The sequence below is a fragment of the Salvia splendens genome, chromosome 3, assembly GCF_004379255.2.
Source record: "Salvia splendens isolate huo1 chromosome 3, SspV2, whole genome shotgun sequence".
NCBI classification, from domain to species: Eukaryota; Viridiplantae; Streptophyta; class Magnoliopsida; order Lamiales; family Lamiaceae; genus Salvia; species Salvia splendens.
The window spans coordinates 38718816-38790904 of record NC_056034.1 but is presented as its reverse complement, the minus strand read 5'-3'; the positions used below and the strand labels follow the sequence as shown (position 1 = coordinate 38790904).

At 38.9% G+C, this 72089-nt stretch overlaps 4 protein-coding genes, 1 long non-coding RNA gene and 1 pseudogene across 7 annotated transcripts; 3 read left to right on the top strand and 3 right to left on the bottom strand.

Moving 5' to 3' along the window:
* Positions 1–26784: 26784 nt before the first annotated feature.
* LOC121795967 (RPM1-interacting protein 4-like) lies at positions 26785–30312 on the top strand. The gene is made up of 4 exons (XM_042194649.1): positions 26785–26961; positions 28609–29310; positions 29685–29873; positions 30022–30312. Exons 1-4 carry the CDS (start codon positions 26956–26958, stop codon positions 30052–30054), a joined length of 930 nt encoding a protein of 309 aa, XP_042050583.1. The 5' UTR covers positions 26785–26955; the 3' UTR covers positions 30055–30312.
* Positions 30313–37233: 6921 nt separating this feature from the next.
* LOC121795965 lies at positions 37234–42281 on the bottom strand. 3 transcript variants are annotated; one of them, XM_042194647.1, is made up of 3 exons: positions 39834–42281; positions 37784–39719; positions 37234–37706 (listed from the first exon to the last, which is right to left on the bottom strand). In XM_042194647.1, exon 1 carries the CDS (start codon positions 42127–42129, stop codon positions 40324–40326), a length of 1806 nt encoding a protein of 601 aa, XP_042050581.1. In that variant the 5' UTR covers positions 42130–42281; the 3' UTR covers positions 37234–37706; positions 37784–39719; positions 39834–40323. The 3 variants fall into 3 exon arrangements, with proteins under 3 accessions (XP_042050581.1, XP_042050582.1, XP_042050580.1); XM_042194648.1 differs by having other exon boundaries at positions 37234–38066; positions 38200–39719; XM_042194646.1 differs by having other exon boundaries at positions 37234–39719.
* LOC121795973 lies at positions 37234–42866 on the bottom strand. Its single transcript, XR_006049673.1, has 2 exons — positions 42617–42866; positions 37234–37403 (listed from the first exon to the last, which is right to left on the bottom strand). It is a non-coding gene; the product is annotated as an uncharacterized LOC121795973 (long non-coding RNA).
* A 2470-nt stretch (positions 42867–45336) lies between these two features.
* On the bottom strand, positions 45337–58015 carry LOC121795964 (beta-galactosidase 9-like). Its single transcript, XM_042194645.1, has 19 exons — positions 57641–58015; positions 56904–56999; positions 56701–56813; positions 55573–55639; positions 55046–55138; positions 54582–54725; positions 54315–54403; positions 53751–53856; positions 53332–53419; positions 53079–53200; positions 51714–51878; positions 50438–50670; positions 48715–48830; positions 48167–48264; positions 47761–47871; positions 46879–46989; positions 46391–46596; positions 45927–46275; positions 45337–45660 (listed from the first exon to the last, which is right to left on the bottom strand). The coding sequence occupies exons 1-19, from the start codon at positions 57812–57814 to the stop codon at positions 45520–45522; spliced, it is 2622 nt and encodes an 873-aa protein (XP_042050579.1). The 5' UTR covers positions 57815–58015; the 3' UTR covers positions 45337–45519.
* A 4626-nt stretch (positions 58016–62641) lies between these two features.
* LOC121795963 lies at positions 62642–68590 on the top strand. The gene is made up of 12 exons (XM_042194644.1): positions 62642–62789; positions 62888–62981; positions 63056–63122; positions 63220–63321; positions 63415–63479; positions 64692–64784; positions 65113–65192; positions 65272–65488; positions 65701–65756; positions 67158–67286; positions 67665–67848; positions 68290–68590. Exons 1-12 carry the CDS (start codon positions 62746–62748, stop codon positions 68386–68388), a joined length of 1230 nt encoding a protein of 409 aa, XP_042050578.1. The 5' UTR covers positions 62642–62745; the 3' UTR covers positions 68389–68590.
* Positions 68591–69017: 427 nt separating this feature from the next.
* Positions 69018–72089, top strand: part of LOC121796988 — a 5809-nt pseudogene continuing 2737 nt past the window's right edge.

Here is a 72089-nt window from a genome sequence, read left to right as displayed (position 1 = left end):
CCGATTGACATCCCTATGTACGGTGAATAAACTGAGCCGATTTACGAGCAACCCAAGAACATTGAAAAGCTCTGCGTAGGGTTTTGAGATACTTGAATTATACTATTAACTTTGAGCTGCAACACATAAACTACCCCCAAGTACTTGAAGGGTACTGTGATGCAAATTGGATCTCTGATTCTAAAGACTCGTTTTTGACGAGTGGGTATGTGTTCACTGTGGGGGTGGACCTGTTTCGTGGAAGTCAATAAAACAGACGTGTATAGCTCGATCCACCATGGAATCTAAGTTTATCGCTTTAGACAAAGCAGATGAAGAAGCTGAGTGGCTTAGAAACTTTCTAGAAGATATTCCATGTTGGAAGAACTCAGTGCCGACAGTAGTGATACACTGTGATAGCCAAGCAGCTATAGGTAGAGCACATAGTGGCTTATACAATGGTAAGTCTAGACATATTCGTCGGCGACATAATATCGTAAGGCAGTTGATCACAAGTGGTGTTATCGCAGTTGACTATGTAAGGCAAGTGGATAACTTAGCGGATTCGTTAAAGAAAGATTTAAATCGTGATCAGATGCATAAATTGTTAAAATGAATGGGACTGAAAACCACATCTTAAAGGATGATTATAGTGGTAACCCAACCATACGATTGGAGATCCCGTGGGCTTGGTTCAATGGAAAAATGAAGCTATACTAATCTAGTTTTAACACTCGAAAGATTTTAATCTTCTCCCATTCTTTAGAAAACATTGAGTGCTGTAACCTGCATGTGGTAAGAGGCTAAGTTTTGACTTTTAATGATTCTTAGAAACCTCGAGGAGGTGGGTAAGACATGATACAAAGAATCAATTATGTAAGTGAGAAGTGTGGGCCGCTTCAACATGTGATTCACTTATGAATCCAAAGTGATATTCCACTGCCAGTAAAGGACACAAACGTGAGAACTGATAAGTTTGTAAATAATATTGTGCCAATATTATTGTCTCGGTATACACCAAGGAGGAATGGTACAAGACATCACGTCCACCAGGCCGCCGGTATGCCCAATAGTGTTGACTATGGAAAGTTCAAAGCCCCAAGATACTATTCCAAATGCAATATTATTTCTCGAGAATTGAGCAAAGAGTCTGCATGCATACATGTTGTGTGTTGGTTTGAGCTTGCAGTGCTCTAACCAATGTGTGCGATTGTAGTAACATGTGGAAAATGTGGGAGACCTTTGATGTGGTGATACGCTAGGATTTTGCACTATTTTAAAGCCCTTATTTGATCTGTTTTTAATGTCAAAATCACAATTCATGTCCATATTTTGTCGTGTTTTATGATAAATGTGCATATTTGAGCCTAAAAAGACAACAAAAAGACGAAGTTGGAAATCTGGAGCATTTGAGACGCCCAGCGGTCCGCTGCAACCCATACAATGACTACTGGGGCCCAACGACCGCTGATCCAGTAGCGGTCCGCTCCGGAGAAAGTGATACGCTCAGATTTTGCACTATTTTAAGGCTATTTTTTGGTCCGTTTTGAGTGTCAAAGTTGTATTACATGTCCATTATTTGCACATTTTAACCATTTTGGTATTTTGACGTGTTTTGTGAGAAATGTGCAAAATAGAGCTGAAAAAGGACATAAAAACGTCTAATCTGGAAGTTAGAACTGAAGCGTAATCCAGCGACCCGGTGGGCCCATGTCAGCCGTCGCTGCAACGAGTCTAGAGGGTTCTGGAGCTGTCCAGCGGCCAGCTGGGCCCGGTCACGCACGGTAGCCTGTTTTAAAACTCAATTTTCCGTCGATCCTGAAGTCCGATCAGGGCGTTCTACATGTCTTTCTCTTCGTCTTCGAAAGAGCTTCGCTGAATAAAGTTATGGCTATTCTACCAAAGTTGTGCAAAGCTGTCAAGTGCAGAATTTTAAGCGGAAATTCAAAGAAGGAAAGAAGACATTACTTTGTGAAGCCAAATCTTTTTCTTAACCTATGGGCACGAAAATTCCATATTTACTATTACTTGGAGAAAACGTTTTATCATTTTCAAGCCTATATATACCACATAACTTAATTCATAATATTCATCCTTCCATAGCCCCCAAAAGGAGAGCCTTCATAGCTCCTCCTCCAACCCTAATCCTTCATCTAGATCTTCTTTTTGCCAATTAATTCCATAGCATAAATTTGAAACTTCTTCATAGTCCAATGGGTTGAAGAATGAAGCAAGAGATCATCAAAGAGCTACAAGGATTCAACATTTGAGTTTTATTTGCTTTAGTTCTTATTTTCTTTAAGACTTCCATACAATCTATGTTTTTAGCTTATTCTATCATGTGTAACTAACTCATAGGATTCTAGGGATGTGTTAGTAACGACTTTGGTTATACAATTCCGTTTTCTATTTAATATCCGTTTTATTTTTACTTCGTTTCTTCCCTAAGTTGTTCTATATTACTTCACGTTTGAGTGACACATTCGGTGATGATTTAATATAACTTGCTACATAATCGTGAGATGAGGTTGGCGAGTTAGATCCACTTAGTAGATACTAAAATCAGCTTCCCTTAAAACGATATTGTTAATTGAGAGTGAGGAATTTTCAAGGGTCTTAGGAGCTTTTAGGAGTTACGAATCTAGGATTGACAACCCTAGTGTTAGTAATCTACGCTTGTGCCGCATGGGCAAAACTTATGTGACTCGTTCTATCGAAGTAATAACTGTGCTAGGTTATTGTAGTAGGAATTTGTATAATCATAACTGTGAACCCACATCCTTGGAATTCCCTTATCTCTCATGCTTTATCTTTGTGATTTAATTGCAATTAGTTGTTTACTTGTTTTTTTTATTTTAAACCCAAAACTCTTATCTCTCTAGATAGTATATGACGCTTAGTACATGATAGCTAGTTGCAATTATATTCACCGTGTTCGATATCTCGGTACTGACCTTTAGCTATACTAGATCTGCTATGTATACTTGCACGTATTTATAGTGCTAATAAAACCTGCATCAGAAAGATGTGCTGAAACGAAGAACACGCCCAGCCACCGCTGGGGTGTGTATAGCGACCGCTATCCGAGAGGCAGAGGCTACGTATCAACCCGCAGCCACCGCTGACCAAAGTGCAGCGGCTCGCTGCGAAAATGCGGCGCACGACAGCTTCTATTCAAACTTATTTTGCCGATGATTCTGAAGTCCTATCAGGACTTACGGATCTAGGATTGACGCCGCTAGTGTTAGTAATCTACGCTTGTGCCGCATGGGCAAAACTTATGTGACTCGTTCTATCTAAGTAAGACTGTGCTAGGGTGTTATAGTTGGAATTTGTATAATCATAACTATGAATGCACATCCCTAGAATTCCCTTATCTCTCTTTTCTTTAGCTTTGTGATTTATTTGCAATTAGTTGTTTATTTGTTTTACTTATTTTAAACCCAAAACTCTTATTTCTCTAGATAGTATATGACGCTTAGTAGATAATAGCCAGTTGCAATTTTATTCTCGTGTTCGATATCCCGGTACTGACCTTTAGCTATACTATTCCTACTATGTATACTTACAGGTATTTATAGTGCTAATAAAAAGTGCATCAAGTTTTTCGCGCCGTTGCCGGGGGACTACATTCACTTTTGTGATTGATATCTTCAAACGGACGAATTTGCTACTTTGGATTTTACTGCTTTTATTTTTATTTTTTTCTTTATTTTCTTTTTGTTTCACTCGATCTCTTCACAGGAATGAAGAGTCCATGCGGTTACAATAATGAGCAGCAAGGAGGGTATTACGAAGAGTGTTATAGCCCTGACCAAGGGGATCATACTATGATCCAGACTGCTTTGATTATTCATATGTTGCATATGACTATTATGCTAATGAAAATTCTGAAACATGTGCAGGTATGGAGGAGTAACCCCGCTCCAAATGGGAGGAACTGTTATAAATCTGCATCATCGAGGTTCAGGAAAACAGGAAGGTGACCAATCAGAGGTTGATCAATTTAGAAAGAAACACCAGCCTGTTAGAGCAAGGATTAGCAAGTCTTGCCGCACAAGTGGGGGAGTTGGAATTTAACATGAGAGTCTTGGCCACTGCAATAGGGAGCAAGCACACTCCAGGGACACTTCCCAGCTTACCAGAAATCAATCCGAAGGGGAATTGTCATGCCTTGCAGCTACGTAGTGGAACCACATACCAGCCTCCACAAGCAGCAGATTTAGGCAGGGGAATGAGAGAAAGAGAGCATGAACCGTCTGACATCACGCCAGCCGCTGATCAAACCCAGCGGCCCGCTGCACCACTTCGCAGCGGTCCGCCGGAAGCTTCCCAGCCAGCCGAGCCTGAATCAGACACTGATGCAGAGCCGTCGCCAGCAGCCACTGCACCAATTCGCAGCGGTCCGCTACCCGAGAGTCAGTCCCCAGACCCACAGCTCCCCAGCACTGCCACCTTTCCGTACCCCCAGCGATTGAAGAGCAAAAAATTAGACGCCCTGTTTGCCAAGTTCTTGGAAGTCATGAGTAACGTCTGTTAGGGTTTTGTATACTAGAAATCACCTTTCAAGTGATTGGATACTGTAAAACTCTACTTGTTATTTTCCAATGAATAAAACAGATTATTTTTATCATAATGTTGTTATGTTTTACATTTAATGGTTGTTTATTGCATATTTAAATGTATAAGAACGTAACAAAGTCTAAGTCTTTGTTCTAGTAGACCGGTTGTGGGCGTCGTCCACTTTAAGGTAACACGGTCAGTTCTGAACAAAGAAAAAGAAGAATTTCACAACCCAGATAGGCCTAGACTACCTATCGTGAAAGGTTGCAATGTCAGTCCGATTATTTCTAAGCCTTATTGAAATAAGATGACGTTGGTGTGGTATAGCACTGAATGGATCTAACAGCAAGACGAGTCTTTATGCTATCTACTAAAAGACGAGGTCTTGATAATAATTTCTTAATCAATCTACTTTAGCATTGAGCATACGATATTGAGTATCTACTACTTTGACTTACCAAAGGTGCGGGTTTTTCGTAACCCAACAATCCAGGTATATTGGGTAGTGGTGATCATTATCTAGCGGTGCTAGGATTGCTATTACGTTGAATCGTGCGCGAGGAGAGTCTCGTTTGATAACATCCACAAGAGGAGCTCGAAACAAGGTTTTATTATTCGGAACCTAGCTAGGTGGAGTTTGATTACTCTATGAATAATAAATAAGAGTTTCTTGCTAAGTCCACTCTTGGAGATTAAATATATGTTGATTAATTAAGTCCATAGCAGACATTAATTAATTGATGGATGTTTCTATCTTAAGTGCGGGAAATGAATTGAACGCAAATAAAGGAAACCCGGAATACTTGTAATTTCGGATTTGGAAAGGCAATGCAATATTACTTCTGTAGTGGCTGCTTGTAATATTCCAATATAAGCTTATATTAAATTGTGGGTTCAATTTAATTAGTAAAAAGCTAATTGGGTGAGGCCTGATCCAATTCTTCCTTAGATCCCTGACTGGCCCCAATTTGTGACTTAATATAAATAGGAGAATAAAGGAGACAGAAAACACTTTTTCTACATAAAAATTGCGTCCTCCTCTAGAGAGAGAGAGTTCGAAATTTGTGCCTCCTCCGTGAGCAGTTTCTGTCTTCCATTATTCGAGTCCTAGTACGTTGGTGAGATTTGCCCACACAAATATCAGCGTATAGTCCAGGACACCAGTCAGAAGATCCGAGGTCTTGTATTGAACATCTTCACGTGGAGACGGAGCAAGCCATCATCGATTCTTGATTGAATCAACGAGGTAAATTGGCTAATTCCGTAGTAAGCATGTTTTAGGGATCTTATATGCTAAAACATGTTTTAATTCAAGTTATGAGCATGATACATGTGAATAGAATTTGTCTGAATAATCTGCTAAATAGATCAAATTCATGTGATCGGATATTTATGCACGCTTCCGCTGCCAACCCCTTCAATTGGTATCAGAGCCAGTCTTTGGCTCTGATTATTTGGATTTAAATTTTGCGAAATTCATGTATGCGTGTCTAATTTGATTGCGAAGAATCTTCTTGTGTTTTTGTTTAAATTTTTATGCAAGTTGAACTCAAGAACTGTCGAATCAATGAACTTGAATTGCTCGATTGTACGAGACGTACGATCCGTCGGCGCTCGCACCGAGACAGATCGCACCACGCGCGATCGAGGTAGGGTTGTCGATTGAGTGGGAGTCGAGGGATCGCGGTCATAAGGTGACGCGTAGACGAGCGTGGGCTCGTTCATGTCGTCGGCCGAGACCGCAAACCCAGGCGGAACCCGCGTCGAGATCGAAACGGCGGATGGAGTGGCACGGCAGTTCGACCGAGAACGTGCCGAGGTGCCGAGACGCCAGGCCGAACCCTAGGCGGAAGGTCCGGCACCACTCGACGGAATACCTGCCGAGAGCGTCGCGCCTGTTGGCGTGTCGCTGGTTGGGGTAGTGGGAAGAGCTGGAGTGAGATGGACCGAGATGGGCGGTCCGAGCTGGCCGAGAGCAGCCACGCTACCGTGCGCACTGCTGGCCGAGAGCTCGAGCTACCCGACAGAACACAGAGCTAAGACGGGCGCTCGCCGCTGGCCGAGAGGAGTCGATCCTCCGAGCGCCCTCCTGGCCGAGACGGAAGCGACACCCGACGAGCCGCTGGCGCGCCACCTGATTGCCGGTGGCCGAGACTCTGCATGCGTCGTGGTCCGACGAAGAACTCGTCGGATTTTCGTCGTTCATCGTTCGTGCGAACCTCGTACGATGAGATAACGATGAAGGATTATTTTAATGATTATTTAATCATTTTATTAAAAGATATCATTAAAATATTATTATTTAATGGAAATAAAATCTTCATGGAAGATTTGCCTAGATTTTAGGAATATTTTTATTATTATCTATATCTATGGAAATAAATAATATTATTTTGATTCCTAGATTATATGGATGAGAATAATTTAATAGTTTCCTAATATTAATCTAGATTTAAGGAATATTTTTATTATTTTCTATATCTATGGAAATAAATAATATTATTTTGATTCGTAGATGATATGGATAAGAATAATTTAATAGTTTCATAATATTTATATATCTAAGATCTTAATAAGGATAGATATGTATGAATACATTAAATAATAAAATATCTCTTCCTAATCTTGAACAAGGAAATAATTTGAATTTATTTTTCATGTCTTATTAAGGATTAAATAATTTATTTATTTTAGATATACCTTAAGTAGACATGAATAAGAATTAAATTCTAGAACAAAAATTTCCTAAAGGAAGATAACAATATTAATCTAACGATTTAATTATCCAGCAAATTAAATACCAACAGAATTTAATCAAGCATTTCTCTGCCCTAAGGCTAAGGATAATTAAAGCTATAATTACAAACTCAACGTTTGTATATGGTCTCCATCAATTGGTCTGCAATTTATGAAGCCTTTTTCTAATATTATCGCCACCTGCTCTGTGGGGACAATAATCATAAGAAAATAGCAAGTTCATGAGGGCGGACTTCTCAAATATAAATAGTATGAACTAGAATGTAGTTTCCAATATTATCGCCACCTGCTCTGTGGGGACAATAATCCTAAGAAACTACAAGATTCAGAAGTTCACACATGATTTATGAGATAGCTTGATCTTGTTAGCAGCACATGAACATTGTTATGGGAGTGTGTTGTAGAAATGAGACTCTGTAATGCTAAAGAGATGGTCTTGCTTAGGCAACATAAGGCGGCCATGCCACTCTGTGTTCTCTGGACTATTCGTCGGTGTTGTGACCAGTAAAACTGTAAGATTTTAATGCGTATTGACTTCCTCTGGAGGGTACAAAATTTTAATTTTACAGTTGTAAGATTTTGAAAAGTTTTATGGTTAATCTAATCAAACTTCTTACATAAGTTTATGACAAATGGTAAATATTCTGTTTTGCAGTGCAAACCAAATCGTCAATATGTCGTTCAATCCTCTTTCTGCAATTCTCAAAGAAAACAAACTCGAGGGCCAAAATTACATAGAATGGAAACAAAATTTGGACATCGTTCTTACAGCTGAAGAGTACAACTTTGTGCTCACAACCCCGCGACCTCCAATGCCAGCAGCTAACGCTGCGGTAGGACTCAGAGATGCACATAGACGGTGGCATAAGGTGAATGAGATGGCTAAGTGATACATGTTGGCATCTATGTCATCAGTACTCAAGCATCAGCATTCTGCCATGGAAACTGCCGCCGAGATTATGCAGAATCTCAAGAATCTTTTTGGTACTCAGAATCGAACGGCTAAGTCTCAGGCCTTTCGGAGTATCATGTCGAAGACAATGAAGGAAGGCTCGTCTGTGAGGGACCATGTCCTCGAGATGATGGGCCACCTCAACCAGATTGAGGTGTTGGGAGGGACAATCGATCACGAGTCCCAGGTAACAATCATCCTTTAAAGTCTTCCCCCTAGCTTCCAGCAGTTCAAGCTCAACTTTGAGATGAACAAAAGGAATTACACCTAGGTAGAACTATTGATTGAACTTCAGTCAGCAGAGGACCTTATGGTCCAGGCTAAGGCTGCCATGATGACTTCGGCACCTCGTTCCTCTGTCTTCAAGCCTAGCATAGGAAAAAGGAAGGCACCGAACTCAGAATCGGGCAAAGTGGCTAAGGGAAAGAAGAAGAAAAGGGCAAATAAGAAGCCCTCGGGAAAGTGTTTCAAGTGTGGTGAGAAGGGGCAATTGAAGCCAGACTATCCTAAAAGGGGCAAGGCTACAGGTATGCACCAAGCTCTAGTAGTCGAGTCTTGTTAGGCTTCGACATCTACTTGCACTTGGGTTATTGACACAGGAGCTACTGATCATATTTGTTTTGATCCTGACATAATGCAGGTGACAAGACGGCTACATGATCGTGAGATCGAAGTCCAGCTAGGCGACGCTACCAAAGTGGCAGCCGTTGCAGTGAGAGACATTTATTTGCGTTTTAGTAGTGATAGATTTTTTATTTTGAAGAATGTTTTGTTTATACCTTCTTTTAGAATAAATTTAATTTCAGTTTCTAAATTAGTTTTTGATGGATATTCGATTTCTTTTAATGACAATTGTGTTATTAAGAAAGATGATTCTTATATCTATCGTGGTATCATGGAAAACAATCTGTACACAATCACTTCTACACAGTTTAATAATCGCAAATCAGAACTCAATACAACATCGAAAATTTCAAAGAAACGAAAGGAACCTTCAAGTTCAATTAACGAAACGTACTTATGGCACCTTAAACTTGGTCATGCCAATGAAAGGAGGATCCATTCTCTTATTCAACAAGATCTTATTAAAGGTCTAGATGAGGAAACTTTTCATAAGTGTGAGTCATGCTTAGAAGGCAAGATGACCAAGAGGCCTTTTAAGGCTAAGGGCAATAAGGCCAAGGAAGTACTTGAGCTCGTTCATTCCGATGTATGTGGACCAATGTCTACAGAGGCAAGGGGTGGTTTTCGATACTTCATCACTTTTATTGATGACTTCTCGAAAATTGGATATGTCTATTTGATGCGTCACAAGTCAGAGTCTTTTGACAAGTTTAAAGACTTTAAGACTCTTGTGGAGAAGTATCATGGAAAGAATATCAAATGCTTACGATCTGATCGTGGAGGTGAATACCTCACTGCCGAATTTTTAGACTACTTATCGGAGTCTGGAATTGAATCCCAACTGACTGCGCCGGGCACGCCCCAGCAGAACGGCGTGGCTGAAAGAAGGAACATGACCTTGTTAAACATGGTTCGATCGATGATGAGTTATGCACGTCTGCATATTTCATTTTGGGGACATGCCTTGATTTCTGCAAGCCATATTTTAGACAATTTACCATCGAAATCCGTACCTACTACTCCTTATGAGTTGTGGACTGGGCGTAAGCCCAATCTAGCACATCTTAAGATTTGGGGTTGCCCGGCTTATGTATTGGTAAAGGATCCAACTAAGCTAGGATCAAGGAATGAGGTATGTTTGTTTATAGGATACCCCAAAGGCACGAAAGGTTATGAATTCTTTAGTCTCCGAGACAAGAAAGTCATTTTGAGTACTTACGCGACATTTTTAGAGGAAGACTATGTAATGAATCATAAACTCAGCAGTGAAGTGGCTCTCGATGAACTGACTTCTGTCACAAGTTCCATTAACCAAGAACAAGTACCAAGTGTACAATCAATTCCCGAAACTTCAACTTCTACTCAAAATATTGTAGTGCAGCGCCGCAGTGGGAGGGTCTCGCATGAGCCCGACAAATACATTGGTTTGGGAGAATCTATGGATCACTCCTCGGACAGCAATGTATTAGATCCCTGGAACTTTGCGGAGGCGCTGGCAGATGTCGATCATTGCGAATGGGTGAAAGCAATGGATTCGGAACTACAATCTATGAGAGACAAAGACGTCTACGGTTTGTTCGTCCTACCCGAAGGCTGTATTACTATTGGGAGCAAGTGGATATATAAACGTAAACGTGGACCCGATGGACGAGTTAAAGTCTTTAAGGTAAGACTAGTGGTCAAGGGGTATACCCAAAAGGAAGGCGTCGATTATGACGAGACCTTCTCCCTAGTGGCCACGCTGAAATCGATCCAGATACTATTGTCTATTGCAGCTTATATGGATTGGGATGTATGGCAGATGGACGTTAAGACTGCCTTTCTAAACGGCAGTCTTGAGGAGACCATCTACATGGAACAACCCGAAGGATATGCCATAAAGGGCAAAGAACACATGGTTTGGAAGCTTAAGAAGGCCATTTATGGCCTCAAGCAAGCATCTAGATCGTGGAACCAATGTTTCGATCAAACTGTTCGCAAGTTTAGATTCGAAAAGTGCCCAAGTGAAAGTTGTGTGTATAAGAAAGTTGATAAGGGGAATGTGGTGTTCTTAGTTTTATATGTAGATGACATTCTTCTAATTGGAAACAATAAAAAGATGTTGTCATCAGTACGAACTTGGTTGTCGAACCAGTTCGAGATGAAGGATATGGGAGACGCGGGACACATCCTCGGGATCAAGGTTCTTCGGAATCGAGAAAAGAAGATGTTGTGCTTATCTCAAGAACCTTACATCGACATAGTACTTAGTCATTTTAGCATGCAGGACGTCAAGAAAGGTTTCTTACCTTTTAGACATGGCATCCATTTATCTCAAGAGATGTGCCCTAAAACGCCATCTGAGATACAAGAAATGAGAAGGATTCCATATGCTTCGGCAGTTGGAAGTCTCATGTATGCTATGCTTTGTACTAGACCTGATATTTGCTTTGCTGTTGGCATGGTGGAAAGGTATCAGTCGAATCCGGGCCAAGGACATTGGACTGCCGTAAAGAACATACTCAAGTACCTTAAACGGACTAAGGACTATGCTCTAGTTTACAATGCAGTCGAGCTCTGTTCTTTGGGATATACTGACTCAGACTTTCAAGCTGATCAGGACTCGAGAAAATCTACTTCAGGATATGTGTTCACCTTAGGAGGTGGAGCCGTAATTTGGAAGAGTGTGAAGCAGAAATGCATCGCAGACTCGACCATGGAAGCCGAGTATGTGGCCGCTTCGGAGGCTGCAAAAGAGGCAGTATGGTTCAAGAACTTCCTTATGGATTTAGGTGTGGTTTCGAATCTGCCCAATAGCATCACCATTTATTGTGACAATTCTGGTACTATGGCAAACTCGAAAGAACCAAGAGCTCACAAAGCGAGCAAACACATAGAGCGGAAGTATCATATCATTAGAGATATAGTGCAGAGAGGAGACATACAAGTGGTCAAGATTGCATCAGAGAACAACCTGGCAGATCCTTTTACAAAGGCTTTGGCGGTGAAACCGTTCGAATGCCACGTTGAAGGGATGGGGGTTCGACTCATTCAAGACCTCAACTCGCTTTCAGTATAAGTGAGAGAAATTTAGATGTGTGCACTATTTTTTTTGTATACTCGAAAGCTGTTTTGAGTATAAGTGGGAGATTGTTAGGGTTTTGTATACTAGAAATCACCTTTCAAGTGATTGGATACTGTAAAACTCTACTTGTTATTTTCCAATGAATAAAACATATTATTTTTGTCATAATGTTGTTATGTTTTACATTTAATGGTTGTTTATTGCATATTTAAATGTATAAGAACGTAACAAAGTCTAAGTCTTTGTTCTAGTAGACCGGTTGTGGGCGTCGTCCACTTTAAGGTAACACGGTCAGTTCTGAACAAAGAAAAAGAAGAATTTCACAACCCAGATAGGCCTAGACTACCTATCGTGAAAGGTTGCAATGTCAGTCCGATTATTTCTAAGCCTTATTGAAATAAGATGACGTTGGTGTGGTATAGCACTGAATGGATCTAACAGCAAGACGAGTCTTTATGCTATCTACTGAAAAACGAGGTCTTGATAATAATTTCTTAATCAATGTACGTTAGCATTGAGCATACGATATTGAGTATTTACTACTTTGACTTACCAAAGGTGCGGGTATTTCGTAACCCAACGATCCAGGTATATTGGGTAGTGGTGATCATTATCTAGCGGTGCTAGGATTGCTATTACGTTGAATCGTGCGCGAGGAGAGTCTCGTTTGATAACATCCACAAGAGGAGCTCGAAACAAGGTTTTATTATTCGGAACCTAGCTAGTTGGAGTTTGATTACTCTATGAATAATAAATAAGAGTTTTTTGCTAAGTCCACTCTTGGAGATTAAATATGTTGATTAATTAAGTCCATAGCAGACATTAATTAATTGATGGATGTTTCTATCTTAAGCGCGGAAAATGAATTGAACGCAAATAAAGGAAACCCGAAATACTTGTAATTTTGGATTTGGAAAGGCAGTGCAATATTACTTCTGTAGTGGCTGCTTGTAATATTCTAATATAAGCTTATATTAAATTGTGGGTTCAATTTAATTAGTAAAAAGCTAATTGGGTGAGGCCTGATCCAATTCTTCCTTAGATCCCTGACTGGGCCCAATTTGTGACTTAATATAAATAGGAGAATAAAGGAGACAGAAAACACTTTTTCTACATAAAAATTTCGTCCCCCTCTAGAGAGAGAGAGTTCGAAATTTGTGCATCCTCCGTGAGCAGTTTCTGTCTTCCATTATTCGAGTCCTAGTACGTTGGTGAGATTTGCCCACACAAATATCAGCGTATAGTCCGGGACACCAGTCAAAAGATCCGAGGTCTTGTATTGAACATCTTCACGTGGAGACGGAGCAAGCCATCATCGATTCTTGATTGAATCAACGAGGTAAATTGGCTAATTCCGTAGTAAGCATGTTTTAGGGATTTTATATGCTAAAGCATGTTTTAATTCAAGTTATGATCATGATACATGTGATAATTGCGCGAATAGAATTTGTCTGAATAATCTGCTAAATAGATCAAATTCATGTGATTGGATATTTATGCACGCTTCCGCTGCCAACCCCTTCAAGGTCCACATCAACATACCATTAGTGGAAGCACTGCAACAAATGCCCAACTATGCCAAGTTCTTGAAGGATGTGGTGGCCAAAAAGAGAAAGTGGGGGAAATACGAGATAGTGGGCCTAACAGAGAATTGCAGTGTTGTAATTAAAAACGGATTGCCTACCAAACACAAAGATCCAGGGAGTTTTACTTTATCTTGTGTTTTGGGAAATAATATAGAAGGTAAGGCATTGTGTGATCTTGGAGCAAGTATTAATTTAATGCCTTTATCTTTCTGCAGGAAGCTCAACATTGACAACATCCGTCCCAGTTCGATCACCTTGCAAATGGCAGACAGAAGCACAACAACACCAAGGGGGATTGTAGAAGATGTTTTGGTGAGAGTAGGAGAATTCATTTTTCCAACTGAATTTGTTGTTTTGGACATGCAGGAGGACAAGAAGGTGCATTTAATACTTGGAAGACCATTTTTAGCCATCGGGGGAGCCATGATAGATGTACAGAAGGGGGAGCTGACATTGCGGATGCATAATGGGAAAGAAGGTGTAGAAGGCTATCAAGAGTGTAGCGTCATCCAAGTAGTCACGGATTGTGTGGGGGAAGTGGTAGTCACATATCATCAAATTCAGGACCTTTTGTCTCATAAATTCTTTCACTTCTACTACTGATTCATCTACTTGTGATGCTAATGTGTGTGCTATGATTGCAGAACTCGAGGTTCTTCCGGAAAGAATCCCTCAAAAGGGGAACACATTCTTGCCATTGCGCACCCCAGAAGAAGAAGAAGAAGAAGAGAGAAAGAAGGTATTAGGAAAACCACGAGTACCACCTAAGGTAGAATTGAAGCCACTCCCGGAACACCTCAGGTACGCATTTCTAGGACAAGATAACACTTACTCTGTTGTCGTGTCCGCTGCATTGAGTGAAAAAGAATGTGAAAAGTTGTTGTGTGTGCAAAACAAGTATAGGTCTGCTATAGGATGGTCTATTGGTGATTTAAAAAAGATTAGTCCAACCACATGCATGCATAGGATTTTACTTGAGGAAGGGCATAAGCCTCGTGTGCAAAAAATCGTAGACTTAATCCTATCATGCAAGATGTAGTGAGAAAAGAAGTCATCAAGTTGCTAGATGCAGGGATTATTTATGCCATATCGGATAGTGAATGGGTGAGTCCTACACAAGTGGTAGCCAAGAAAGGGGGATGACTGTAGTATTCGGGAAGGATGGTGAGATGATTGCCACGAGAGTAGCCACGGGTTGGAGAGTTTGCATTAATTATAGGATGTTAAACGCAATCACTAGGGAAGATCACTTCCCTTTGCCTTTTATTGATCAAATGCTTGATAGATTAAGGGGATATGATTACTACTGTTTCCTAGATGATTATTCTGGTTATAATCAAATTGCAATTGCTCCAGAGGATCAACATAAGTCTGCCTTTACTTGCCCTTATGGGTATATGCTTATAGGAAGATGTCTTTTGGCTTATGTAATGCTCCTGCTACTTTCCAAAGATGCATGATGGTCTTTTTGGATGACTTTTCTGTTTTTGGGAAGTCTTATGATCATTGTCTTGACAATTTGGCTAAGGTTTTACGGAGATGTGTAGAAACTTGCCTTGTTCTTAATTAGGAGAAATGTCACTTCATGGTGTCTGCAGGGATAGAAGTTGATAGAGCCATGATTGCAGCCAGTGAGAGACTACAGCCCCCATCCAACGAGAAGGTCGTGAGAAGCTTCTTGGGGCATGCAGGATTCTACAGAAGATTCATCAAGGATTACTTGAAATTACTTGAAAAAGATGTGAAATTTAATTTTATTTCTGACTGTTTGCAGGCTTTTGAGGACTTGAAGAAGGCTTTAGTGAGTGCTCCCATTCTCATCACCCTCGATTGGAGCCAACCATTTGAAATCATGTGTGATGCAAGCGACATTACCGTTGGTTTCGCCTTGGGGCAAAAGAGAGGTAAAATGTTTAGAGTCATTTATTATGTTAGTAGAACTTTAGATTCTGCACAAGCTAATTATACGACCACAGAAAGGGAGATGTTTGCTATAGTTTATTCTTTTGATAAATTCAGAGCTTACCTTGTTTGGACTAAAACCATTGTTTACACTGACCATGCAGCTATTAGGAACTTTTTTTTTCTTTCATCAAACGCCTTCCTGGCGGAGGGTTAGGCGGACCCTCAACCTGTACATTTCAAGAAATCACAATTACAAGGTCGCCCGAAAGTGGCTTGAAAGACAACCCTTAAAAACAACAAGGCTAGAGTAGAGTGATGGCGTGATCTGTGCTGAGAACTCGGCGCCACTGTACTCTTGCCCTCAAAGACCTACTATTCTTCATCATACTCTACACCGCTTCTGACATTTGGAATCCCAAGCCGATCCATGTGGACCATAGCCTTGACTATTGACGGAGCCGTATCTTGGTTGAAAGTGATCCGATGGGTGTGGCTTCCTCCTTGTTTGGCCAGGTAGTCAGCCACTTTGTTACCCTCCCTCCAAATGTGTGAGATTTTGAAGTTACATCCCCTCAACTTGTTTCTGATCCCCATCATGAGATTCCGGATCTGTGCAGCCCCTCGCCTCTCATTTTCAACCATGTTCACTACCTCTTGTGCATCAGTCTCGATCCAGATATCATTGCCAAGGCCTTTAGTCATGTCCAGTCCCCGGGTTAACGCCTGCAGGTCTACCTCCAGAGCCGATCCTACAGTGAAGGACTCTGCAAAGCCCCCCATGATCCTTCCTTGATCATTTCTAATTACTCCCCCACCACCTGCCAGCCTGTTATCCCGGAGGAAGACTCCAGTCGTGTTAAGTTTAATCCAGTTTGGCTGCGGCAGATACCACCGGATTACTCGTGGCTGTGTTGTTCTGCTAGTTCTTTGCTGTGGGAAGTGGTAACCCACCGTAGGAACTGATCCTTTCCAAAGAAGGAACTTGTTTGCAAAGAAGGATGCAAAACCAAGACTCATCCGGTGGATCCTACTACTCCAAGAATTTGATGTGGAGATAAGAGATAGAAAGGGATGTGAGAATGTAGTAGCGGATCACTTGTCTCGGTTGGAGCACCTGGTGGAGGGAGAATATCTATCACGAGAAATCAATGAAAACCTCCCCGACGAGCATCTATTTTTCACTCAAGTCACTTTTCCATGGTATGCCGACATTGTCAATTATTTAGCAGCCAAGGTACACCCTCCCGATCTTACTCCTTACCAAAGGAAGAAATTTTATAGAGATGTTAGATCTTATTTTTGGGATAAGCCATACTTGTTCAAGAGATGTGCAGATACTATACTTAGGAGGTGTGTACCGCAAGAAGATTGAGCAGCCATAGTTGAGAGATGTCACTCGTCGCCAACTGGAGGACACTTTGGTGTGGAAAGGACCGCCATCAAAGTCCTACAAAGTGGGTTCTATTGGCCAACCATCTATCGTGACTCCGCCAGTTTTGTGCTCCAATGCAACAAATGCCAGTGCACGGGGGGGATATCCAAGAAGAAGGAGATGCCTATGAACACCATCATTGAGGTACAACTATTTGATGTATGGGGTGGATAGATTTTATGGGACCATTCCTAAAATCAGGGGAGTACCAATACATTTTACACGCGTGTCATAGGCGCGTGTCCCTTCCTATTCAACAAGATTTATAAGTTCCCACTTTCCAAAATACTATTAATTAGCATATGGTAAGTTAGGGTGTCGAACCCACGAGGAACGGTAGCATCTGTTATGTATTTCCACACTTAGAAGTTTTTTTTGGCGATGCCGCCACGCTCTAAATTGCGGGTGGGAACTAACTACGAAATATAAACAACACTTAAGCTAAGGTGGGAACTAAAAGTGCAAATAAAAAGCAATTAGAAGAAAGCATTTAAACTGGAATGTAGACTGGGCAATCTGATAAACTGGGCAACTTAGCAGAGAAATAGAGCAGTAACAAGAAAATTACAACACTTAGCGAAAATAAGACCATTCGGAAATAAAAACAGAGCAGCTACATGCATGAACATTCCTAACATTAGAAAGCAAAAGAGACTAAGCTAAAAGGCTAAGGAAAATAAATTAAGTGTTAACTACTAAAGCAATCTAGAAACTAGGATAGTAACATGCAAAATGTTGTCAAAAGCAAGCTAAACTAAATTAGATGTAAATGGAAGGTGGAGTGCAGAACTTAACTAAGCTAAAAGGGCTGCCAAAAGTGAAAAGGAATCATGTACTTGTTGTCTCCCAACTTCTATTACCCAAGGTGTAAAACCATTGGATAAAAGATTACAACTAATGGTTCTTTCACTTACTTCTAAAAGCTTATATCTCTCTTAAATCCACACCATAAGGCGCGAAAATTAATTGAGAGGAATGACTAATTGGCTTCCACACAACTAACTAAGCAAGAGAAACACAAAATCAACAAGTAAACTAGCTAATCATGCATTGAAAACACCAAATTAAAAGCTGAGACATAAAGACTCATTGAAGAAGATAAAGAAAGTTTAAGAACACTTAAACATGGTGGAAGAACACTCAAGAACCGAGCTCATCAAACTCATGCAAAATCATATAAAAATCACACCTGACGAGGTGCCGAAAACACACAACACATGGCTGATTTTTTTTAGACTTTTCTAACTCATTCTCCACGTTTTTTAACCATAAACTAACTAAGAAAATGTTTGAGAAGCTGATTTTAAAAGCTTGAAAGAAGTTTTAACTAAATAAGAACATGACCAACACTAGAACTAAACAAGTTAAAACAGGAAATTAAACAAGAGCTAAACTTAAAGCACGTTAAATACACAAACACTTAGAGAAATTACTACTTGAAATGAGCTTTTAAAACAAGAACAACAACAATAACTAAGAGTAAGAAAGATGCAAAAGAACTACAAAGGTTAAGAACAAGCAACTAGAGAAAATAAACACTACTACTAAATTACTACTACTTCAACCCATGGTGAACAAAGATCTTGGCAGCCTTGAGTTTGAAATCTCTCTTCTTAAGGAAGAGAGAAAAGTTTCCTAGAGAGAGAATTTACTAAAACTAAACTAAACTAAAGTGATGAGTGACAAGTGGTTCTTGGAAAGTTCCAAGTATTTTTAATACATATATCCAATAAAAGATATTTTCCTTTTTTTAACGCTCCAAGGGCTGATATGGGTGTGTGTAGCAAGTGGGACATGTCCTTGATAAGTGTGCGGAAGTGGCTTTAAGAATTTTCCTGTCGGGTCCAAACTGGCCAGTCCAACAGCTTGGGCAGTTTGAGTCTTCTTTGCCTTCTTCCTTCACTTTCTTCCATTTCTTCTTATTTTGCCCTCTTTCTTGCATGTTTTCCTTTTTCACGACTTCATTAAGCAGCTTCCGAACTTAATGATCCATTCCCTGCCAAAAAGCATATTTTTCATGCAAATATTCAACTAATAAGTGCGAAAAGTGATCAAATCCGAGAGACGAAAACTAGTCTATCACTAGACAACGTATTGGACAAGTATGGAGTCAAGCATAGAGTCACCTCTCCTTACCACCACCAAGCCAATGGGCAGACCGAGCTTGCAAATAGGGAGATCAATTCCGTTCTACAGAAAATAGTGAGCACTAATAGAACGGATTGGGCACTCCGTTTGGATGATGCGTTATGGGCATATCATACCGCATACAAATCTCCTATAAGTATGTCTCCTTATCAATTAGTTTTTGGAAAATCATGTCATTTGTCTTTGGAGTTGGAGTATAGGTCCTATTGGGCGGTAAAGAAGTTGAATCAAAATTTCCAAAAGGCCGGCGAAGAAAGGAACCTCTTTCTCAACAAGATGAACGAGTTTCAAATAGAAGCCTACGATAGCTCGTCTACTTACAAAGAAAGGATGAAGGCCTACCATGATAAGATGATTAGTCCACGAGAGCTCACCTTGGGGGATGTAGTTTTGTTGTACAATTCGAGACTCTCTCTTTTTCCCGAAAAGCTGAAGTCCAAATGGACCGGTCCTTACAAGATCAAGAAAATCTATGATAGTGGGACGGTTTAGTTGCTAGCTCCGGATGAGACGTTGTTTCAAGCCAATGGTCACCGTGTGAAGAAATACTATAGCTCGGACAAGGTGATGGAAGAGGAAGTGGCACTAGAAGAACCACACACGGAGTAAAAAGGGGTAAAGTCAAGCTAATGACTATAAAAGAGCGCTTGTTGGGAGGCAACCCAGCCATTTATTTTCAATTTTTGCTTAAGTTTTTAAATACTTTTTGTGTTTAATTTTCATTTTGTGTTGATTGAAAATTTTTGCAGGTGCTGGACTCTCGCCAGCGACCGCTGCAGCGGCGCAGCGGCCCGCTGGGAACTCACTAGAAACATTCTGACCGTCGCCAGCTACCGCTGCCCAATTGCAATTTTCCAGCGCGATTTTTCGGACTTTTCGAATTTTCGTCCCGTCCAGCCCCTACGCGAAAATTTTCAAGGTATGTTTTCTATTTTAGTAGTTTACTCACGTCCCTACCGACTCTACAAACTTATTTTACGCTTTGTTGTAAATAAGTTTGGGGGGATGAAGTGGTGGACCGTGAGTTTAGGTTTTTGCTTTAGTTTTTAAGTTTTTGTTGAGTTTTTGTTTTAAAAACCCGAAGGTGAATCCATGTCATGAACATAGCATGAAGAACTTAGAAACACGTATGTTTAGGGACACATTAGACCGAGTTGCCAATGATATGAAGTTCTTTTCATCTTTGATTAAGTATGGCTTGACGTCTTGATTTTATGATTTGGTGAAAAGGTGCATAATTAGTGAATTGTTTGTTCGCCTTGAATCATGCTTTTACCTAGTGAGAATTGAGCCTTAATTCTTTCTTGTATGATTTATCTGCATGCATGTACATGTTTCTGGAACTTGCTCCTAGTCTGCCTAAGTTTACATAGTGTTTAAGTTGATTTAGGAGGATGTTAGGCCTTCTTTTCTTAGCTACTTTTATTCTCAAATTTTCGACCCTCTCAATTTTTTCCCTTTGGAGCCAATCTTGAGTTAGTATAGTATTTATTATCTTTTGTAAAGGAATTAGAGAGATAAGGAGGAAATTATAAAAAGTAGTGTGCTTAAACATAGAAAAGTGTAGGTTGTGAAATAGAAAAATTCAAAATGTGTGTTTGATCTTAGAGAGGATGCTTATGAAAAAAGAAAGAAAAGAAAAAGAAAAGTTGTGAAAGGTTGTGAAAAGAAAAGAAAAATCAAAGGATTGGAAAGTGAGTTGAATGAGAAAAATCAAGTGTTAGAAGTGCCTTGGGTTTTTTAGAAAGTGGAGTCATTTTAACTCTACTTGGGATACTTTTATTTTAGAGTCATTTTTTTAGCCTAATAATCCTCACCGACCAAAGATCCTACATTACAACAAAAATGAAGACCTTTCGGACTTTTGATGCTTAATCACATCTAGTAGAGGAGGGATTAGACTTTGAGCAAGCCTATGGTAAACTTTGCATGATGCATGATTTGAGTGCTTATACACATTACATTTATACACTTTCAGAGCGAGAGATAAATCATTTCTCATCTTTGGAAGTTTGCCACATGTGAGTGCATGAATTCAAGGTGTTCCACGAGTTAGTAATGAAAGTGCACTAATAAGTCTTGCTTGATTTGATTGCGTTAAGTTATGCTTAGTCTATCTTTTCCATACTTTGAGACTAGGCATGCACAAGGGTCGGGAACCGCCGGTTCCGGGCCCGAACGGGCGGGTCAAGGGTCGAGAAATCCATGAACCTGAACCGGCCCGCCTAGCTCCCGGCGGTTCCGGTTCCGGTTCAAAAAACCGCCGGTTTTCGACTTGAACCGCCGGTTCCGGGCCGGTTCGACGGTTCGACGAATTTTTTTTTTTTTTTGCATTTTTCAACTTTTCAATTTTAATCAAATTACATTACACTTTTCAAATTTGTTTTTGTATGAAATGTGAGTAAATAAAATTGAAAAAAATACGGCTAAAGTTGCAATTTTATTGAAATTGCATGTTTACAAATTACACTTTACAAGTTACAACAATTACAAATTGAAAACATATGGCGGTCTTGAAGTCTTAAACAAAATTTAAATACAAATGAGACTACTAGTGAAGAACTAATTACAAATGACAAGAAACGACGTTGAAGTCTTAAACGTATAAGTGTATTATATATATACTCTTAACCGGCGAAGAAGATCTTTCTACATAACTAAATTAAGGACACCTTTAGCAATTCAACTTTAAATGTTGAGTTTCGTCTAACAATCAACAATTATTAGTAGAATTATCAAAAGTTTCCCTCATTTAGCCGTATAGAGAAATATACTTCATCGACTAGAGTATATACAAATACAATTATGTAATTGTATTTGCATATTTTTAAAGTAGGAATTAATGGGAAAAAAAAAATAAACCGGCGGGTTCGCCACGGTTTGCGTCAGAAAACCGCCGGCTTCTGACCGAAAACCGCCAGTTTCTGACCGAAAACCGGCGGTTTATGACCGGTTTTGCAGACCTAAACACTGACCCTACGACCTAGCCTCTGAAAAGTTGCCAGAACCGTCGGAAACCGGCTCCCGAACCGCCGGTTTACCCCTCAAACCGCCGGTTCCAACGGCTATCCTAAACCCCTACGCGAACCCTACGAAACACTGTTCGATCCTTTGAACCGGCGGTTCGAACCGCCGAACCGCCGGTTCACGGTTCAATATATTGCCGAACCTGTACCGGCCCTTCCGACCCTTCAACCCGCCTGCCGGTTCAAACCGCCGGTTCCGGGCCCGGTTCCGGTTCATGAACCGGCGGGCCCGAACCGGCGGTTAACCGGCGGGCCGGGCCGGTTTGTGCATGCCTACTTTGAGACAATTATGACGTCTAGTCCTTGTGCATTCCGTGCGTCTATTTTGTGTCTTTATTGTTTTGTTTGAGGACAAACAAAAATGTAAGTTTGGGGAGTTGATACGCTTGGATTTTGCACTGTTTTAAGACCCTTATTTGGTCTGTTTTTAATGTCAAAATCACAATTCATGTCCATAATTTGCATATTTTGTCTATTTTGATATTTTGACGTATTTTGTGAGAAATGTGCATATTTGAGCCTAAAAAGACAGCAAAAAGACGAAGTTGGAAATCTGAAGCATTCAAGACGCCCAGCGGTCCGCTGCAACCCATACAGCGACCGCTGGGGCCCAACGACCGCTAAACCAGTAGCGGTCCGCTCCGGAGAAAGATGTGCTAAAACAAAGAACACGCCCAGCGACCGCTGGGGTCTGTGTAGCCACCGCTATCCAATAGGTAGAGGCTACGGATCAACCCGCAGCGTCCCGCTGGGAAAATGCGGCACACAACAGCCTCTGTTCAAGCTCATTTTTCTGATGATTCTGAAGTCCTATCAGGGCGTGCTGTACACCATTCTATTTGTCTTTGAAAGAGCTTCACGTTGGTACCTTTGTCATCTCAATCAAAGTTCTGTGGAGAAAGTTATGGCCGTTCTACCAAAGTCGCGCAAAGCTGTCAAGTGTTCAAAGAAGGAAAGAAGACATTACCTTGTGAAGCCAAATATTTTCCTTAACCTATGGGGCACGAAAATTCCATATTTACTATTGCTTGGAGGAAACTTTTTACCAAATTTAAATCATTTTCAAGCCTATATATACCTCATAACCTAATTCATTATATTCACCAATTCATAGCCCCCAAAAAAGGGAGCCTTCATGGCTCCTCCCTCCATTCTCCAACCCTAATCCTTCATCTAGATCTTCTTTTTACCAAATAATTCCAGAGCTTAAATTTGAGAGTACTTCATAGTGCAAGGGGTTGAAGAAGGAATCAAGAGAAGATCAATGCTTCAAGGATTCAACCTTTGGGTTTTATTTGCTTTAGTTCTTATTTTCTTTAAGACTTCCCTACAATCTATGTTTTTAGCTTATTATATTATGTGTAACTAAACTCATAGGATTTTAGGGATGTGTTAGTAACGACTTTGATTATACAATTCCGTTTTGCTATTTAATATCCGTTTTTTTACTTCGTTTCTTCCCTAAGTTATTGGATAATACTTCACGTTTGAGTGACACATGCGGTGATGATTTAACATAACTTGCTACATAATCGTGAGAGAAGGTTAGCGAGTTAGGTCCACTTAGTAGACACTACAATTAGCTTGAGAGTGGGGACTTTATAAGGGTCTTAGGAGCTTTTGGGACTTACGGATCTAGGATTGACGCCCCTAGTGTTAGTAATCTACGCTTGTGTCGCATGGGCAAAACTTATGTGACTCGTTCTATCGAAATAAAGACTGTGTGCTAGGGTGTTGTAGTTGGAATTTCTATAACCATAACTATGAACGAACATCCCTGGAATTCCCTTATCTCTCGTTTCTTTATCTTTATGATTTATTTGCAATTAGTTATTTATTTGTTTTACTTATTTTAAATCCAAAACTCTTGTTTCTCTAGATAGTATATGACACTTAGTACATGATAGTCAGTTGCAATTATATTTCCCGTGTTCGATATCCCGGTACTGACCTTTAGCTATACTATTCCTACTCTGTATACTTGCAGGTATTTATAGTGCTAATAAAAAGTGCATCATGTGGCTAAGACCTATGACCTTTCATCTTAGGTAACCCCCAAAATATAAAGAGATACCTTGATTGCAAGGCCTTTCAAGTGCTTCCTCTAGCCTATAAATAGACTTGATCTTGGAGTAGAAGAACACACCAACAAAAGCCATTCTCTCTCTAGCTCTCTACATCATAGTGTGCATTCTAGGAACATTGTCTAGATCGATTCTTGAAACTCCATTAAGTTCGCCGGTACCTAGCGGGTTTGAGGTGCTTCTACACGCTAGGAGGAAGTCGTTTTATCTTTGGGGACAATACGTCATTCCGTGAGCACTAGTCGCGGCGTAATTTGTCTTGTTGAAAGAGGGCTTTCCTCGACTCGACTTCTAGTTTGGTTTGTTTTATTATTTCCGTTGTGATAAAATTATCATTTTCAAGCATATGTGATAAGGCTCATTTCATACATCGGTTTTGGGGGTAAAACATATACTACTTGATCGGTTTATCGCGCAAACAAGTGTTAAAATGTGCAGAAATGCTACTTGTCCAAGGTAGCAAGGCCGAACTGATCAAGCACGTACAAAAGGCGAAAAAGGCCAAAAATCGGGGGAGTTGATCAAGGGGCGAGGTCAAGCAGTTAAAGTGGGGACCGCTGGTTTCTAGAAGGAAAACTTGAGGAAATGAGCTGGATGTGGTGCACCATTCTGTTACCCAGGACGACGTTCTAGAAGGGGACACGTGCCAGCTTGTGAAGACGTCAGGACGAACCGATCAGAAATTCGTTAGCCAAAAGCGTCGTTATTCTAGAAGAAAGAGCACGTAGCAATCAATGAGTCGCTCATCCTCTGCATGAGTGAATATTCCCTGTCAAGATCGTTATCCAGCTGGAGGCCGAATCGAGCTTATAAATAGAGGCTGCGCCACCACAAGAAAGTATCCGAGACTTTACTTTCCGCCTAGTTTAGCTTAGTTTAGCTTAGTTCAGCTCTCTAGCTTAGTTTAGCTTAGTTCTGCTCTCTTAGCTTAGTTTAGTTCAGATCTCTAGTTTAGCTTAGATAGCGTAGTTAAAAGGGCGACCGAAGGGAGCGCTGCAGAATAACCATTTCTGTCGGCGTAACTTAAGTTTCCCACTGAGATTCTTCTCAGTTTACCGCTTTCTTTATTTTCGAAGTGTTAGCTTAGTTTATTTTCACGCTGTAATCGTATCTTAGTTTAATCGAAGTTATTCTCTCTTTTAAATCGCGAATTTACTTTTCTGTTATTACCTGCAATTTACTTGACCCAGTGTTTAAATTTCCGTTGATCAAGCTAGCTAGTTTGAATTCTGCCTGGATAAAAACCGTAGTTAAAACTCCCAAGTTAAAGCGTGGCAGCAGCCAACCCCTCTGTTCACTACTCACACACTCGACACACCAACTTCTCTGTGGGATCGACCCCGAACTTGCCGCTTTACTGTTAAAGTAGTGCGAAATCGGGAGTTATAAATATTATCTTTGGCGCGTTTCGGTTCGAGGATTGTTTCGATTAAGTGGCAACGGCAATTTGCTAACTGGTCCAACCGATTCAGTTATCCTCCATATAACTTGATCCAATCTTAATCCGCGCGTTTCCGAGCTCGCCAATATGGCAGCAACTAAATTCAATAGTTATTTTAAGTTAGATTTTGTGTTAAATAATTGATTTTAGGAGTACTAGAGTCATGTCGATGGATATTAATAGTTATACTGAATTCATCTCATATTAATAGAGACATTTCATTTTCTGCACTTGTTTTGGAAAAATAATACTTTCCCCATCCCAAAAAATAGATTAGTTTTTCAATTTTGGGCCGTCCCCCAAAATTTGACAAAATTTAAATAAGGAAAATTTTAAACAAACACACACCACACCACTAATAATATAAACCACACAATCTACTAATATAACTTCCAGTGCCTTTTTTTCTCTCTCTCTTACTTTTTTCTATCTCTCTCTTACTTTACCAATTCCATATTAAAACTCGTGACATATACAACTTTGTCATTATTCTATCTCTTAATTTATTTTTCCTCAACTTTAACTATTTATTACTCCCTCGCCCATCAGAAATAAAACATTTTCTTTTCTGCACATGATTTTAAGCTGTTGTTTTTTGAGTTAATGAGAAGAGAATAAAGCAAGAGAATTAATAATTTAGTTAAGAACTCTTAGAATGCTTTCCTTGGTGATAGTCATGCATAAATTATAGATTTATAAATTTGTAGGGCTTATCCTAAGCTCATTGCAATTGCTGCAATCCTCATTATGGGTGTAGTCATTCCGTTAATTTGTATACAAAACAACTAAAATAGATCACAAAATTCTACCTAGCTAATTGTTTAATCCCTAATTGGGGTGCTGACTTTGAATAAAATATTTTGTTGAATTAAATTACTAATAATTTTGGATAAAACCCGATCGTAATGCCCAATATTTCCAAAACCCAATATCCGAACTCATATTCGATATCTGATTTTTCCAAAAAATTTCAGGTAGGAAGGATCGAGATTATCTGATACTCGTTATGATCTACTTCTAATGAGTATCAATATTGTGTTTGTATAAACACTTGTACTTTTTCACTGGAAATCTCAAGAGTTTATTTTTCTTGTATCCTATTGTCGGGAATTTAATTAGTCCCTATTTTAAAAGAGTATGTAATCTGAATTTTGTTATAATGTTGTACAGCTGAGATGTCATTAAATACACACAAACACGAGCACGGGCACGAGCACGGGCATAAGCACAAGCAGAAGCACAAGCAGCACGTGTTCTTACTTCAACTTGACTTCTTAATTCTTATCTCTCTCTCTCACTCCAGCTGATCACCTCAATCTTCACGGCCGCTCCAATTTCTACTACTATCTATAGCCCCTTTCGCTCGATAATTTGGTTTTCTTTCACACAGATCTATGGCTGTAAGTGCTATTTCTTGATCTATGCTTGATGTGTAGTTAATTGCTCCATAATGCTAAACCTTGCTGCGATTTTAATGCTTTGGGGTTGCATTCATTTTCATTTCTTCCTCGTTTATTAATAGTAGTTGATTTTTTTATTCAGTTTTTCTTGTGATTTGATTGAAGAAGTTGAGTTATGTTCTGCAAATTGTTGTGCGGTAGGAGGCTGCTTGTGTTTAATGTCAGCAGATGAATATGGCTTGAGATTTATTGTGGTTTTTGCTACTTGTATTAATCTATGCTTGGGGATTTCGGTGTTCTAGATTGTGGTAGGAATATAGGCAATGTCGGTGGCTATTTGTCTGGATCCTTGCTAGACATCAATAAATGGTTAATGCTAAAGGCTAAATCTATAATAGATTATGTTACCCTTTTTTAAAATCTTTTTTAGTTGATTCGTCATTTCACAACTCTGATAGTATTAGGCTACCCTACATGAAAATATGATCTTCGGATCTAGTCGTTCCCTGAAGAGATATTTTCTTCTTGTTTGATTTTATTTCATGGGATGAACAACATCTTATTAAGAATAGTTTTGAAGAGGCAAGACAGAGGCACGGAGTGTTTAGCTAGATCGCTTTAAGTCATGTGATCATGAATCTTAAGTTAAGGGGTAATGCTGCAAAGAAAATAGTACGAGTAATACAATTATTATGGTTATTATCTTGCTAGTACTCTATTTCTTGAAAAATCTCATGAATGTCTGTTGATAGGATAGAAGTTCTACCTAGAAACTTATTTTGCCACAAACTGAACAGAAATAAGACATAACAATTCTATGTTAGTACATTGTAATCAATGTGGAAAAATTGTCAGTTTTTTCATACTCCATTTTATAATTGTTCTTGTAGTTATTTTCAGATTTTGATTGTACTGCTTAAGTACAAGGTTCTAATTCTGTAGGAGCATTGGACAAGAAAGTCTGTGAAATTTGACACAACACTGTTAGGTTTTTCCTTCTCGGATTCTATTACATTTTGGAGAAACAATGAACTCTAGTTGGAATTATAATGCTGACTAGAAACTGAGAGAACTAACTGTTAATGAATACTTTGAACTTGACTAAGAGGAGAAAATCATGTTTGCTTCCATTTTTCATAGAAAAATTATAAACAAGTTGAATTTTTGGCTCATGTTTGATCTTCTTCATGCTTTCCATTGTTAATATGGGTATAGACTCCAAGATCAGTAAAATCCATGTGGCCTTGAGTTTCATACATATCATCAAACTGTAACATGTGATGGAAAAATCCATGTTTTGGCCTTTACAAAAAGGGACAGAGATGGAAAATTCCTGGAACTGGAAGTAAGAAAAATATGTTTGCGTTGTTATAAATTTAACATCATCCCCTCCTGGAACAAGTTTTTGTCTCATCAGCTGAGAGTTGGCATATACATTCTGATCCTTGACCCTAGGACCTTGTCATCTTATGCATGCTATAATTAAGTAATTGCTGTATGTATTTCCTTCCAGTCAGTGTTTGATATTTGTAATGTTATCTGGAATACAAACTGAAGCCTACTTTTGTCCAAAGTGGTTGAATGTCTATTCACTAAGTTGACATAGCATGGCCCTACTCTTGATATTGGTTCTTGATTTTCGAGCAGCGCGCACAAGTACCTCAATTCGGTGACTGGGAAACTGAAGAAATCCCCTACACTATGTATTTCGATAATGCAAGGAAGGATAAGAAGGGTGGTCAGATTTACCAAATGAATCCCGATGACAGTGCTGAGGCTGAATCTAAGGATAAAAAATCATCTTTTGAAAAAAATCCAAAGCATGAGCGACCTTCTAGCCGAGAGGAGGGTGAAGTAAGGAAATCAACCAGTTCCCCAGATGTAGTATCTCGTAAACCTGCAAATGACGCATCTCATAGAAGGCATAACTCTTCACAATCTGGAAGTGATAAATTAGAAGTAGAAGCATTGAAGCCTATAGAAATCCGTAGACCAAGGCATGATCGGCGGTCTAGCAGAGAAGACGGTGAAATGAGAAGGCTAACTGATTCTCCATTGCGTCATGAGACTGCAGGCCGAAGAAATAGTTCCAACTCACCTCACCATCGCTATGGTGGCTCGAGTGCTGGTGAAACACCTAAGAGGCATGCAAGGAACAGTGTAGGGTCTGATCGCAGTACCGATCATTCACCACTACATCCGCATTCCCAGGCAAGAGTTGGAGGACGAAATATTGGAGTTTCTTCTCCTTCGTGGGAAAGGAAAGCTACATCTGATGGGAGCCTAAGTTTAGCACCCACTACTCCTGGAAGGTCTCGGCTGAGATCAGTTACACGAGGCGATGACTCAGTAATGTTTTACCTATTTTATTCGCACATGCTTCAAAAACTGCTTTTATGTCTTTCTTGTGGTGACTAATTAGCTCACAGGTTAAGGTAGATTGTTTCGAAAACTCCTTGGCTGTTTCAAGTAATATGATAGTATGAAAGTTGGTAATTTGAAGAGATCTTGGACTGTGAGGTTTCGAGTCTTGTCTGATTATTTGAAATACACCATTCATGAAGAGTTAGACTTTTAGATTCATTGCCTTTGATGCTAGTAGTTTGTGAAATATTACATTGTAGTCTGAGTGTGTGGAAATTAAATACCATTCGGCTAGAGCTTTTACTTCTACTACGTTCACCTTTCATGTCTCTTTCCTCATTTTCTCATCCTTATGGCAGCCTGATCGAGGCCCTGCTGTTCCCAAATTTGGTGACTGGGATGAGACTGATCCTGCTGCAGCAGAAGGGTACACTCAAGTTTTTAACCTAGTAAGAGAAGAGAAAAACAGCGAAACGGGAAAGGTACCTGTAAAGCCGACTGAAACATCCTATTCTAGTACCCAGAAGGAAGCAAATGATAATGCCAAGGTAAATATGTTCAGCTTATTATTTACACTTCTAAAGTATCGTAGAGTAATTCTTTTCCATAGATGATTAATGTATTCAGCCATTCACATGGATGTTACTTGATAATCTTAAAATGGTAAATTTTCAGAAACTTTGTTTTTCATTGTAGGGGTGCTTTTGCTTTTCGTGGACTAGAAGATGACAATGATTGGACACGGTATGTGAGATCAGTCGTATTGTAAGGCATTTCTTTTTGTATAGCTTGTGCGCGGCGCAAATTGCAATTCTCAGTTATACAAGTTTTTATGACACTTGATATTTTTATTCAGAAAGACCAGACCGGCTCTGGTATAATTTTTTTCCAATGTAAGTTCAACTTACTCTGCTTTCCTGTAATCTTTGTAATTTTGTATTCAGTTAGTCCCTTTGATGTCTCTGATCAAATGCTATTTTATTGCAATTTTGGGTGTTTTGAGTTGGAGACAGTATGTTTGTATGAGTTCACTTGAGCTTCATCGGTTTGAAATTTGTTTCCTATTTAAACGTTACGTATAATCAATTTAGCTGGACAATTGACTTCTTAAAGATATGGCTTTTCGTAGTTCCATCTCTGTTTTGGTGGACTAGCACTATGGTACGTGCAAAAGATCCTTTAATCTTTTACGTTAGTAGTTTGGTAGGAAAGATAAATATATAAAAACATGATAAGATAAATATACAAAACATGATAAGAACAGACATTTTAGGCTAATTTTTTCATCCAAGGTATAGGTAAGTTAGCTAGACAATTTAGAACAGAAAAAATCTCTTCATCTTCCTCTCATCTTTTTCTTCCCCGAACATAGGGAGTACCCTCTCTCTCTCTCTCTCTCTGTTAGTAGCCATGGGGCTTTGCCTCGAACTCCTTGTGCCGTTGCACCGCCACCTTTCGATGACTTTGTGGCACCAAGTTCTGGTGGCATCATGTCACATCGAGCCTCCCCAACCCCCTCTCACAACTAGGATCTCCTGTTTTTCTCAAGTATCCTCTCATTTTCATCGGAGTAGCTTCTTCTACTTAAAGTAACAATCTCATTCAATTCCCTAAAAATCCTCCAAATTCTCCCTAAAAATGAACTAAACATTCTTCTCTATATGTTGATGGTCTTATCGATATAGAAAACAATGATGATATGATTAAGTAGAAAACAATGAAGATGTGATCAAGTAGTTCATAGAGGCAATGATGAATAGTTTTGAAATGACTAACTTTGGAGTTTTAGGTCAATCAAGATAAAAATAAATTTTGCTTCACATAAGAAATCTATAGAAAATTTACTTGTAAGTTCAAGATGGTAGGTTGTAAACACATGGCTAGTACCCCAATCACAAAAGAGAAGTTTAGCAAAGAAGATGACACTATGAAAGTAGGAGTTTTGACCAAATAATAAGTAATTTTCAATACAACATAACTTACAATTCTATATATTAAAATTATCAACACAAAGACATAATATATAAAATTACGATGTATCTTGTAAGATCTTGTACATCGTAGCATAACAAAATATATAGCCATCAAATATCAGTTCCTACGGAGACAACCAATAAAAAGCAAATACAGTTCAAATATATCATAACTTGAACTGAAGAGTTGAAGACCAATTATTACATATTTTCACTTGAGCATTTCCAAGACCAAGGTTCGGAAGAAAACTAAAAATTATTTGAGCGAGCACAAGGGAGAGTATTCTCATAAATCTAGAATATGTAGTATTTGTTAAGCGTAATTAAGAATGATCAAGAATGAAGTGTCTAGATTAAGTTAAAAATTGATAAACCAACATAATCTATCCTAGAATCTTCTTCAACAATCTATTTTAATAGAATGACCAGAAACATCCATCATATCCTATATATAAGCCATACAATTAATTGGTGTGCATTTATATTTATCGAATACAAAATCTAATATTATAATAAAAACTCATTTCTCGTATTTAGTCAACATTAAAAAATATTTAGTTAACTATTTTCCAAATCTGCAACAACTACGACTCTAAACCATTATATATATTTATGTATAAATTCGATTAAATTAAATCAAAGATGAAAAAAAATATAGTACAACCGGTTAACAATTTTGGAATCGATCTACAACTAGAATCAATGCAAGAACGCATAAAGAAATTGGCAACGAGTCAGGGGCGGACGCAGAATTTTTTTCGAGTAAGGGCTTTACTATGAAACGCTCCTTTTAGACACGACATTTTAGGAAGTACTATTGTTTAGTTATTAAATAAAGAGAAAAAATAAAATAGGAATAAGAAAAAATAGGTTGAAAAATAAAGTACAATAAAAAAAGGTATGATATTAGTCAAATAAAAATAATACTCACTTTAATTGAAACGGCTAAAAAAATATGAGTCACTTGAAATGGAACTAACACAATATATTATATTATATTAAAAATTAAGTGATGAATTATAAATTTTACTTACATAATTTATATGGATTTTTTAATTACACTTATAATTTGTACAAAGAAGTTATACTTCTGAAAAATTATACTACTGCTCGGCACTATTTACAACAAGTAATAGTAGCAGTTTTATTTGAAGACTAAGAGCATCCACTATAATGTGGACGCGGCTATAGCCGCGAGCGGGGCGGAAGTGGGGCGGCTTATAGTGGGAAGGGTGTCCGCCGCGGGGGTGGACGCGGCGGGTGGGGGGAGGGGCGGCGGACGCGGAATCGCCGGGTGCGGGGCGAGGAAACGGCGGGGGCTATAGCCGCGCCTATAGGCGCGGCGCCTATAGTGGCACGAAGATAAAGCCGCGGCGGTTGCATGCGAATTTAATTTTTTTTTTTTTTACACTTCAATTCACCTATAAATACACCCCACTTCATTCATTATTTTCACACCATTCAAACACAACATCTATACAAATTTCTCTCACTACAATTTGGGGTCGGAAATGAACAATTTGTGGAGAGACAACTGGAATGCTCTGATTCAACAGGTGCAACACCAGGCCGCCCAGGAGGTAGCGGCCCGTTTGGCGGAGGATGCGGAGGATCCGATCCCTCGCACCATTACTCATCGGCGGACAATCCCACGAGATCACGTCGGTGCTCACCAACGTTTAATGGATGATTACTTCGAGGATAACCCCTGTTATCCACCCGAGATATTCCGCCGGAGATTCAGGATGTCGCAGCGGCTGTTCAACTATATAGCGACGAATTTGGCGGAGCGTTACCGGTGCTTCACCCTCTGACGTGATGCGGCTGGCCGGATCGGGCTGTCCACACAACAGAAGTGCACCGCTGCAATCCGACAGCTTGCCTACGCTGGACCAGCGGACATGTTCGATGAATACCTACAGATGGGTGAGACGACTAGCCTCACGGTGCTTAAGCAGTTCTGTAAGGGGATTCGGGAAATTTTCGGTGGGGAGTTTCTACGGAAGCCCAACCCGGATGAGTGTCAGCGCCTACTTGATATGCACGGGTCGGTGCACGGCTTCCCAGGAATGTTAGGAAGCATCGATTGCATGCATTGGGAGTGGAGGAACTGCCCCGTGGCATGGAAAGGCCAGTTCACTACTGGATTCAAAAGTAAACATCCAACAATGATACTGGAAGCCGTTGCGGACTACCGTCTGAAGATCTGGCATGCGTATTTCGGCGTGGCAGGTTCGAACAACGACATCAATGTTCTTCAGTCGTCGCCTCTCTTCAACGAGGAGTGCCGGGGGGAGGGGCCAGAAATCAGCTTCGTAGCCAACGGTACGCAGTACAGTAGGGGATACTATTTGGCAGATGGAATATATCTGCGGTGGCCCGTATTCGTGAAGACTGTCCGCCAACCGGTAGGACCGAAGAAACAATATTTTGCGCGCAAACAAGAGAGTGCTAGGAAGGACGTTGAGCGGGCTTTTGGTGTCCTCCAATCGCGGTGGGCTATTATACGGTGTCCAGCACGAGTTTGGCACGAAGATGATGTCGCGAATATTATGTTAGCCTGTATCATATTGCATAATATGATAATAGAAGATGAAGAATTTGCGGCAGAGCGATGGGCGCCGGAAGAGGGTGCAAGTACAAGTCACGGTGTCGCGTCCGCGCCGATCCAGATGGGCGTACCACGGAGCAATGAATATTTGATCCAACGCTTCGCTGATATGCGTAGAACCACATCACATAACACACTGCAGGCCGATTTGATTGAAGAAGTGTGGGCACGTAGGGGAGGTAGTGGCGTTGTGTAAACTTGGTAGTGATTTGTACTAGATTCAATGTAGTGTGTGATTTTAATTTTAATTTAGTGTGTAATTCTAATTTTAATTTTAATTTGTATTTTATTTTTATTTTTATTTTTATTTTTAATTCGTATAGTCGGCTTCTTCTAATCCACTAAGAGCCCGATAAATTTGTTCATAATTACTTGAAATATTATAAAATGAAAGTTGATTATAAAATTTGGGGGCTATTGGAGGTGTCCACCATAGTGGCGGACACAAAATTTTGGGGCTATGGACAATAAAATTGGGGCTATGGACAAAAACTGGGGCGGGGCTATTGGGTGTGTCCGCCTTATAGTGGACACCCTAAGAGTGGCTCACTTTTTTAAAGCAAAATAATGCGGCGCTATCTCCGAAGGATTTTCACAATATAATAATATTATATTAATCATATTTTGTTAGATACTCTTCTTCTTTCCATTGTTGTTAACTTTGCTCTGCAATTTTTTTTTCAGATTAAGTTCAGCCCTTTAATCATTCAATTTTCAATAATTATGTCTTCAGTAACGTTTATATAGTAAGGGCTTAAGACACTTTTTAGAAAATTTCAAAAAAAATAGAAATGAAAATGATGGTTGGGCGAATTTTTGATGGTGATGAATGCTGGAAAATACAGATCACGACATAGAGATTTACGTGGTTCGATTTACTGAGGTAAATCTACGTCCACGGGAAGAAAAGAGGGCAGAGTTGTATTGCTTGATCTGTTTTCTACAGCTTACAATACAGACTTGCTATTTGATATTTGATCTCTAGAGAACTCAACCCCAGTCTATCTGATCTAAGTTCTATTTATACATTGAACTAAGATCGTGGCTTGCATCACCACTAATGATGGTTGTGGATGTCGTGGAGGTCATGGAGATCCTGCATGGGTCCACTACCTCTTTGTTTGGTCCGCTTATCCCGCATGAGATCCTGCATGATTTGACACCACTAAATAGATCGTGTAGTGGTCATGAGATCCTGCATGGGTCCACTATCTCCCAGTTCGGTCGAATACTGAGACCGAACTGCTGAACTATTGCCGAGCAGCTTTTGCCGATCTGAGAGTAGAGCTTGATTGGTCGGCTTTTACCGAGCTGTAGGCTGGGGCCGAACTCTTTGGTAATGCCGAACTGATTGGTCGGCTTTTACCGAGCTGTAGGCTGGGGCCGAACTCTTTGGTAATGCCGAACTGATACTCTTCCTTGGGCTTTGGGCTGATGGGCTGTCACTGCTATTGGGCTTGTTTAGTCCGTACTCCATCAGAAAAAGATAAGAAAACTCATTTTGGGTAAGGGCTTAAGCTCTACCCTTTCTTTTAATGTGTCCGCCCCTGCAACGAGTTTTACGTGATTCGGTCAAGAAGACCTACATCCATGGGAGAAATGAAAGAGCTATTCAACCGATTCATCCACATTCAAAATCAGCTCAAAACAATGGCTCAATAACTCAAACAATCACACGCTCTCTAACTCTTGTAGCAGCAGCCCTGATAACAAAGATAGCATCTTCAATATATGTGAACGTGTATGTTGAATAACCCTTCGCACCAGCTCGAGTATTAGCTCTTATAGCTGTTTCTTCAACCGCAGCTTGCAACTTGTAACAAACTTTCAAACTCTTTCGTATTTGCACTTTAGTCCCTGACCTTTTTTGTGTTGCGCATTAAGTACTCACACCCAACACAACCATTACAAAAAACAGTGTTCATTTTTACCTAGTATGTAAATTGCTTGGAAATCTTCAAGAACTTTCCGAGCACTAACAAGAGTAGTCATGATTATCGAAAAATGGTGTAGTTACCGAGTATTCTTCAAGCACAATCAATGTGCTCGGCAAGGTTTGGCCGGTCGATTTGATTGGAATTATGAAATTGTCACATCCAAAGTGTACTCGCGACATAAGTCTGAGCACAAGCATGTGCTCGGTAATTCTAAGAATCATGTGTACTCTAGCTGTCGAGCATCTGTTGTTTGCACGTTGTTGAAATAATTAAAGTCTAATACAATGTGATATCTACGTCTAGTCCTCTGCCTCAGATGTGATTTTATTATGCTTAGGCAAATTGAGTATAATACGTTACAATGAATAATTATTTGCTCTCTATTCAACTGTCTCCAATTCTTAAAATTGTACTACCTCCGTCCCACTCAAGATGTCCACAATCTTGAGTGGCATGCCATGGAGTTTTAGGAATAATTATTTAGTGTAATATAGTAGAGAGAGGAAAGGTGGTTATGTGTTTTAATGAGGATAGAGGAGAGATGAATTTGTTTTCAAATATGGACAGTGAACATTTTAAGTGGAACAAAATTAAAAAGGAAATATGGACATCTTGAGTGGGACGGGGGGAGTAGTTGTTGTTTTAAATGTGTATATTTAGTTGAGATTAATTCTTAAAATTGTACTAGTTGTTGATTTAGATGTATATGTTTAGTTGAGATTAGAAGAAATGCTGAAGAAATGAGAAGAAGATTAGTTGATGATCTATCTTCCTCCTTTTTTTTCAAATTCAAAGGAAATAATCTAAATCTAAAATGAAGAGAAAAATAACCAAGTCGATGATCAATTCAATTGTTTTTCATTTAAGTTGTGCTTTTGTGCTCTATATCTATAATTGAAACATGTTGTTCATTTCATTTTTGTGTTTTTTGTTATATTTAAAATATGTCAACGAGTTGTGCTTTTGTGCTGTAAATCTAAAAATGATTTAAGTGCACGAGTTTCATGTTTGTTGAGCATCAACAAACATGAAATATAATAATTTAAAAAATGAAAATTTCTAAAATTTTGAGCACCAAATTGCTCGGAAACATACCATGGTCGATGTGAACATTTCCGACCACCCATTGTTCTCGGAATATTTCATGTACTCGGGATATTCCGAGCACTTACGTGTACTGATAGAACTCCAATTCTACCGATTCAAGAGCACACAGGCACAAACCCTAGCAGCAACTAGGGTTCCAAACACACGGTTTCGAGAAGAAGATATTTTTATTTCTTAATTCTCGATAATTTTGACTCTCTATTGGACTCTATATATAGAGTCCGGACCCTGCTTGATTCGACTCTACGATTCGAGAAAGAATCAAGAAGAAACCCCGAAAAGATTTAATAATAATATTCTAAGCAAAAATATCCAAAAATAGGGAAATTAAATAAGGCAACAAATAATAAAAGATCTGCTATCTCTAATGTCACGTGAAGTCACGGTAGCGAGGCGGCTTGGGGGCGATCCTTCTTTGGTTGTTGCACCTCTTTCGTCCTTGCGGCATGCCTCGACATTGGCTGTTGCAGGAGGTTCGGGCTGCCCGTGCGGCGTGTTCCCCTCGTCTTGGATTATAACGTCGTTGAGTCCCCTATCAACTCCCCCCTCCATAGGCACAGCCTTGTCCTCAAGGCTAAGAGACGGAAAGTGGCGTAACAAATCATCCTTCGACTCCCAAGAAGGCATGTCTGCATTTTCGGACCAATGCACTAACCATTGATGCTGGGGTAGCCCGTGGACCAGAACCACACGCTCATCAGTCGCACGAACTGGAACATCGACCGGGCGGTGATTGTTGAAAGACTGTGGAAGCTGAGAACGTACCGAATATGTTAGTGGAGGAATAAATGGCTTGAGTAGAGAAACATGAAAGACATCATGGATCCTACTCTCAAGTGGAAGTTGTAGGCAGTAGGCAACCGCGCCAATACGTTCAATGATCTTGAATGGACCATAGTATCGTCTTGCCAATTTAGCAGATAATGGTTTACCCACAGAAACCTGGCGGTACGGCTGCAAGCGCAGCAGGACATCATCACCCACATTAAACTCAACATGCTTGTGATGTTTATTAGCATACTCTGCCATTTTTCGTTGTGCAGCCAGCAAGTTCGACTTCAAGGTCCGCAAAAGAGCCGTGCGCTCACCCAAGCTCTCCACCACGGCTACATTCTTCGCAGGCAAGGCCGGCGACGCGAACAAGTTAGGCGGTTCACGTCCATATAAGGATTTGAAAGGTGACATCCCAATGATAATATTCACGCTACAATTCATAGCCAATTCAGCCCAAGGAAGATAATCATACCATTTCTTCGGTTGCTCGAACGTGAAAGCACGTAAATACTGCTCCAAAGTACGGTTCGTCACCTCCGACTGGCCATCCGTTTGTGGATGATAAGCTGTAGTGAATTGGAGCTTCGTTCCGCTCATAGTCAAAAGCTCTTTCCAGAAGTCACTCACAAATATGGGGTCCCTGTCGGTAAGGAGCTTATCTGGGAAACCGTGCAGCTTCACTACAGTGCTAACGAATAAGCGGGCAACTGTGGGAGCATCGAAACCCGTGGGCAAGGGACCGAAATGAGCATACTTAGAGAGGCGGTCGACGACGACCATAATGGCAGTGTATCCGTGGGAACTGGGCAAACCCACAATAAAGTCCATTGACGCTGCGGACCATACCGAGTCCGGAATAGGGAGTGGCTGAATCAAGCCGGACGGTCTATCCGTTATATATTTTGTCGCCTGACAAACTGAGCAGGCAGTCACAAAGCGACGTACATCAGCGCGCATACCCGGCCAGAAGAAAGAAGAAGCAACACGTGAGAAAGTTCGCTTTTCACCTGGGTGTCCTGCAGATTTGGAACCATGGGATTCTTCTAAAATATCATTTCGAACAGCAGTATCACGGCTCAACAACAGCCTGTTCTTGAAATACAACAGCCCGTCCGTCACGGAGATATGGGCTGGAGCTCGCCGGTTTGCGACAGCTTCATGAAGGGCGACTAGATCTGGTAGCGTCGAATTTTCACGATGAATAATGGCCAAAACCAGGGGAACCGGGCGAGCAAAGGTGAGGAACAGCTTCGCGTTCTCTGTGTCAGCGTCAGGATTCTGGCGAGATAGGGCATCAGCCACCCTATTGGACGCTCTAGACTTATACTCGATGGAGAATTTAAAACCCATCAACTTTCGAATGTAGAATTGCTGATCCGGTGTATGTACAACCTACGAAAGTAATTCCTTCAAACTGCGCTGGTCACTTCGAATGATAAATTCCCTACCGAGGAGATATTGTCGCTACTTCTGTACCGACTCAACAATTGCGTAGAGTTCCTTGTGATATGTCGAGGAAACTCGGCAGTGTGGCCCCAATTTGTTGCTGAAATATGCCAGAGGATGCCCATTCTGTAGGAGGACAGCTCCAATTCCAAAATCTGAGGCATCCGTCTCGATGACAAACGGTAAGTCAAAATCTGGGAGGTGGAGCACAGGGGCAGAACTCATCGCGGATTTCAACTCAAGAAAATTGGCGTCGGTCAGCGGGGACCAAGCGAATGCTTTCTTCTTAAGCAAGTCAGTAAGGGGGGCTGGGATAATGGAATAATTCTTCACAAAACGTCTGTAATACCCGGTCAAACCTAAAAATCCACGCAATTGCTTCACTGTGGATGGAGTGGGCCAAGATGCCATTGCCTCTAACTTAGAGGTATCAGCCCGTAGCTCACCAGCGGAGATGATATGTCCCAAATAATCGATCGTATCAACACCAAAGGAACATTTCGATTGCTTCACATAAAAGCTGTTGGCAGAGAGCGTATGTAATACCTGCTCCAAATGAAGAGAGTGATCAGCCACCGAGGCACTATAAACTAGAATGTCGTCGAAGAAGACTATAACAAACTGGCGGAGGAACGACTGGAAGATGCTATTCATAGCTACCTGAAAGGTTGATGGGGCGTTTGTCAATCCGAAAGGCATCACCAGGAACTCAAAATGTCCATCATGCATGCGAAAAACAGTTTTGTGCACGTCGTCACTGTGCATCCTGATTTGATGATATCCTGAACGCAAATCCAGTTTAGAAAAAATTCGGGCCCTACTCAATTCATCAAAGAGTTCATCCGTCGTCGGAATGGGAAAGTGATCGGGTGTTGTGGCTGCATTAAGTGCTCTATAGTCGACGCAAAACCGAAAGGAGACGTTTTTCTTCCTGACCAATAACACAGGTGACGAAAAGGGGCTCGTACTATGCTGAATTACACCCTGAGAAAGCATATCCTGAACCTGGCGCTCGATTTCCGTCTTTTGAAAGTACGGATAGCGGTATGGGCGGACATTCACCGGCTTGGAGTTATGCGGCAGATGGATCCTGTGATCCCAGCGGCAGGACGGAAGAAGGCCCGTCGACATGGAGAACACCACCTGGAACTTAGCTAACACCGATGCCAGGGCAGGCTGGTTCGGCAGTAGTTAGTTCTGGGGATACCGAGACCAGTTCGAAGAGCTCACAATCTGATTCCTGGCCGACAAGGGAGAACAAGTTGTTATATGAGATAGGCCTCGGTTCAGCTCCCTCGCCTTGAAGAAATATCGGTCTGTTTCCCGCATCAAATTTCATCGTCAAATGGCGATAATTTTTGTTGACATCACCAAGTTCCTGCAGCCATTGCACACCGAGTATGACGTCCGGCCCATTGATTTGCAAGATAAAAAGGTCGATCTCAAACGTATAACCCTGCATTGTAATTGGAGTGTGCAAGCAAGCGTGAGAGCAACGAAGGGATTCGCCATTACCCACAAAAACACGAAAATGTTTAATCTCATGAAGAGGAAGACTTAGATGTTCCGCGACGGCGGGTTGGATGAAATTGTGGGTACTGCCGCCATCAATCAGTACAGAAACCGCAGAATCATTAATCCTGCCCGTCAGACGAATGGTGCGGGGACGGATTTTTGGACTAATGACATGAATACTAGACACGTCGCCCGTGATAACCATAGTCTCGCCGTCATCCTCTGGTATCCCATTCTCATCATCAATCCAGTCGTCTTCGTCGTCTGCTCCCATGAGTGCATAAAATTTCTTGCTGCAAACGTGCTCGAAAGAATATGGCTCCGGACACCACCAACATTCACCCCGACGGGTCTTCTCTGCGCGCTCAGCCGCAGAGACACGGATGACAGGATAGTTTGGTCGCGGTTTGTTGTTGAAGCGACCAATAGGCCATGTATTCTGCTCCGGACGCGGTTGCGGGGTCGTGGCAGTCTTTGGCGGGTAGTTGACGACCAGCGCCGGTGTAGTCTTGGGTCTGTTGTCGCGGTTATGCCACGACGGTCGCGGTGAAGCAGTCATTGCAGACGGTAGAGATTGACAAGCAGCCAGCCTTTGTGCTAGGGTGAAGGCGGCGTCCAGCGACGGTGGCCGATTTATGAGCAGCTCTTGTTTGATAGAGTCATGTAACCCCGCAATGAATAAAGAAATAAGGGTGTCAGAGCCCACGTCGGTTGTTTTCTGCATGACATCCTCAAATTCAGTTTGGTAAGCATCCACCGAAGATGTCTGGCGGAGCTCAGCAAGGCGACCCACATAATCAACATACAAATCCGGGTCAAAACTATGTTTAACTGCCATGAGGAATTCGTCCCACGTCTTGTGTTTGCAATTGTTCTCCCAATAAGTAAGCCAGCTTGACGCCGGATGGTCGAACAGATACGATGTCAGGTAAAGGCGATCTTGAAGCGGTGTGTAGTGGTGATTGTAGTAGCGCTGAATTTTCCGGATCCAATCAGGCGCGTTCTCTCCATTAAACCGGGGTGCCTCTGGTTTAACTCGTGGGAGAGGCTCCAGATCGACGCCTCGCTGTAGTGTTGTCAGTGAAGGCGGAAGTCGCCAGCCGCGAGTGGCCAGATTGAAACCCGCGGGGTCGGGTGGTTCTTTCCAACGATTCTGGCTTGCCTCGATGAGAAGGGCAAGGCTATTCTCCAACTTCTTAGTTGAAGCATCCTGTCTGTGTGCAAACGATTCAAGATCAAACTGAATCGACATCAACTTCTTAGTTGAAGCATCCTGTCTGTGTGCAAACGATTCAAGATCAAACTGAATCGACATCAACTTCCTGTCATGACCGGCGTAACGGCTATTCGTATCAAATATCATCTGGGCAAGCTCCTCGTTGGTGTAGTTGATTGGTGGTGGTGGTGTGGCGTCGCCGCTTTTTGTGTCCGACGTAGCCATAGGCGGTGGCGATGTGAAGGTCGTGGTCGGGAGAAGAGAGATCAATGGAAGCACCAATTGATAGAACTCCAATTCTACTGATTCAAGAGCACACAAATTATAACAGAAATAGGCACAAACCCTAGCAGCAACTAGGGTTCCAAACACACGGTTTCGAGAAGAAGATATTTTTATTTCTTAATTCTCGATAATTTTGACTCTCTAATGGACTCTATATATAGAGTCCGGACCCTGCTTTATTCGACTCTACGATTCGGGAAAGAATCAAGAGGAAAACCCGAAAAGATTTAATAATAATATTCTAAGCAAAAATATCCAAAAATAGGGAAATTAAATAGGGCAACAAATAATAAAAGATCTGCTATCTCTAATGTCATGTGAAGTCACGGTAGCGAGGCGGCTTGGGGGCGTTCCTCTTGGGGCGATCCTTCTTTGGTTGTTGCACCTCTTTCGTCCTTGCGTCGTGCTTCTTGAGTTGCGTAGCTACCTCGACATTGGCTGTTGCAGGAGGTTCGGGCTGCCCGTGCGGCGTGTTCCCCTCGTCTTGGATTATAACGTCGTTGAGTTCCCTATCATGTACTCAGAAATCCTTTCCGAGAATGGTTGGGTTTTTGGCATTCTGAGCATAATGTGGTGCTCGAAACTGTGAAAAATGGAGAATGAAATCGATAAATCTCCATTGAAGGAGAATGAAAGAAATGAAGGCAAAAAGATGGAAACCGTCGACGGATGGAAAAGGAGAGAAAAGAAGAGTTTTTCATTAATGGACTACATTTTTGGAAAAGTTAACTACATTTTACACTAAAATGCCTTATATATAGGCTAAGAAAAAGGCTAACTAACTAATAAAATGCCTAACTAATTACATTTGATTTTTCTAATTTCAACCGAAACCTTGTGACGAAGCAAATACCGAGCACTCTTGGTGCCGGTATATGCTAGTTTACGCACTTTGGCATTTCACTGAAGACTTTGGTGCTCAGTAAACATTAATTTTTTTGGAAGTGACATAAATTAATTGAGGGTAATAATGCTTGAGAACTTTATATATATATTACTCATTATTTTATTCAAGATGAATATTTTTAATATAAAGAAAGCTTTGTTTTTTTTTGGGAACTTTGCATCAAACTCTCGTAGTTATTATGTAGTAGTACTAATTATTTTAAGGATTTTGAAGACGTGTAATGATTCCAATACATCCTCAAATTTTGTCATGAATCTTATATAATTGGGCGTGTCTTAGTAAATTGAGGCATAATGCACATCTTCTATTATTATTGTAACATACACAGATTCCATTTCTTATTGAAAATATGAATTGATTAATAGAATTACTACCACACACAAATTCCAAATCCAAGAGGAATATTGACTTTGAAACAGCTGGTGCCACAGTGGTCCTTGATGCACTCCTCACTATCATCACAGTCAAAACAAAAAAGTCTAGTCGATTTTCTCGATTCCACTCCCATTCCTACCAAAACCATCAATTTCAAATATTTACATTATCCGTTTTGAGATATACCATATACAAAATAATTGTATGCATAATGTATATTAATTCATGTATGAGTAATGGATAGATGATAAAATAGCATATGCAGTAATTTACCAGAAGGGACGAGGAGAAGAATGAGCAAGAAAAGTATTGTTCGCTTAATATTTTCCATAAGTCGCTTATATAAATAATTGTGTAAAATAGTGGTGAAGAGTGATATTTATATATACGTATTTTCCCAACTGTGAATCACGCCAAGTTAATGAAGTGGATTTGTTATATTTTTACGAGGGTATTGCTGCTGTGGCTCTGCCCACCCATCCCACATGATTATCGATTGCTATATTTTTAAATCTTTTCCACCTTCTGATTTTCAATTGATTTTTTGCAGGTCCTTAGGCCACCCGCAACGCGTCACGCGGGTGGCTCGTAACCTGTCACGCTGGGACGAGACGCGTTGCAGCGTCCTGTCTCGTCCCCAGCCCGCCGAACGTCCCGTCCCAGCGAGACGGATGGCGAGCCGTCTCGCCACGCGCCCGCGCGACGTGGCGTGCTCCGGCGCCATGCGTGACGCCCACTCGCCGGCCCTCGAGTGGGCATCGTCACGCTGACGCAATAAATTATTTTTTTTAATTCGAATTTAAAAAATAAATAAATAACAAATCGAAAAACGGTAATATTACCGTTTTTTATTTTTTTTTTTATTTTTTTTACTCTATAAATACTCCTAATTCATCCTCATTTAACACACAAATACACATCTATTCTTCCCAAATCATCTCCATTTCCTCTCCAATTTTCATCTAATCTCTTATCACAAAATGTCCGGCGACGGAAACTCTGGCGGTGGCGGCTCCGGCGGGTTTGACATCAACGCGTTCGGCGACTGGGGGGCATGTACAATGTCCTGGGTGGTGGTTCCGGTTCGTCGACGCCGGGCACCCAGGGTTCGTCAACACCGGGGGTACCAACCACCCCATTTTGATGTGGATGCATACGCTCGTCCCTCCGCCCCGAGGTATTCGCAGGGATTATCCCAGATTCGGGAGGATTATTCGGTTGAACTCACTCTGGAAGGAGGCCGAGGCGGTGGAAGCTCCTGGGCAGAGGCGGACGAGGAGGAGGAGGAGGAGGATCTAGGCCGCCATCCGTACAGCCCCAAGGAAACGCTGGCTGTGTACAACGCCTGGATCAGCGTCTCGTACGATCTCATCGTCGGGAATCAACAATCCCGGAAGTGAAGCGGCTCACTATCAAAGAGGAGCCACGGGAGCCGACATTCTGAGGTCGGCTTTGCGAGTCTACTTCGACGACACCGACAAACAATTCAAACATGTCGATGTTTGGGAGGTCGTCAAAGACGAGGAATAACAAGTCCTAAACTAGCCTTCTGATATTTAATGACGCCCCTTTAATTTCCATGAAATTATTTTTCCACTTAATATGTTAAAAGTTTGAATCTTTATGTGTGAATCTAAAAAAACAACATGCTATATGGTAACCTCTTATTAATGGACCCATAGCACGACCCGATATTAGAATAAACTATTAAAAAACTAAATGAAATATGAATCTCTTTTGTTGGGAGTAAAAATTTATCAGGAAAAATCTCAACAGTTTGAAAGCTACTAGTATATTTTTAAAAAACCTGCACACTTTCAAAGGAAAATCTAGTACTACTATTTAAAATCTCAAAGAAGTATAAATTCTTTTAAACATATGACCTTTATTGATCGTAATTGTTAGAAAAATCTCCAACATAAAGTTTTGTAATTTGTGGCTGAATTTCAACGTCTGCCTCGTTGTAAGCCAAAGAAAACGATATTGCACTTATCATGACGCATGCACACCTCTAATTGAAGTGGAGGAGGTGCGGCGAGGCGAGGCGACTACATCAGCGAGGAAGTGATGGTTGATGATGGCGAGCACTTCATTTCTACGGACAAAGTCTTGACAACACCATGGCAGGGGTCTCCTCCAAATGCATCGTTCGATACACTAATCGAACAGTTTTGTCTTCCCAAACACGCCTGCGTGTAAGTTTTAATGGTTATTTAATTCTCCACCAAAACGATCAAACGGATGAACATGTTGTCAAAAACTTAGCACACACTTAGCTTATCCATTCTTCAACAAGACAAGAAATGGCAAGTAATGGGATTTTACCAACACTGTTATTCAATCACTTAAAGAAGATAGAGATCATATAATAGACAGACTGAGAGAACTATGTGACCAATTAGCTAATTGGCATATAATGAATCAATGAGATTAGAAAAATTATTGCTATGCATACCTCAGAGAGAACCGAATATGAATTGGGTGAATGGCAATCGCCTCTAGAAAAATTTTGGCAGCTTCCTTGAGGAGTTCCATAACTCGCAAACTTTATAGAGGATATTGAGTTTCCAGCATCACAGTGCAAGTACATTTCAGGTGCCATGCGATTAAGTACAACAGTTCCATTCGTGGTCTCTGGTAGCGACCAGGAATGTAGGGGAGGAAAATGATCCTCTGAGACCTTTCCGCAGATGGTTTCTGTATAATGCGATTTGATGGAAATCTCAAAAGGGTTCTTTTCTGTCTCCTCAAAGATTATAAGAAGATTATTTGAAGGCTGCACCCATGATCGTGGTATGTGATACCTGTATACACAAGTCAGCTAGCAATTCAAGAAGTTTCTAAATTTAAAATGCTGACTTCATTTGTAATCCGCAAATAGTTACAATCTGGATAATTGATACAAAGTTTGAACAATACCAGGATTGAGTAGGTTCCCCGCAGTTTGTTAAACACTTGTTGGAATCATAAGCACCACGATAATCACAAGTTTGGCATCCATCTTTGGGGGCATATAACGTCCAATACCTTCCTATGTGGTGGCCATTGACCCATATCTGACCCTTCCCCATACTACTCAGATCGATGGCAATGGGATCTACTCCACCAGGGACATCAAAATATGTCTGTAAAAACAAAATGTAGGAATGGAAAATGATGAGAGGACCTTAAAAATAGGTTCTATAAGACAAATAGATAGAGAAAAGAGACCGAAACAAATAGATAGAGAAAAGTTCTGTGGGAGGATATGTTAATATAAAGGAGAGCCTTGTTCCCATAGAGCAACTGATGCAGAACCATGAATTGGAAGAGAGTTAACCTGACTTGGGATGATTTTAACTAGAAGAAAGAAAAACGTGAGACGATTTAAAAGATAGTCATGCCTCGGGCAATGTCCAACTCAATACCTTGTACCAGGAAAACCTGGTTGCAGTCGCATCACGAGGCAATTTAGACCATTCTACAGTTCCCTTTTCACTGATGGCGTATATTTTAAAGTACTCTCCCTTCAGCCCAACCTGCAATCAAGCTAACCATTCAGCATTGCTGGCTGTTTGCTTGTAGCTATGGAGGTTAACTCCACATGCAGTCAATATGATGGAATTCTAACTTTGCCGATGGATGTAATTTTGGAATTTCATTGGTAAGTTCATTGTCAAGCTTACAAGCAACTGTCCTTCCATGATGGGGACTTTATGACCGCTACATAATTAATCAGGTACACAATTTACTGGTGAAACATGACGCCAAGAAGAAGGTTCATTACTAGTTCACAAAAAATAACTACTTCTGATCATCAGATGATGAGAATGTGTGATATAGTATTATATCAGGGATATGGACAAAAGTTTGTTGTGGTAAAATTTCCAAGTTTTGTTTGATAAGATAGCAGTCCCACTTTCAGTTGGTTTCAAAACTCTTGCATACATATTACTGTCAGTAAATAATGCTGAGGAAAGCAACATTATTGTATTAAGAGAGAAGGAAGTTGAAAGACCACATCATCTTCATAAAATAGGCTCAAACCATTACTAACTATCTGACTTACAAACCATTCACATAATTATCCCAGTATGATAATTTAAAATTTTACTATGCACACTCAGAAACTTTTTATTTTCATCATATCCAAGCATGCAGTTAGCTGAGCCATGAAAATGCTACATGGGGGAGGTACCAGGAGGAACCAGCATCAAAATGCAAAATATATCTGTGGAGAGTTTTTTGCAAGATTTAACAAGTGGCAACAGATGCAGCATAAATCAAAGAAGTATGAATCTATCCGATACCTGATAAGTCCAGTTAGATTCTGTAAGAACAAGATCTCCATTTTTAAACCCAGATAGCTTTATTTGACCCCGGAAACCTGCACCGTCCTTCTCAAGAAAGGCGCCGTAATTCTGAAGCGAGGGGAAAATTACTTTTTGCAAGAAAAGATAAAGACCCTATTGCATTGAAATGATTTACCTATAAACCCGTAGTGTTTAATCAGAAATTCTCTGTTTTCAAGTTATGTTCTCGTTAAGATTCCTTACAGCACATTATCAATGCTTGCACCAAAATTCATTAAAATATGAATTTTGGTTTGAAACTTTAGTAAACAAATTAGTAGCTAAACTAGAAATTTTCCATCCATTGTGAAAGTACTAGAATTGATGATCTTTAGCCACAACATAAGACAGACAAACAGATTACCTGCAAGCCCACTGTTTGAGATAATAGGAGGATATCATTATATCCTTCTTTCAGGTCAATTGGCTGAGTTACTGTTACCCATTTCCCTCTTGCACTACCTTGAGTTCCAGAAATTTGAATTAGGCACAACTGATGTTTATGATAGCAATTTGAGTGGGGAAAAAAATTTTAAAATGAAGATTTATGTGGTATCAATTAGGCATGACTGATGTTTGTCATGAAAATTGGATAAAGCATATCCAATGAAGAAAATTATAGGAAGTACATTTCTCATTAGAAACAGCAATTGATACCATAATGGTTGTGGGAGGAATTTGTGTTCACTTGTTAGCTATGAGCATTTTGAGATAGTTTTCTAGAGAATTCATGCTAGTTAAGAAATTAACACAACTACATCTAACACATGCACATACAGAGAACAGATTGTATAGTGATAAATTCCAAATGGCTTTCTGGTTTCCCTAAATGGATTCTATTTTTCTGCCTAGCAACTTTTCTTCTGGGAGAGAGAGGGAGAGCATAAAACGAATTAGAATAGAATATTATACCTGTAAATTGGCCATTGACAAATATATATACCAAATCACGCATGCTATCAATGGTAAGCACAGGAATGAGTTGACTCTCCTCCCAAAATTTGATATCCTCATTAGAAACATATATTCTGCATGTCATGGGAAATTTATAAATACCACAAAACAAACCATATGTCAATGATCTCAAAATCAGAAGTGAAAAATAAAAATAAGAACGGAAACCTTAATAGTTAGTTCAAAAAAATTACTGCAGAAAGAAAGTGTACGGTTAAAGGGTGAAAAGATATGCAAATGACAGTATACAAAATTTCCATATTTGGAAATGTAATGGTTGAGTGATAAGCATCAAGAGTTTGGAAGTTAGGAGTCCATAAGTTTGTCTCTAATTATTAGAAATCTAAAAGTCTTATCCATAAATATTAGAAGTCAATAAGTCTATCTTTAAATGTCATCTTTATTTCCTTAGTATTTTGAGAGTCCTATAAATAAGTACTTATAGATTTGAGAGGATGTCTAAGTCTAGAATTTAGTAAAAGAACGGTATTACACCATAGGCCCTCGTGAGAGGAGTGGCCTCGCAAGAGGATTATCTTTTGCTTCCTTTCAATTATTATATCAATATATTTTCTGTTCATATTGCTCGTTGCCAGCCTTCAATCTCCTTTTTACTCCATTGAGCCTGGCCAAGAATGGACCACCTGGGAGAGGGGACTAATAGCAACATAAATGAAATACAATAATTTTTGTAACTTGAAAACTAAATTACAAGTTTTTATATTTTGATAAGTTGCTAAATACATAATATAAGTTAGCATTCAAAAATACTCATGTTATAACAAATTACCCCATAACAATTTTCTTTACTGTAAACTTAAATGTAATTTTGATAAAGAAAAGAAAGAGAATTAAAGTAAATATAATGTACAATTAAAACTTATATTAGTTACTTTTAATAATGAAATGTCGGAGCAATTATATTTTAGATATGAAAAGAATTCCATTTATTTAATAAAAATAATCAAATGGAGAACAAGATCAAGTTAGCAATAAGCAATTAACTCTATAATCAAACTCACCTCTTTATTTGGTAATTAGCAATGAACTCTATATAAAACTCACCTATTACAAACAGTTATAATATTTTATAAGCAAATGGCCCACCAACGGGCATATAAACCAATCAAGCATTTTAATAAAAAAAACTAAGATGCATAAAAGGTAGGCAGCTGAAGCTCATTCATATATTATTCAAGATGCAAAAATAATTGAGGAAATCCTAAAGCATCATGTTAGCAATATTATAATCTCTGTTATAATTATTAGTTCCTCATATATTTAATGCGGTTGGGTTTCAGGCATCTTCATAGGCTCACCTCATTTGGTTTAATTGAATAGTTAATTGCTAGATATCAAGGGACTTGATTTTGGCTTTGACATGTGCATTCCAATGCTTGGGCAGGAACAAAGTCCTGTGAACTTTATTTTCTTTATCGTTATCCATATTTAGTTCCATATTTCAATTCTGTGATGTCACTTTAATCCCTTTAATAGCTACTCTGCTTTGCGTAATGGAGGACCTGGTTACATTTTGCATAGAAGGTAGAGACAAATGCGAGTTTCATCTGAACAAACTCAGATCCTTCCGAAACAAGTTGACTGGAAATAGGTCTAAAAAGAGAACTATTGACATTATATTTTGCATCACCCTTCCATGAGTTACAGCAAGATAACATACCTGGTCAGATACCATAAGTAATCTGACTGGTCTTTTGTTACATTCAGGTGCTCCAGAATGCCTTGATATGTGAAGTTTCTGGCGCTCCAGACACCAATCGGCTCTTTCACAGTCTCCCAGGTTTGCGAAATATATTCAACTTCGTATGGTGCCATCAACTTCATAGGCAAAGGTTCATTTAAATAAGCAACAGAATCAACTCCAACAGTCTTAATTGAAGTCTGCACACCAATCTGTTCCAAATATCAGAGTTAGAGTTCAGTCGCAAGGATGATAATAAATGCTACATGCTTAAATGCTGACAATAATTAGATAAGCTCATATGGTAAATATCATATGGTTTTTGTAGAACAATAAAATATAGATATATGCGGAGAAGTATATAGACATAGTAGAGAAGAGTAGTAGGTGTAGGTGTAGGTGTAGGTGTAGGTGTAGGTGTATTTCATTGCTCAACATAGGCCACATATATATAGTACAAGAGACTAAGCTAGACTATGTCACACCACCGATGTGGGATACTAATATCTTAACACTACAAATATTGTTAACAGTTTTTTATGTAGAATCATCATGACCTTCCTTTCCATACTTTTTTTAATTTTACTGACATGTTTATGATGCTATTTTTGACTTCTCAATGGAAGTTTTGCTAGTGTATTCTGTATCATACCAATTGATGTTTTTGTTATACATAACTGTATCCTTAGAGGACAGCAAGCCAAATGTAAGTGGAATTTCAAGTAACAGTTCTAAGGCCATAAGCTAATCAATACAAACTCCAATTCACCATAATAAAAGCCCACTTCTGGTTAGTATCAGTGTTTCCTAGATTAACTACATCTGCATCGGTACTAAAATTAGCTTGCATCTTAATTCCTCACAGTATGTCATTCAGGTAGGGTTTGTCATCACATAGTAGAGCAGTCTAGATGGCCCGCAGAAATAGTTACTCCCATTATATAAAAATTCAACCAGAACTAATGTCACATATACATTTCTTCATAGTGGAGGATGAATTTACTTTAGTTGCGACGTTAAAGTTTACCCGGATGTAAGTTGACTTCATAATTAACAGAAAAAAAATCGCAAGAGGAAATATATGTACTTTCATGTTTTAAGCTCTAAAAATTACTAAACACAGGAGATCAACGAATATTCCAGACCAGCTTATAGCCTATGGAAGGGTGGCACTCACATTTACATACAGGAAAACAGTTTCAGATATACACAATACTGAAAAACCCCATCATCTAGCAATGAAATCAATAGATACCTTGGCAGTATTATAGGCAACGTTTTTGCAATCCAGCAAAATACTCACTGACCAGGGAGGTAAAGTGTAAGCTTGTTTCTGGAATACCACTGTAGCAGAATTTTGCTCATCAATATTAGCAAGAAATGCTGAGCACTTTTGTCCCTTATCCTGGTAGATATGTGCCTGAAAATAGTATTAATATGAGAGATGAAAATAGAGAAAGAAAAAAAGAAAAAGAATGAGTGTCTGCATACCACTCAATTGAATCATATGAATACTAGTTTAGGAAATGAATTGTACTTGACTAACTGGCACATAATAGGTTCCCTTACAGGACCAGTCCTTTTGGTCTTACTTTCAATGGGTGTTCAGCAATGAGTTAACATGCAGAAAATTTTGGTAACCAACAGAGGTTCTTCTTCTGTGTTTCAACAGAAGATGGTGGTTACCCAGTTTGTCAAGCATTTTGGGAATCAAATAGTTGATGAAACACCATAATACTTTAAAATTGGTAGAAAATATTGATATTGTATTCAAGCATCCAGTAGAAAAGAAACATAAATGAATTAATAGACTACCTAATCTGATTTTTTCTTGCACCTAAAAGACTAGAAAAACTAATCTTCAAACAACATTTGATTTCAAGTAAATAAGAAACATAATTAAAACTATCATATCAACAGTCACAGCTAATTTACCTTCTACTTGAATCTTGATCATTCAGACATTTCACCAACTTTATGAATTCACGAAGGATAATGATTAGAAGAGTAACTGCTATGCGCTGGTTGTTACTCAAAAAAATTGTTTCTCTTCTAGCCGGCCTAACCAGTAATTAAAGGTGTAATAAGTAATAACTGCAGCTTCTTCAGTAAAACTTAGATTGCAACTTATTTTTGAATAATTCATTTACATCATAGTGGTAAAAAATCTGTTTGTGATGAAGACACAACGACTACCATTAATAGAATCGAGGAAAAATCATGTTGGAGAGAATGTAGAACAGCTGAAAAGGAAGTGGAATTGATAACTGAACCAATAAAGAAAAAAATCCTAAGTAACTTATCAGGCCAAAGCCTACCCAAGCAGAAAATCTGCCAGACTCTACTGATGATTCTTAATGACCTCAGCCTCACTACTCAAATAACAAAACGAACATTTACAGCAGACACAAAATCCCAGCCCAGCAAATCTGTATCAAAGATGAAACAAAGATGCAAGGCCCAGATGGATTTTGAGAATGCCTATGAGACAGTTACAAGAAATTGGCATAAAACTAAGAATGCAGAAACTGTTTGCTTCACAAGATAGTTCACAAGCAGAGTATGCATAACAAGTTTTAACTTTGACTACTTGACCAAGATTTATATAATAAATGCATACCTCCTGCTTGGAACCCAATTTAATATACTTAGGTGAACTAACAGCAACAAGAGCAGGCTCACAAAGCTTTATGGCAGCATGCAAATCTTTCAAGTGTCCCCATTTAGGCTGCCTAAGAAGTCCTGAGTAGGTATGAAACTAATAAGCAAAGAGGATTTCAACTTAAGAATCCATGTATTACCTTGATGGCAGATGATTATTCAGAGAGAACAAGCTTTTTATAATTAAGAAAGTTCGACATTGTAAGGCCTACCATATTCATCGAGTGGAGCATCATAATCATAGCTAGTAATATAAGTTGGCCCACCTGCACTTCGGCCAAAGTTTGTTCCACCAAAATACTGAAATGAGAAAACTGGGTTAAATAATTTTACCAGTCCAAGAGATGCCATACGACTACTAAAATGCTCTTATCAAACAACAAAAGAATCTATAACAGTTTGATAAATATAAATAGAAACTTTTATATTTGAACTTTTAGATCATGCGTGGTACCAAAATCCAATGGAACATCCACATTATGTAAGTCACTAATGCAAAGAATTTAATTTGGTAATCCCAAATTTCAACAGTACGAAATGTTTCTCATTCTCGATGGTAATGGCTTAGCATATACAATTGCATCATCTTAGGGACTGTGCAACCTGAACACTAATGGTGTATTTAACATACCATGTAATAATTCTGAAAACTTCCCCCACGTTGGAAAAAGCGAGCAACTGCAAACGCAATGTCTTGTGCAGGGCGATGGGGAACTCTATCACCCCAACAAGTATACCTTCAAAAAAGGAAAAGAAATAGCTCGCCAATCTCAAGTATTGAGGACAAGGTCTTAATATAGACTCAACAAATAGCTTTAATTGAAACTTTCAAATCCAGATTCAGAAGTCTTGTTCCATGTATGAGTGAAAGGGAATAGGAAAGTTATTGGGAAAGGGCTTATGAAGATCCTACCTATCAGAGTTAAGAGACTTGCAGTATAGAGATATTGCTTATGTAAACACAAGACAACATTCAAAACATTGGACCAAGACAAAATGCTGGATGAAAACTCTTCCAGCCCTAACTATGGTAAGCCATTGACATATCATAATAATTACTGAATTCCTTTGATGATCCTACGAAATTACTTACAGCTAGACAACTTGTAATCTCTTGTCCTGCATGCAATGTCAAAAATATTTTATCTCATTGGTTTTGGGTGAACGAAAAACAATATCAAAGGGGACGCCGTACCATCCATCCCATTCCTCAGTCCAAATAATTGGCTTGTTGTTGGAATTTGGCTTGAAACCATCACAATAGTATCCATTGCATGTATCGATCTGATAGGGCAAATAAATATGGTAAGGTGACTAACTAGGTAGGTTGGCCCAATTAGATAATTAAATGATAAGGAAAAACTCATCCCCCACCACCTAACAGCCATCTGACTGCCACATGCACAATATATCATCCCACAATCCAGCTAAAAAGTAAATTTTGCAAGATTCATGAATTTACTATATTCTCTGGTGCATCAACTTGCTTGCACATGACCCATGGAACGCCAGCATCAAGTCCAACTGCCATTTTAGCAGCCCATCTCATGTAGTCTTTTCCTTTAGATCCATAAAAGCTTTCCATATTTCCATATTCATTTTCAATCTGCAAATAATGATAAAATTAAGTTCCATGCTACAATTTTCATAGGATGCATTGAAATATTTCCCTTGTTTGCAAACTAAATAAGGGGATATGTACTAAAGCGTCCAAGAGAAGGGAAATAGCATATTATTTCATTCCTTCTATTCGAATTGTTTCTAGGATAAAGAATGGAATCAAACAAGAGTTAGCAAACATTCAACTATGCAGTTGCATAGATTTTCTTTTCAACAAATGTGCATGATTCATATCAATATAAAAATGAAATTTAATTGCTAATCTTGAGCAAGAAATAGAAGTGACAGTAGAAAGTAATAGCACACCTGCAGCATAATTATCGGGCCACCCTGCCATGAGAAAAGTGACTCCTCTCGCATCAAATCAACTATCTTTTTGACAAATCGCTCCATTTCGTCCTAGAGAAAAAAACACAATGCTATGGTTAGATCCAAAACAAGGTACCAAAAGGATAATATAGAGTACCATATATCCATATTACAAAAGGGAATACTGACTTCAAAGACATTAGGGAGGGAACTCGTAGCCACATTCATAAGGTTAAACTGGTTTTTTAAAAATCTTTACAATAACATAACCTAAATTGGTTATAGCCACATTTATAATGTTATGATATCAAAGTTCCACCATTAGCACATATTATTTTCCAACAAGATCAACTTGTGTTGGCATTTGATAAAACCATCAAGAAGCTATAGAAGAAAATAAATAATAAACAAATGTAACACATGACCAAAAAAAGAACTCTAGCGATATATACAGTCTTCATGAAATTCAATTTAATCATGGTAATATCTAACAACTTAAAAAATATGTTTCCCTCTTACAGAACCTTGAAAGGCGCATTGTCTGTTCTAAATTCAATGCCAGGTACATCACGAAGCCAAACAGGAAATCCCCTACATATAATTGAAACTCAAGAGGATGAGTTAGATACACAAACACAAACATAATATGTTTTATCAGAAAATGTGTTTCATTTGTAGCTCAAGGGGGGTAAATAGTGTGCTATCTTTGAAAATATTTATATGATTTGAAACAGAGCATGCCGTTGAGAAGTTAGCGATACAAGATAGTAATTTGATAATTCCATGGTCTATAAGTAATCTTATTATTGTATTATCTATTGGTTGTATACATGAATGAATTTGTTATTGAGTCTCTGAAAGCCTTACTGTTGGAATCAGAAAGTTGAGAAAGTTGGAGGTTAAACCCTTAAGACTCCAATGGTTTGGTTTCTAATATTAAATTTTATTAAAGTTGGTGACTGGTGAATTATTTGATGATCATGAGGGATATAGAAGATTGTTGTAAAGTTTAATTATCTTGGTGTAACACGCATATCGTGATATTAGTTATCCAATCGAGAGACACTCACAAAGCCTCTCAATGGGGTTAGGTCGTTAGGGTTGATTATCTACATAACAAGCTAGGCTAGGCATGAATAATATCGATGTTGCAGCTTAAGGGAGAGAGTTAGATAATGTATTGTAGTTTGTACATGGGCTTCATTACTTTGATTCCCTTGCCTAAAATAGTTTTGGTCTTTATTGCACAAATACATGCATAATTCAATAAACGAATATAAAAACCGTATGGTTTCCACATGTTGTATTACGAAATCAAACGTAGAGCTCTATCAAACCATGGTATGAATAAACTAAACCTCATTATTATAATAATTTAATAAAATTAATCTACTAGAACTTGTTAACAATTCTCGAGTGTTAAGTTTGAGACCCTTATCTAAACTGAAGTAAGAGAAGACTAAATAATCATTCTTTAATAGTTTCCAGCTTATTCTAATAGATATAGAAATAGTATTAAAGACTATGATCCCACTACATTAGTGAATCTCAAAATTAGTGAATGAAAATTTTGATAAATAGTTTCTGGTTATGATTAGTATGCAAATAGTTACATGCATCAAGGAAAATAAGCAAAGAGGGAAAAACCCAACCCGAAATTCCACTCCGCGCATACATAAGGCCCTATACGGAGAAAAAAATAAAGTCCATTGGCAGCCACTTGCTTCACAAACTTCACAAGATCATATCTTCCTTCAAAGACATACTGAAAAGCCAAGCCATATATCAAGAACAAAATTAATTGATGCTCTCAAAAAATAAGAGTGAGTTGCGGAAAAAAGTGCATAAACTATACCTGTCCCCTTACTGGCTCATGACCATTCCAAAATACATATGTTTCGATAACGTCTACTCCACCATCCTTGCTCTTAGAAATCAAATCAGGCCACATCTAGAATATATTGAACAATCAGATGGAGACAAAATTTCGTAAAAGTGGACAAAATGTAAAAGATTGAAATTTTATCTTTGGATGTTCACTGTTCATCTTAAAGACAGAACAAAAGATAGTAATGAGAAAAAATTTACCAAGTAAACGTTAAGTCTTTCGAAGTATGTATTTTGGATTAATGATCAATAAAAAAAATAAGTACTAGCAAAGAGCATTAACAGACAATCTCTAAAGGCTATAATTGCTCGAGCCAAAAATTCAGAGTCCAACCTAAAAAGTAAAAGAGATCAGTGAGTTAAAGATTACATCTACCATCAAAATGCACATTTACGAATCAGACGCTCAAGTCTACTTGAAGCAAGTTGGAGTTTTCTTATTGAGTCCTATATCTCTTCAGCTAGAACCCCATTAACCTAGTTAGTTCAGCAGGATGAGCATACTAATATCGTGAATAATCTGCACTTGTTTCTTAGGAGTACAAACTAATTCTGTTTACGGCTCACAAACTGAACAGTCAACGGCACAAAGCCACTGAATATATTAAACCACCACGCAGAAGAGAGCAGAAACAGGAACAATCTAGATACATATTAAAATTTAACAGCAAAATCAAAGTAAAGAAAACTTAGGCGATGAATTACTTCCGGTGTGGCCCTGGGATAGTGAATTCCGCCGGATATGAGCATCCGCCGCTTGCCGTCGATGATCATAGCTCTGCCATCGTAGGTCACATTGAACGGTTTGAAAAACTCTCCGGCAACAACCGCCAATTGGACGATCAATACAAACAGAAGGCGTTGAAATTTGAGCCCCATTTTCTATCCAATTGGACTTCACCTAGTAGCTTCGTGAGCAATGCATATAAGTAAGTGAATTCAGTGGCAGGTATGCTACTCTTGCTTCACACATATTCAGGAATGGAATAAAATTCCGGGAATATTCAAGAGAGCAAGACTTGGTTTCGTTTCTCTTTTACGCTACGATTAGAGCTGTGAGGTTGGTGGGGCCAGGCCAGTCCAGTGTCGTCGTTCCGGATAAGCTCGATGTAATTTGGATCCCCTCAAACGGATCGGGTCGGTTCTTATTTGCTATACTCTATAGTGGATGTTCATCTTTTAATTTCAAAATACAAATAATACAGGTCACCAATTTCAATACCAATGGAGGATACTTTTTTTTTCAGAAAATGATACAAAATCATATTTTAATTTCAAAATACAAATAATACAGGTCATCAATTTCCATACCAATGGAGGATACTTTTTTTTTCAGAAAATGATACAAAAGGGTGTTATATTTCACCAATGACAATACCAAATTACGTTAAGAGTATTTTTTTTGCAAACTCAACACACAAACAACATTGCGGTCAAATAATATACTACTACTATATGTTGTTACTAATTACTATTATATTTTTCTACTGTTATCTTTAATTGATTGTAAAATTAAAGTAAGGTTTTCACTTATAGCTTCAAATCAAATCCAAACCTTGTTACATCATGCTCTTCGACTAAAGAAGAATCCATGACTGGAAAATACTTTAAGTTATATTTATAATATAATTAATTATGTGTAATAAATATGCTTGAACACAATTTAACAAACGTGAATTTAAATCTTATAACATGATTTATATGAATTCGTATTAATGGAGTAAGCTAGGAATGTTGTACCATCCATCCCATCCCGATAAACTTACGTCTAATTTTTATATAAGGATATATATTTTTCATAGAAAAAAAATACATATAGATGAATTGTTAGAATGAAAAAGTGCAGGCATATAGTATAAAATATGAAAAATAAGTAAAAAATATTTTGTGCGGCCCGTCAGACTGACCCGCTTAACCTGTCAGCCCGAATTCAATCGGTAGCTTTTCACATCTAACCCTCTAATTTTAGTGTGCTTATCGTGTCAAACTGTCAATCCATCGAATTCGAATTGAACCAATAAAGAGTATTATTGGTGATGATTCATCGAGAGGTCCCCAAACCGAACCGAACCGGACGAACCAGCCCGGAACCGTCACCGGCGGTTCCGAACCGGAACCGGAACCGTCGGCGGTTGTTCGAACTGTGACCGGAACCGCCGATTTCGCCGGGCCGGTTCAGGTTTCGATTTTGGAAGAACCGTAACCGGCGGTTCCCGACAAGTTTTCAGGCCTACTCCTAGCCTTTTCAGAAACCACTGCCGCGGACGCCGGTTTTTGTCAGAAACCGTTGACGAAACCGGAGGTTTTCCGCCTAAAACCGGTGGTTTCCGACTAAAACCGGCGGTTCCAGCGGTTCCGCATGATTTTCAAATTTTCGAAATTTGAATTTTTTTTTAAAATTTAATCACAATTTTCCCCTATAAATACCCTCCCTCCTCTTCATTTCTACTCACCCCATTCTTATGTTAATAAAAATTTCTCTTCTCAATCTCAATTTCTCTATTCTCCATCCTCATTCTCTCAAGTTGTTTACTTTATTTGCACTCATAATTTACTCACGTTGTTCACGTTATCATCTTCACACAATCACACTACTCTCTATTATCCACTTTCAATTTCCATAAATATCATGTCTTCATCTCGTCGTGGTGGTGATCGGGGCAAGGGAATTGCCCAAGACCAAAGTGATACTCGTCGTCGACGAGCCCCTAGAGGAGGTGGGAAGGCGAGCCGCTCTTCGAGCTCAAGTAAGTTCTAATATATTTTAGTTTTTTGTTAATTCATTTTATTAAATTCATAATTTCATTTTTCAACATCTATGTGTCTATGTGTTTTATTTTTGTGTTAGTATTTTTACTTAGTTGTATAATTTTCGTAGGAGGAAGAAGATCGAAATGCGGCCTTGTTACTTGGTCCCGGTGGTAATTTCACATCCTAATGATCCGACCACTACCGTGGAGACAAGTGAGTTCAAAGCATACTGCAACTATTGCGATAAAGTCTATCCATTTGGAACCGGTGGGGGATATGGTACTCTCCATCGCCATTTGAAGACAAAACACCCCGTGGAATATGGGCATACTAAGTCCCAAAGCCAAATAAACTTCCCCGCCGGCTCATCGTCTCAAACAGGTACGCCTCTATTTAAATATGATCCCAAAAATGTTACCGATGCTATGGTGAGATGGGCGGCAATGAAACATTTGCCGTTTAATTTTTTTAATGACAAAAAATATGAAGTTACTATGCAAACCGCTTTTAATGTTGCTACAAAAAGAATTTCCCCCTCTACTGCTCAAAGATCTAACAACCGTCAGTTTTTTGACAAAAAAAGAGAAGTTGGAAAATTTCTATCCAACTTGGGGCACAAAGTTAATATTTGCTCCGATGTGTGGACGGATTCTTTCCAACGAAATTCTTACATGGGAATTTCATGTCATTTTATAGACAATAGTTGGTCTTTAAATAAACGTTTAATTGGTTTTAGACAATTTCCTTCCCCACACATCGCACAAGCAATTGCATCTTTAATTATTCAAGTTTTGAATGATTATGAGTTATGCAACAAGATATTTTCGGTTGGTTTTGATAACGCAACCGCTAACACCGCAAGTATACCCAATTTAATTGCGGCTTGCTCCCCGGTGATAAGTGGTAAGTATTTTCACCAACGATGTATTTGTCATATTTTAAACTTATATGTACAAGATGCTTTGTCTTTATGGCAAAGACATATTCAACCTATTACTACAGCTGTATCCTTGATCCACTGGAAGCCTCAAATTGGCAAGGCGTGGAAGAAGTATTGCCACTCGAAGAAAATAAGGTACACAACTTTTACTTTAGACGTGTCTACTAGATGGAACTCTATATATGATATGTTGCATTCTACATTAGAGCATATAGAATATTTGGTTGATTTTTATAGAACTTTCCCTGTTGATGATTTATATCTAACCTCTTCTTGTTGGGATCAAAGCATGAGCTTATTTAAACTATTCAAAGGTTTTCGAAATGCCACCGTTGAGTTATCAAGTGTGTATTATTGAACATCCGTTCGTGTTTTAGAACATTGCATGTACATATCACTTGGTTATAAAACTGCAATGAAAAATTCCGCAAACAATCTTGAGTTAATGTGTGTTTTATATTACATGGTTGAAAAATGGCTCAAGTATTTCAATGAGATTCCAACGATTTTTTTACTTGCCAAAGTTTTGGACCCAAAGTAGAAACTAGTTGGTACTTTAAAAATTTTAGAATTTTATTACAACAATTTGGCTTCTATTGATCTTGAACCACTCCGAGCTTTGCAAAATGACGAGGACGATGGCAACTACATAAACCTAGCCCAAACATTCCAAATAAACCTCCCCCACCTCCCAACCCTCCAAAGAAGTTTTGAGTTCGACTTGCGGGCTCTCTTTCACGATTACGAAGCCAAGTACAACAGTACCCACCAAGTGAGACCTAGACCCTCCGTCAAACACATAACTTTGGCTTCTTCCAAGTTGATGACCCCGACGCTCAATCTCAATTGGCGGACCTATACGGCTTTAGCAGCGGAGGAAGGACGTCAAATTCGGCAAGTGAGTTAGATTTATATTTTGACTCACACTTTTCATTCAATGAGGAAGAAGGAGGTCCCGTTCCCCAATAAATCGACGTCCTAGATTGGTGGGGATCACACGAGAAAGATTTTTCCATCCTTGCATCAATGGCCAAGGAGATCTTTTCGGTTCCGGCTTCCACTGTCGCCGTCGAGTCCGCCTTTAGTGTTGGAGGCAACGGCTTGGACGACAGAAGAAGTAGACTCACCGGGCAAAACATGGAAGCCATCATGTTACTTGATGATTGGTGCTCCGCCGAAATTAGAGACCAAGAACCGGATTGGGATAATCAAGTAGTACAACCCGACCAAGACTACTTCCCCGACGAAGAAGAGTAGGCGCCAATTCCTCCGATCAAGCCAAATAGGTAAGCATGGTAAGAGAACTACGTGGACTTTGATTCCAAAATGCAATTGAGCATTGATGATATATATGCATCTCAACTTAAATTTTAAATTTAAGTTGAGCTCAAGTCCTTTTCCTTTATTTTTTTTTTCTCCCACTTGTTTCGAATATGTAATTTGTAAATTGTAATCAAGACTTTAAGTCTTTTGTAATTTATAATTTTGAAGTTGTAATTTGTAAATTTTAAGTTGTAATTTGTAATTTTAAAGTTGTAATTTGTAATTTATATCAATAAAATTGCATTTGTACATCGCTTTATTCTAATTTTATTTATGCAAATATATTTACATTTTTTACTTGAATTACAAATTTACAATGTAAATTTTTTTTTTATAAAATGAACCGCCGAACCGGCCCGGAACCGGATATGCACCGGCGGTTCCGGCGTTTCACGGTTCAGGAATCGGAACTGCCGAACCTTGGCCGGGCCGGTTCTGGTTCACGCCTTTCTTGAACCGGAACCGGCGGTTCCGAATCGTGAACCGCCGGTTCCCGAACCGTGGTGACGTATAGATTCATCCATCCTACATTCCAAATTCTACTTTGATTCGTCCACTTGGCTACGATTATATTTTGTTCTTGTACGGAAGAAGTATATAAAATATTTATAAATTGAAAACGTTAAATTACTTAGGTTAAATTGTTTAATTAAAATGTTAAATTTAAACTGACTTTTGATCGAAAGGAAAAAGTTAAATCATTGTCGTTTGGCGGGATTTCAAATGACAGATCTATATAGATAGAACATATTTTTTTCAAAAAACTGCAGGAAGAAAATTTTGGGAGAAAAAAATCATGAGTATTTCCCCTCAAGTAATTGATCTCAACGTTCTCCAAAGGTACTGCAATTTCACTCAAAATGCGAAATCTTATGGTGGAATTTTCCTTAAAGAATGAAAAGGGTTTCACATTCGCTATGTTTTACTATGAACGACAGTGATATTGCGGAGCTCAGAAATGTCGATGAAAATTCTGAACTTGGAGTTGGGGAGGTGGAGAAGTTAATAAATGACGTCGGTTCTGAGCTTGAGGTATGCGACTGGAAAACTATTTTTTTTGTTCTCTTTCTTGTTTCGAATCGATTGAGAATTTACCTTTTTCTCAGAGTAAAATTGATTGGATTTCGTCGGAGTTGTTATCGGATTTAAGCTCGTTATCACGGGAAGACCTAGGTAAGATATGCTAGTTATCTGAAAATGGAGTATTATTGTAAATTATTACATTTATTATTTTTGGCTGGTCAAAATTGGTTGATTTTTAAAACTTTAGATGAAATACTGGGGCAATTGACCAAGGAGCTTAGCGAAGTGGAGGGTGAGAATGTAGCCGTCGAACATGAAGTTGGGGAGCTTCAAAGGAGATGCGTGGAAGGTGGGCATTTCATCTCTTACTTTTAAGAATAATTATGTAGCTTTCTGTATTTTATAAATTTATATCATTTTGTGTTATTTTCCTGAAATGCAGACTATGAGAAACTGGATACTGAGCTGGAGAAATTATGTTGCTTATTGGAATTTATAGAGTCACGGGTTCGTTACTTGATCCAAAGTATTTAAAGGAGTTCTTTTGCTTGGTCTTAGAGTAATTTCTTCAATGCCAAAGACAATTGCAGTTCGCTTAGGCATGCTAAAATTATTTTTGCTCAGATATTTTGATGCCAGCCTATTCCTGGTTTAAGAGTCCTTTTCCAGAAAGGTGTATGTTAATAATAAAATATAGCAAATGGTGGTAGCAGGGTTAGTGAATGTTGGTAGAACACGGGGAGTCATCTGTTGGTGGAAGGGACTAGAAGAGGGGGTGAGAGGAGGGACATTATGGAAGGATAAAACTGTTAATGCCAAAATAAACACAAGGAAGCGAATGGACTACTTTATGAGAGTGTTTAATGCAATGTGATCCGCAAAAGGGAAATGCTTTATCCTTATAAGTGTTTTATGGACTCTTCTAGCAACTTTAATTGAGAATGAATGCTCCAGCAGCAGAGCATGTTATGCCATAGTATTGCTACTGGGTCCGAACCCCATGCATCTGTGGCATTACCCATCTATTCTCTGCCTTAAAGGAAATACTTTTCATACAGAAAGGAAAGATGAGCGCACAATAGTAAATTAGGCGATCTGATATAAGTTAAAAACATGTGTTTCAGTAGAAAAAATCAGTGATCACAAAATGGGAGAAATTTTGAAGTGCATTTTGCAGTAAGTAATTCAATTTATATTCTATGGAGACAGGATTTTGGAGATCACAAAATGGGTGAAATTTTGAAGTGCATTTTGCAGTAAGTAATTCAATTTATATTCTATGGAGATAGGATTTTGGATATCCATTGATTAGCTAAAAGTTTTTCAATTGTGAAATTTTGGAGCTGTGTTGGGCAAGTGAAAGTCGTATAATCTGCTTCTATATCAAAATAATATACTTGAGACACATAATATATATTCACCTCCTGCCCCCTCAATTTTCAGTTTAGATGACCAATTCAGAGGGAGGGAAAAGAAGGATCAAAGACCTAACATTTTACTGTTTTGAATAAGTTACAATACCTAGCATTACATCAGTTTTCTGGCATGCTTATCTGTATATGTTTATTTATCTGAACTATGGGCCTTTTCCTCTCAAAATTGAAGCCATAGATCTTGAATGATAAGTTGGGTAGTGGGTACTCTTGAAGAGAGATTATATTTCTTTTTATTACTCATATTAAGTTACTAACCAGCTAAAGCTTGATATTCTTTCTGCAGAATGAGGGTGCAAACAGGAATACTCAAATAGACCTCTCATCTTTAGCAGATGGCCGTGCTAACTCTTCTAATGAACAAAGCTCCAACTTTAAGGTTTATGAAGCTTGGTTCAACACTAATATGCACTTACTTTAATAATCGTGAAGCATCATATGTGGTTAAATTAAGTGAGGAGAATGTAGTATCCTATTTTTTCTCAAAAGCATGCTTCTTTTTTATTTGTAAATTCAACAGTGAAATGGTATAATAGTTGTTATATGTTTATTATTATTCTTTAGCTTCATGGAACTTAGATGATACTCTAAATTGCAGTCCGCTTTCTTCGCCCCCCATTGCTTAAACTCATCTCAGTTCAATTCTTCGTTGGCAAGCAAAACCACTGTCTATTGAACATTTGTGCCTTTTTCTGCTTTATGTTCAGATCTTAGAATTGAGTCATCAGATCGAGAAGAAAAAGAGAACTTTGAAGTCATTGCAAGATCTTGATTCTAATTTTAAAAGGTTTTTGGTCCTTTCAGAAAATTTTGAGTCATTGTTCTCCTTCTCTTTATAAGTTGCCACTTAACTGTTGAGTTGTCAGGTTTGAAGCTGTTGAGAAAATTGAGGAAGCATTTGCAGGTGTCAAAGTGATCGAGATTGAGGGGAACAACATCAGATTATCCTTGAAGACATATATTCCATATTTTGAAACTGTACTGCACCAACAGGATATTGAAAGTATCATTGAACCCTTGGAATTGAATCATGAACTGATAATAGACATTGTGGATGACGTATGGGAACCAAAGAATGCTGAGGTGGGCTGTGCTCTTCATTATTTGGCTACAATTCATAATAAAATTCTTTTCAGATGAGAGCAACATTACAACCAACATTATGGGAAAATTTATGTTGCTTGAACTTGGCTATTTCAGTTATACTCTTTGATTATCTTCGTGATTGTTTAAAATCATGTTGTTACAGCTTTAACATCTTATTTGCTAATCTTGTTCCCTGTTGAATGGTATAGATATTTCCAAATGACGTATACATTGGTGACATTCTTGATTCCACAAAAGCTTTTAGGTTTGTAAGTTCTTTCAGTGTTGTCTTTCTTGCTCTTGTTTTTATTGTTTGTATTGGGGTTTATAATTAAAATTATTCAGCGAGATATTTAGTTGGTTTGCCTCTTTGGGATCATGAATGTTCAATGACTTAAAAAAGCCTTGACATATAGGTAAATGCTCTAGGAGTGGCAAGAAAAAGATTGTTGCCGAATGCTCTCTGGCTGTCATCAGAGAGGACTGATGATGAAAAATAGTAATTGGCTAATTGCTAAGTTGTATCACCACTAAGGAATTTTCCTTGCTATGATGCACAGCATGCTCGGGCTTAGTTTGCAGGTGTAGGTTTTATGTTTTTTTGGGTAGTGAATGATGATCAAAGGCATAGTAGATAAAAATAGAATGAATGTGAATTATATGCCAGATGGTTACTTTTAGAGGGTTGGCAATATTAGGAGGTTGCATAATCCTTGTGTACCTGCTGTAAGGAGTTTGATTATCGAGGGAGGGGATAGATATGAGAAAAACACAAAACCTTAACCTATGTAACAGTTAAATAAGAAGTTAACATAATCAATTGCTTAAAAATTCCGAAGATTATTTAATCTCCATTTATGCCAAACCTTAAGCCTTTCCTTTGTTCTTGCAGGGCATGAAACTAAAATGTAACTATTCCAAAAATCTATTAGTTTACCTTTCACCTTAGATAAAATCAGAGAGTGCCTTCTTGTGTATGTAACTCCAGCCATCTTTAGTCTCACCCCATTAATTTCTGATTTTGATTCCTCAAATTAATTAGCCTTTAATTTTGTTTATTTATCTAGCTGAAGATTTGAAATATCGAACATGCTTTGGTTTTTTTTGATATACTACTGTATTTTAGGGATACCAACTGCTGTGTAACTATCCAGGGATTTATGCTTGTTATGACTTAAATTGTATTGTAGCATAGGCCGCATATCAGAGTCACATATATGTATCCATGCACAATAAATGACAATAACAATACTAGGGCAAATGGTATAGCTTCCATTATTGCATCCTGTTATTTCCTGTAAAGATTTTACCCATGAATTATGTTGTAGCTATCCTACATAAATATTTCTTACATTTTCTCCACTAGACCTTTTACTCAGAATCTATACAAGCATTAGTTTGTATATAAACACCCCAACTAGATCTTTCCCTGTGCTCATAACTTGTGGTGGGATTTGAAAGGTTTTAATAACCATGACTGGAAATGCATCATTGTACTTTCAAAATTTTGTAATCTATTGATATACACCAAGTTTATCTTAGTTCTATTTGCTTGAAGGCCTATCTTTATAGTTCCGTAAGAAATGCTGAATCTAAGGCTCTGTTGTCTATTCTATTTTGTATTGTGTTTATTAGTTGTATGATTTTTTTACCGTTGTGCCTCCAGGCAGCATTATTCTGCATACTCAGTCACTGAGACCAGGTCGTCCTTGGAACTTCTTGTGAGAAGGGTGCAAGATAGAATTGCCCTTTCTTCACTTAGACGATTTGTTGTCAAGCATGCAAATAACTCAAGGTCAGTGTTATGGTTCATTGGTTCGTAAATTGAGCTTATAATATTTGTTCACTTTGCCCAGTGTAGTTTTGAATTTGTCATCTTGGAGGGGTTGAATCTAGTAGATATTGGTAGTTAAAACTGTAAAAATGAATATTTAATAAATAAAAAACACCAATGAGAGTGATGAACTTTTGACACAATAATTCAGCTTTAGTTTTTCTTTTCTTTTTTTTTTCTTATTATTTCTTATTTTCCCTTTTGTTGAATTTGTCATCTTGGAGGGGTTGCATTTTTCCTTTATTATTTCTTATTTTCCCTTTTGTTGGCTTGTTTTGCATTTTTATATTAGTTTTCTTTATCAAATTATTTTCAAGTTATAACATTGTATTCTTTCAGACACTCGTTTGAGTACCTAGACAGGGAGGACACAATAGTAGCTCATGTGGTAGGTGGGATTGATGCTTTCATAAAGTTGCCTCAAGGTTGGCCATTATCAGATCTGGCATTGGAGCTAATATCACTCAAGAGCACAAGCCAGTATTCTAAAGAAATTTCTTTGAGCTTTCTTTGCAAGATTTTGGTAAGTGGTGTGTGTTCTTTTCGTTTCCAAGGCAGCTTGCTCTTTACGTCTACCTTTCATAGATATCAGAGAACTTCCTCCGCACACTTTATGCAATCATTCTACTTCTTGAACATGGACATCGTGAAACAAAATCCTAAACCGTTTCTTAAGTACTACAAGCTTATTCAAAGTCCCTATATATGTATATGGGCCATCAAGCTTTCCGATTTCTGGTTCTTCATCTGCTCTGAAAATACTGTTGTCTTGCATTTCTGTGAAACAGTTCTCAGTTAGTTCTTGAATAGCAAGGTTAAAAAGCATTTTTCACTGTGATCATACATCTTTACATAGGCAGACATCACTGAAGAAAAACTTTATGTTTGCCATGAAAATCAGTATTGTTTTTGTTTTTGTTTTTGTGCTTAATGTTGATGTTTCTGTTGTGTTACGATTCATTAGGAAATGGCAAACTCGTTGAACGCACTCACACGCCATAACATGTCAACTTTCGCTGATAGCATTGAGGAGATACTGATGCAACAAATGCGTGCCCAGTAGTGTCAGCTCCAAGTGAATACAGTTTGTATTTACTCAAGTAGCAGCATGATAGGAATTAGATAGAAGCAAGTGCATTGTGTACAGGCCATGGCATGTCAACTCCATGGAAGTTGAATCCCCAATTTCGATTATTATTTGCAGAAATTCTAGACTACATTGCGTAGTAATATCAATCGTGTCAGCTTGCTTGGTTTCTGGCTAATTCTATCAGGCTAAGGGTGATATTGGTTAGTTGCACGACGACGTTGAACATGTTTTTTACTCAACCAATCATAAACCATAAAATCACAAATAGACGAATGAAAATCACAAATACAACCGTACATGAATGTCCTATGTAACGGATATGTAAGATGCTGTCGCAGTATAATGTGGTCTATATAATTATGTTAGCAACATAAGAACAAAAATATTTGGCTAAAGGCTATAGTAATCCATATATATGTGCCAACTTTAAACTTGGCCGGCCAATTTACACCTAAAACGACATTGACTTAGCAATTCCACTTATATAAAAATAACTTTAACAGCGACAGAGATAGGATTCTAAACAGTAAATTGGAAATTGTCTTCAGTAAAAATATATGTATAGAGGTTGCAAGATAGTAAAAAAAAAACAGAAAAGATCAATGGAAGAAGGTAGCAGAGAATGGTCATGGTCGAGTAGAGAAGGGGACGAGGACGAAGCGGCGCTGATATGGGCTGCGCTGCAGAGACTCCCGACGTATGCGCGTATAAGGAAAGGCATGCAGTATTCGGAAGAGAAAGGTGACGCCAGAGAGGTTGATGTAATGAATATTGGATTAGCAGACTCTAAAAAACTAGTTGATAGACTGCTCAACACTGCACACCAAGACAATGAGCTCTTTCTGCTCAACATCAAACCTCGTATCGACTGGTAACTTAACACCGCAAACTCTAAACTTCATTCTTTCCTAAGAATCATACTGCAGCCTCATCTCCGAGTCTAGTTTATTCCATTGAAAACTCAAACATGACAAGACTAAAATTACAAGTTGTTACCACATCAACTTCTGAACCATAATATAATATGAGGTGATTCATCTTCCAACTGTTGAAGTTCATTTCGAGGAGCTTAGCGTTGATGCTCTAACTTATGTGGGCACCCGAGCACTCCCAACACTACGGAACTTCGCTGCTAATATCGTCCAGGTACATTTCAATCATATATATCCAACTACATATGATTTCTATACAATTAAACTAACTATAGATGAGCCAATTCACTATTGAAGGGCTTATTGACAAAGCTACATATTCTACCGAGTCGAAAGAAACCACTATCAGTTCTTCATGATCTGAATGGCATCATCAGAGCCAGAAGGTAGTAGTAGTAATATTTATCCACACATTTAGAAACATTAATATATTAGTACGAGTACTATTTACATGTCGTTTGGTTGATCAATTGGTTCTCTACAGAATGACTCTACTTTTAGGACCACCGAGTTCTGGAAAAACAACGTTGCTCACAGCACTAGCAGGAAACTTGATCAAGAATTACAAGTAACACTTCTTTCTATGAATAGGTTCATTTGCATAAATTAACCGAATTGCTTGGCTATTGGCGAGCCTTGATAAATAAATCTCAAGCTCGAATTGAAACAGCAACGAGTCAAGTTTGAGCTTAGCAGTATTTAGATGGACTCAACTTGTACATTCTATATGAAACAATACAGTTAAGGGGGAAAATAACGCACAACGGTCACGGGATGGAGGAGTTCATACCACAACGAACATCAGCTTATATAGGACAGCATGACATTCACTTGGGAGAATTGACAGTCAGAGAAATGCTAGCTTACTCTGCTCGCTGTCAAGGAGTTGAACTTCTTATGATAACCATTCATCTCATTTTATATTTTTTTCATGCTACCAAGATTTGGAAATGCGAATTCTGTTACTGTTTGTTAATCTGCATAGTAATAAATTTGAACATGTGCAGAAATGCTAGCTGAATTACTGAGGAGGGAGAAAGAGGCTAACATCAAACCAGATCCTGATCTTGACATTTTCATGAAGGTAATGTAACCAAATATATATGGTTTTGTGTTCATGTTCGTGTTCGTTAATATGAATGGTTTTGTCCTTGTAGGCGGCCTCGATTCAGGGGCAGGAGGTCAGTATAATGACAGATTATATTATGAAGGTAACCTTGTGAAGGGGTTAATTGTTCTTAAAGAATCATGAGAAATTTCCAAATTAATTGTAAATACAATATTGTACTGTGTGTATCTTATTTTAGAGTACTAACTAAACAAGTTGTTTGTAGATATTGGGATTAGATATTTGTGCTGACACCATGATTGGAAACGAATTGTTTCGAGGGATATCCGGAGGGGAGAAGAAAAGAGTGACAATAGGTAACTTGAATTAAATTTTTTAAAATGTCTGCAAACAAGAGGAGAAAAGTAAAAGATATCAACTGGTTTGGACAGTTCGACCACCTTTCAAATCGTGAACTCAGTAAAACAATCCGTCCACATTCTTGGAGGAACCGCTGTCATTTCACTGCTGCAGCCTGCACCCGAGACTTACCAACTCTTTGACGACATCATTCTCTTGTCTGATGGGAGAATAGTGTACCAAGGCCTTGAACGGAACGTTCTAGAATTTTTCGAGAGCTTGGGCTTCAGATGTCCCGACAGAAAAGGAGTTGCAGACTTTCTTCAGCAAGTAACATCAAGGAAAGATCAAGAGCAGTATTGGGCGCGTAGAGACCAGCCTTACAGTTTTGTCTCCGCAGATCAATTTTCCGAAGCATTTTGGTCGTTTCACATTGGAACACAAATGAGGGACGGCTTATCCGTCCCTTTCGACAAGGCTAATGTTTCTCGAGAATTTCTCATTATGAAGAGAAATTCACCTGTTTACATATTCAGAATATTTCAGGTACTGTTACGGACTCCAGTGTTCCATATTGGTCTAGTTTATAGACCAAATAGACTCTCTTTTCTAATAAGCTGATTTTTTTTGGGATGAGTTATTTTATTTGATCTGTACTTGTTCCAGCTTGTTGTGATGGCGGAAATAACGTCGACGATATTTTTAAGGACAGAAATGCACAAGAAAACAGAAGCAGACGGTGGGATTTACTTAGCCGCTCTGTTCTTCACACTGAATGTAGTAATGTTCAATGGATTTTCAGACATGGCACTGAGCATACTGAGGCTTCCTGTGTTGTACAAGCAACGTGATCTTGGGTTTTTTCCGGTGTGGTCCTACTCTCTACCTGCTTGGATCTTGAGGATTCCCATTTCCTTTCTTGATGTTGCCATTTCGGCTGCTGCTACTTATTACAGCATTGGATTTCAATCTGATATTAAGCATTAGTATTTGATATGGTTATAAATATAATTACTTTTTGTTGATGTGATCCAACTTGTTTTATTCATTTTCAAATTTTTTAAGTACTGGTTGGTTCTGTTATGGGCGAACCAGATGGCTTCTGCGATGTTTAGATTGATGGGGTCAATCGCAAGAAACATGACTGTTGCCAATTCATACGGAACCTGCTCGTTAGTTACTGTTTTCATTTTGGGCGGGTTTATTGTGTCAAGAGGTATATTTCAATACGACAAAAACTTGTGTAGGCGTGCTTATGGTGCGCGCGATCTATTGTGACACTTAAATATAACAGTATATTAGTAAAAAAAATTTCTTATTGTTCTTAGATAAAA

What these genes read in the sequence shown, in the direction of transcription:
- LOC121795964 (XM_042194645.1), bottom strand. Translation starts at nt 57,814, where the DNA reads ATGGGGCTCAAATTTCAACGCCTTCTGTTTGTATTGATCGTCCAATTG. An exon ending in ACTGAGGAATGGGATGGATG is followed by an intron (nt 53,857 to 54,314) that starts GTACGGCGTCCC and finishes CCTTTTTTGAAG; the next exon opens with GTATACTTGTTGGGGTGATA. An exon ending in TGCTCCACTCGATGAATATG is followed by an intron (nt 53,201 to 53,331) that starts GTAGGCCTTACA and finishes ATACCTACTCAG; the next exon opens with GACTTCTTAGGCAGCCTAAA.
- LOC121795965 (XM_042194646.1), bottom strand. Translation starts at nt 42,129, where the DNA reads ATGGCTACGTCGGACACAAAAAGCGGCGACGCCACACCACCACCACCA.
- LOC121795963 (XM_042194644.1), top strand. Translation starts at nt 62,746, where the DNA reads ATGAGTATTTCCCCTCAAGTAATTGATCTCAACGTTCTCCAAAG. An exon ending in GTTATCACGGGAAGACCTAG is followed by an intron (nt 63,123 to 63,219) that starts GTAAGATATGCT and finishes TTAAAACTTTAG; the next exon opens with ATGAAATACTGGGGCAATTG. An exon ending in TGGAATTTATAGAGTCACGG is followed by an intron (nt 63,480 to 64,691) that starts GTTCGTTACTTG and finishes TTCTTTCTGCAG; the next exon opens with AATGAGGGTGCAAACAGGAA.
- LOC121795967 (XM_042194649.1), top strand. An exon ending in TTACACGAGGCGATGACTCA is followed by an intron (nt 29,311 to 29,684) that starts GTAATGTTTTAC and finishes TCCTTATGGCAG; the next exon opens with CCTGATCGAGGCCCTGCTGT. An exon ending in AAGCAAATGATAATGCCAAG is followed by an intron (nt 29,874 to 30,021) that starts GTAAATATGTTC and finishes TTTTCATTGTAG; the next exon opens with GGGTGCTTTTGCTTTTCGTG.